At 42.4% G+C, this 72,089-nt stretch overlaps 4 protein-coding genes across 4 annotated transcripts; 2 read left to right on the top strand and 2 right to left on the bottom strand.

Moving 5' to 3' along the window:
- The first annotated feature begins 16,355 nt into the window (after positions 1-16,355).
- Positions 16,356-17,288, top strand: LOC142203345 (olfactory receptor 6B1-like). Its single transcript, XM_075274025.1, has one exon. It carries the CDS (start codon positions 16,356-16,358, stop codon positions 17,286-17,288), a length of 933 nt encoding a protein of 310 aa, XP_075130126.1.
- Positions 17,289-26,784: 9,496 nt separating this feature from the next.
- LOC142194082 (olfactory receptor 6B1-like) lies at positions 26,785-27,744 on the top strand. Its single transcript, XM_075263110.1, has one exon. It carries the CDS (start codon positions 26,800-26,802, stop codon positions 27,742-27,744), a length of 945 nt encoding a protein of 314 aa, XP_075119211.1. The 5' UTR covers positions 26,785-26,799.
- Positions 27,745-33,812: 6,068 nt separating this feature from the next.
- LOC142203272 (olfactory receptor 6N1-like) lies at positions 33,813-34,763 on the bottom strand. Its single transcript, XM_075273890.1, has one exon. The coding sequence runs from the start codon at positions 34,761-34,763 to the stop codon at positions 33,813-33,815; it is 951 nt and encodes a 316-aa protein (XP_075129991.1).
- A 12,332-nt stretch (positions 34,764-47,095) lies between these two features.
- LOC142203186 (olfactory receptor 11L1-like) lies at positions 47,096-48,082 on the bottom strand. The gene has a single exon (XM_075273768.1). The coding sequence runs from the start codon at positions 48,080-48,082 to the stop codon at positions 47,096-47,098; it is 987 nt and encodes a 328-aa protein (XP_075129869.1).
- Positions 48,083-72,089: the final 24,007 nt, after the last annotated feature.

The raw sequence follows: 72,089 nt of genomic DNA, 5'->3' as shown, positions 1-72,089 counted from the left end.
GAATGCTATACACTGTATAGCATTCGGCCAATCAACGCTGGTTCTGAATCGAATATTTACTGCGAATAGCTAGTAGTATTCGATCGAGTACGAATATTTCGAATACCGTAGTATTTGATCGAGTACTTACTTGATCGAATACTACTCACGCATCTCTATTAAGGAACAATTATGGATCATGGAGGAGTTTACTGAGGTTCTCAGTAATAACAATACTTTGTATGTTACCCACCTTCCTGGGATACTCTAAAGCAAATTTACATGCAATGACATAACGTTTAATATATATGTTGTGGGGAAGTTAGCTCGGTAGAAGCAGTAGTCTGGACCCAAACAGTCAAGACAGGGACTCAAAATATTCAACAAACTGGTTTATTTAGAAAAAAAACAGGAAAATAAATAAACCTTGACTTCAGGCACAAAATGAGCAAAACAAAACACAACCTTAACTTCAGGCAAAAAAACTAAATAAATACCTGCTCGTCTGAGCAACTAACTAAGCAGAACTGATAACCTAACTATACATGTAGCTTACTTCCAGTCACACGAACAAAACAAGCGCAATATAGTCTCACCGGACTCAGGGTTATAGGATAGACCCAGATGCCTCCTCTCACCCCTTGGAACTGCACTGGAATGGAAGATCTGCAGCCTTTTTCTGGTCCAGTAATGAGCCAAGGATCTACACCTAGGCTGAGCCTACTCCAGATCTGCCCTGGACCACACATATGTCAGAAACCTGGGGCTGATACATCTGGACTCCAGGACTCTGCCTGTCACCTTCTCACAGTATATACAGGTATATATGATATCAGAACAATTGTGAGGTCTGGTATTCAGAATTCCTATTCATTGGTTGTTTCTCAGCTTTCCAAAGCTCGTGAAAGGTATTATAGGAAATAGGAAAGAAGTGAATCATCAAAGTATAACTACACGTATTTGCCATTCAGTAGTTTGGAAAAGTTGGATGACTCTCCCTGGGTAGCTGTACTGGGTTGTACTATACTGTACTGCATTGTCTTTTGGTGAGGTACAGCCAGCTGGCAACGATACTGATGGTACTGCTATTAGTATCTATTTCACACTCTCTGTTACTTGGGAAATTCCTTTCAACAAAATGGCCAACCAAACCCCCCCCCCTCTCCTACTCTCCTGCGCTATAGATATATGAAAAATAAATAAAAGTTGGCTTAAAACTATGAATGGGGGGGCGTGGCTTGGCCATGGAGGAGTGAGGACGTGTGTTGCCTCTGCTCCGTCTCTGGCCCTCGGTGAAAAGCCGTTTTGCAGCTGACCAGCACGACTTTCACTCACCTGGAGATGGGGAAGAACCGTAGGCCTTCCCAGCGGTCCTCTTCTACCCCTCCTGGACCTGCTGGACCGTCGTCTATTACCCGCTTCCTCCGGGTACCGCGCTGTGAAGAGGTCTGCTCCCCGGCCGGATCCAAGATGGCGCCCGTCACTGCAGCTGCTCCACGCGGCCGGCCTGCCGCATCGCCGACTCGCTATCCGGCTGCCTCCGATGACGCTGGTTGCTGTTCTCCTGCCTCCCATGATGGTCCGGTCGTCTCGCCTTCGGATGAATCCCGTCCACTGGCACATCTCTCCTGCGGCTCTGCTCTCCTCTCCCCTGGAGTGACTGATGTCGGTCAGGTAGGCCGCGACTCTCCCCTGCCCTCCCTCCTGCCTGCACATGGTGCGGATAGCTCCTGGCCGTCTCTGCCGCCCTCTCCTGCAGCCCCACTGCTGTCCCCCACTCTGGAGCCTATGCAGGTCGCCCCTGGGGCCCCTGCTTGGGGTGAGAACAGGCCTGCCTGGCTTTCTACTCTGTCCCCCCCTCACAGCTGGACCCTGCATCCCCTCCAGGCTCTACTGGTCTGTCCCTGGATCCTGGGACTGTACCCCTGTGTCACTCGGCCCTGGACTGTGCCCCTCCTGAGGACTATGGCCTATCCCCCTCGTCTGCTGTTCCCAGGGGTTCTGGCTCCCCTCCTGTTGCTCCTTCCCGGCCTCCCCAAAGTCATCTTGCTTCTACTGCTTCCTTGCCGGTCCCTCCTGGATTATCTTCTGTTGTTGTGGATTGTGGGCCGCGTTCTTGTATTGCTAATGGGCCTGCTAGTGCTTCCCCTGCCTCCATTGCTGATACTCTTGTAGAGTTACGCCGCCTTAGTGCCCACTTGGTGGCTGTCCCCACTAAGTCGGATATGGAGGACTATGTGGTACGACTCGAGCAGTCTTACAAATCGGAACTCTCCGCTGTCCGTTCTTCTGTACAACAACTGGAGACCAAAGTGGATTCCCTTGAGGCGGCCTCTGCTTCCCACGATTCTCGACTCTCCACCCATGAAGCGACCATTGCTTCTCACACTCAACAGCTGCGGTTTCTGTCCGATATGTTGGATGACCTGGAGAATCGTAACCGGCGTAATAACATTAGAGTGCGGGGTCTTCCTGAATCCGTTGAGTCGCAACATCTGGATACTACCCTGCGCACCATCTTCAATTCCATTCTGGGAGCCCCCCTTGATTCGCCCATTGAACTTGACCGCGCGCACCGCTCTCTTGGTGCACGCCCTCCTGATGACAATAGGCCTCGAGATGTTATTTGCAGGGTTCACCGCTACCAGCTGAAGGAGGCAATTATGCGCAAAGTCCGGGAAGCCCCGAAGGTTCTGTTCCAGGACACGGAGATACAGTTACTTCTGGACTTGTCTCGCCTTACCCTTGCTAAGCGGAGGGCACTGAAGCCTCTCTTGGAAGTTCTCAACCAGCACCAAGTACCGTATATCTGGGGCTTCCCCTTCCGTCTGCAGGTCCGTCATGGTGGTCGTGTTGTCTCCATGTCCCATCCGGATGAACTTTACAATTTTGCCTCTACCTTGGGCCTCCCATCGGTCCCTGCCCTTTCTTGGCCTCCGTTCCCTGGTGATCTCCTGTCGGCTCCACCTGCTCGCCCCCAGAGGCGCTTTAGGAGGCATCGTAAGACCCGCTCCCCGGAGGGGGCGGATCTCTCTGGCTGCTTCTGGTGCTCCCACCTGATTGCTATTGTTGCTGGAGCCGTTCCTGTTTGTTTGCAGTGGACTCTCATTCTGTTTTTGGGACATTTATGGGAGGGTATTGGGATGTGTCTTGTTTGTGATTTTTCTTTTGCAGGGTTCCCACCCTCTCCACGGAACAGTTCTTTTGTACGGTCTGCTCTCTCCATTTTCTCTGTTTTTGTTTTTGCAGAGACGCCTTGGGGAGCGTCATGCGGACCTCTGAGGTTCTAATTCGCTTCTGGTTCCTACCCTCTCTAAGGTTTGGTTGTTTTTGTTTGGTCCGCCTGCATTTTTCTTTCCTTTTTGCTAAGATGCCCTGGGCGGCGTTGTGCGGACCCCTGATGTGTTATTTTGTTGGTCAGCATTTTATTTCGTGTTAGATTGTTCATGGTATTGGTGTTTTCGCCTGGGGGCCCGGGATGGGGTGCCGGCTTCTTTATTTGGAAAAGCCCGTTTCCCACCGGGGTCTCCACGCTTTCTGTTTGCGTGGTCTTTGGCAACTCTTTTCTTTGCCGTTTCCCCACCCTTTTTTTTGTGTGGAGTTCTTCCCTCCACCCCACTTAGTTGGTCTTGTTTGTCTATTTCTCGTTTATTTTCCTTCTCCTTTTTCTTTTCTCATTTGTTTCCCTTGCTTGTTCTTCGTTTGTCCCTTTGTGGTCTCGTTCTTTTTGTTCCTCTTCTTTTTTTTTCCTTGGCCATGTCCTCTGTTAACTTTTGTACCCTCAATGCTAGGGGTCTCAATGTCCCCCAAAAGCGTAATCAGATTTTGTATCAGTTGCATAAACAGCGCTCACATGTCCTTGTTTTGCAGGAAACCCATTTTAAGAAGGACCACGTCCCGGATATCCGCAGCCGTTACTTACCTAAGTGGTTCCACAGTGTCAACCCAGTTGCTAAGTCCAAGGGTGTCTCGATTGCTATCCACCGTTCGCTGCAGCATGAGGTTCTGGACACCTGTATCGACCCCGAGGGTAGGTTCCTCTTCCTGAAATTGCGCACCGGTGGTACGATTCTCACCGTGGCGGGTTGCTACCTTCCAAATCAGGGTCAGTTGGCGTATTGTAGGTCCCTTATCCGCAGATTGGCAGACTTTAGTGAGGGGGTCGTGGTTTTGGGTGGTGATTTTAATTTTGTCCTGGACCCTCAGGTTGACTCCTCCCCCCCGCGCCCCTCCCACGCTCCCTCGCAATTGCGCCGCTTGTTGTCGGCTCTTCATAACTCCCAATTGGTCGATGTTTGGCGCATTCTAAATCCTCAGGGTCGAGATTATACTTATTTCTCCCCGGCTCATAACTCGCATAGTCGCATTGACTTTTTCCTGACTAGCCATCATGCCCTTTCATGGTCCCCGGTAGTTCGTATTGATTCGGTTCTTTGGTCGGACCATGCTCCGGTCCATTTGTCCCTGGACATTCCTGGCCTGTCACGGCGCCCCTTTAACTGGCGCTTGAATGAGGGCCTCTTGAAAGACATCCCCTGTAAGGAGGCTGTCGGGGAGACCATTCGGAATTTTTGGCTAGACCATGCTCTTGATCCCACTTCTCTCCCTATGCAATGGGAGGCTATGAAGTGCGTGGTGAGGGGGGTTCTTATCCAACACGGCGCTTGTCTTAAGAGAGAGCGAGCCGCTGGGGTTACCACCCTTTTAGACCGTATTCATGGCCTGGAGCTGTCTCACAAACTGTCTGGCTCCCGTTCAACCTTTACGGAGCTTCTTAATGCGAGGGAGGAACTTCGCGCCCTCTTGGACGGGAAATATCTGCGCTTTAGGGACCGCGTTAAGAAACACTACTATGAGTTTGCTGATAAATGTGGTCGCTCGCTGGCTCGTCGTCTTCATCCGCGAGATTCCCCTGCGTATGTTCCGCGCTTGCGTACTGGGTCGAGTGGTCTTGTTCATAACCCCATTGATATTGCCGCGGAGTTCCGCTCGTTTTACTCAAACTTGTATGATATTCACGGTCATTACACGGATTTGGACCCGTCGGTGCTTAGAGACAAGATCCGACAGTATGTAGCCGACACTGCTCTTCCCTCTCTTTCTAGCTCTGACGCGGAAGCCCTTGAGTCGCCATTTACGTTAGAAGAAGTCGCCGCGGTAATCCAGTCTACACCCGCGGGTAAAGCGCCGGGACCGGACAGGTTCTCTGCTCGCTTTTATAAATGTTTCAGTTCCCTCCTTTCCCCGGATCTGGCGCGGGTGTTTAATAGTGTGGGGGATTCGTCTCCGTTCTCTGCGCAATCCTTGTCTGCCCTGATCACTGTGCTTCCTAAGCCTGGTAAGGACCCTGTATGCCCGGGGAGTTACCGGCCTATTTCCTTAATCAATATTGATGTGAAATTATATGCGAAATTGTTGGCGAATCGCCTCTCTTCCTTCATGCCTGCTTTGGTTCATAGTGATTAGGTCGGCTTTATCCCGGGTCGGGAAGCGCGTGATAACATTTGCAAAACTGTTCTGGCCATCTCTATAGCCCGCTCCTCTAAGGTTCCTCTTTGTTTGCTCTCAATCGATGCCGAGAAGGCGTTTGATCGCATTCATTGGGGTTTTCTTCGGGAGACCCTTGCACAGATCGGGGTTGGCTCCGGTTTCCTGGGCAAGATTTTAGCTCTTTACGGGAATGCGTCGGCGCGTGTCCGGGTGAACGGAGTGATCTCGGATTTTTTTCCGGTCCGCAATGGTACCCGCCAAGGTTGCCCCCTCTCGCCTTTGCTCTTTGCCTTGGTGATGGAGCATCTGGCGGTGGCGTTGCGTCGTTGCCCCGATGTCCACGGTATACAGTTGGGTTCCCGTATGGTCAAGGCGGCGCTATATGCGGATGATCTTCTGCTGTATGTCTCTGAACCACGGGTTTCGTTTCCGGCTGTCTTACGTGAATTATCCCGCTTTGGTGCCCTTAGCAATTTTAAGGTCAATTTATCTAAGAGCAAGGCTCTTAATGTCTCACTTCCCCCTTCTGAGGCTGAGTTCCTGTCTCGGTCTTTTCCGTTTCGGTGGCAACCCTCTTCCTTCAAATACTTGGGGATCCGTATTTCTCCTGATCCTGCTTCCCTGTTCCAACTTAATTATCTCCCGCTTTTGGATACTATTACCTCTGATCTACCTTCCTATGGAGCTTGTCTCCCCTCTTGGTTTAGTCGCATTCATGCCCTTAAGATGGATGTCCTCCCTCGGTTCTTGTACCTATTCCAGGCCTTGCCCATCCCTCTTCCCCGCGCCTTTTTAGCCAGGGTACAGTCGTTGTTTGGGAAGTTTGTGTGGGGTTCCTCTCGGAGCAGACTGGGGTTTAGTACTCTTGTCCGGCGTAAATATAGGGGTGGCGTTGGTCTCCCAGATGTGCGCCTTTACTATCGTGCCTCGGTTTTGCTTCGTCTGTTCGATTGGCAATTCCGTCGCCATGATAAGCAGTGGGTTTCCATCGAATTTGATCTGATTTCGTCTTCGCTTTCCTCTTGGCCATGGATCCCTCCGCACTTTCGTCCTAAATCCCCTGGCCTCTACGTTCTCCCTTCGCATTTTCTGAAAGTATGGGATCTGGTCTGTTCTTCTGGCCGCTTGGCCCGTGTCCCGGGCCCTTTGACTCCCCTCTTCGACAACCCTATGTTCCCTCCTGGTTGCTTGGTTGACCGGTTCCTCTGCTGGGACCGAGCAGATTCTACTTGTCTTCAGGAGGTGGCGGGTGATTCTCCGCTCCTTCCGTTCGCCCTGCTGTGTAGTTCTCACCCTGACCTGCGCCTCTCGTGGTTGGAGTACGCCCAACTCCAGTCCTTTCTGAAGCAGTTTTCGCTCACTCCTCGCCTCTCTTCTCCTCCATTAGCCCTTGAATCCTATGTCGGGCGTCAGACCTCCCCCTCTCGTGCCCTTTCGCTTCTGTATGATGTTCTCCTCTCGGATGTCACTGCGGAATTCCCTCCCTACGTCGCCGCTTGGAAGGCCGACCTTCCTGTGGGTTTGTCATCTGCGGATTGGGACCGGTCCTTTTTGCTCTCTCACAAGTTGGCCCTCCCTTGTAGTGCTCAGGAGAGGAATTATAAGATTCTGTCCCGGTGGTATAGGTGTCCAGTGCTTCTCCATAGGATTTTTCCCGCTGTTCCGGACTTGTGTTGGCGCTGTGGCTCCGCTAGTGGTACTATGTTGCACATATGGTGGGAATGTGACGTTCTGCGCCCCTTTTGGGACGCGGTGTTTTCTTTGTATTCCAGGGTCAGTGGGCGCTCGGTGACTGTCTCTCCCCAGCTGGCACTTCTGTCGGTTATCCCTGGTAAGCTGTCGGAGATTAAGAAGGACCTCCTGGGGCACTTTCTCGTGGCCGCCAGGACCGTCATCCCCAGACACTGGCGCAGCCCTACCCCTCCCTCCTTGATTGAGTTCCTTCAGGAGTTCCTTCTTATTCAGCGGATGGAGACCTTGGTGGCGGAAGATTCCCCTGACTATTCCAAGTTTGAACTTCGTTGGCGTCCCTGGGTTATGTTCCAGGAGTCGTCTGCCTTCTCTTCTGCCTTTGCTTGAGTGTGACATGGCCGTCTGTTTTCTTCTCCTTTTCTTCTTTTCTTCTTTTGCTCCCGTTGTGGTTCTTTTAGTCTTCGTCTTGTGTTTGTTTGTTTGTTTCTTGTCTATTCCTTTTCCCTTTTTCCCTTTCTCGTTGGGCTATATTTGATTTATGCGGAGGGGCGTCTTTTTTGGCCTCCCTGTCCGCGGACTGTGATGTTTTTTCATTATTGCTCGACTTCATGTTTGTTGTTTGTTCTGTATTATTTTGAAAAATCTTTAATAAAACCCGTTTAAGTATAAAACTATGAATGATAAAAGTTAACTTTCAGTTACAAACTAGCTACTGAGGGGTAAAAGGAAAAGTTTTTATTAAAGCTGTTATTGTGATTAAGCCTACTGGGAGTCAACCAACTGGGTAAAGAAGACACAATTGTATGAGAAGAAGGGAGAGCGATAGCCTTGAAATATGCCTGCACATCCTACATCCTCATCAGATATACATGTCTGATATCACAGCGGATCCTGATCACAGAAACTGGTCAAGACATTGTATATCTTGACTTTAAAGACATCCATATGATTCTGGTAAGAAATAAAATGGTCATCAATTACTTATGCAATCCAAGGAAGTTCCCAAATGCCTGCAGGTATATCTATGATTTTACAAGGTTAATTCGGTATGAACTTACACCATACATATTGAGAAGGTTTTGATCCTTTTTACAGATTTATATTTCATACAGATTTTCACTATTAAGTTTCTGCTTTCTCTAAATTATGTCTTTATTTCTTATGGTTCATTTCTATATCTGTGGTTGACAAATATGTGTTGTGCGTGCATTTCTGCTATTTTTATATAACTCAACTGTCCAGTTCTTAAGTAAATGCTTAGCTCCATACATAATGCTGCTCAAGTCCTAAAAAAGTTCTGTAATATTGGACTTTAGTTATATGGGCGAGTATATCATGTAAGTTCTCTTCACATGGCAGTCTTACGGTAACAATAAAGAAGTTTGGTATAAATAATTGAATACATTCTTGCAATGGAGTCAAACTTTATTGTGTAGTGATTAATTATTGGTATTTACTAAACAAGATCTAACTTTAATAGTTAATGCTTTTGTATTATGTTACTTTACAATCATTCATCTTACTATACCTTAATGTTTAATTGTTTATTTAATGTGTAGCTCCCATTTATTTATTTATTTATTTATTGCTATTGTGTTGTGATTGTTTGGTGACCATTTGTGTATTATACTTTGTTAAGATATCCAACTTCCTTTTTGTTATAAAACAGGCTGTAACATTCTCCTTAGGAACCATCTAAATGAGCTGTTACTAAGGAGAGACTGTACACAGTTGTATTATGCATATACAGAGCTGAAGCATTTAGCAAAGGGAGATATTCACTTCAAATGGCTGTATCTCTGGTTTTATATCACCTAGAAAAATGGTTCTAAGCTTTCATATGATGCCAAGATTGAAATGCTAGTTAGAACAGAACCTGAGAATCACTAATTATAAATACAGATATATATAAAACAATTCAGCTCACCCTCTTGTCATGTACATGTTTTCTCATTAAACGGGTTGCACGGATACCGATGGACTTCAGTTCGGTTTAAACAATCCAGCATATAGAAAAAATCCAGCATTCTCCGATTCCAATAAAAACTTTAGTCTTTAATTATTCCATAGTTAAAAATAATAATCAGCCTCCATGTACAAGAAAAATAACTGCATCGGCAGACTCAGCGTATCATGAATAGATGCTACGCGTTTCGGAAGAAGGATACATTCCGAAACGCGTAGCATCTATTCATGATACGCTGAGTCTGCCGATGCAGTTATTTTTCTTGTACATGGAGGCTGATTATTATTTTTAACTATGGAATAATTAAAGACTAAAGTTTTTATTGGAATCGGAGAATGCTGGATTTTTTCTATATGCTGAATTATAAATACAGTTGGAATTTGAACTTAATATGAAGTTATTTCATCTCCTCTGACTTTAGTGGTGTTATACTTCTAAAAAGTTTATAGTATGCGCCCCCATGCCAGAGATACTGGTGCTGTCATTGCTGGGCTATGGGAAACACCACCACTGACAGTACAATGCTATGAAAGAGTCAGGGGTCATTCCACTGCCCAGCAAGGATGTTCAGCTGTAAGGTCGGCTTCTCTGGCAGTGCAGAAATATCAGTGCCGAAACTAATGGCACCAGGGTGTATACCGGCTTTTTAGTGGTATATAACACTGCTAATGTAAAAGGACATAAAAGGTCTTCTTTAATATATTAATAGCAGTTTTTCAAGAATATAAATATATAGTTACTTTTGATGGATGTCAATGAAATTCAATTGCAAAACTAATCAATAGGTTTATAGAGCAATATATTCTTTATTATTGCTCTAATATGTTATACAATATATGTAATTCAAAAAATATTTGTTATATATTATATCTATCCAAAAGACTGAAGAAAATACACACATAAATAATAAAATATATAAACTTTATTAATAACCAAGTTAAAAAAGTATAACATATAATGACCAAATGACATAGAAGACAACATGAAATAGGGGACAAATAGGTCAAAAACCAGAAATTACCTAACCACAGTTGGTGTAGGATACAATAACGCTAGGGAAATATGTTGAAATAGAAGGTCATGTAATCAATATGAGAATCAGAAGGAAAACCTCACAATCCTATAATAGGTACATAGTGATATCCTTCAACCCAATGATAATAAAAATGATATGTCCAAGGTATAACAATCAATGTCACCCACTACCCCTCATGTGTATACCATACCGCCTGCAAAGAGAAACGCGTTTCATCCAAAAAAATGGACTTTGTCAAGGGACAATTTTTGGACGACAATTCAAGGGACCATTTGTTGGACGAAACGCGCGTTGTATTGATTACATGACCTTCTATTTCAACATATTTCCCTAGCGTTATGGTAACCTATACCAACTGTGGTTAGGTAATTTCTGGTTTTTCACCTATATGTCCCCCCTATTTCATGTTGTCTTCTATGCCATTTGGTCATTATATAATATACTTTTTTAACTTGATTATTAATAAAGTTTACGTATTTTATTATTTATGTGTGTATTTTCTTTAGTTATTTGATGGTGTTACTGCACACATTGCTATATTACCTTTTTTTTTTAGTATATTATTATCCAAAAGATTTGAACAGATGGTATGTAGATACCTGACTATGACATTGGCAATTTGGCAAGAGTTGGGAGTCCTCCATCCACTGAAATCAGCAGGTCTGGCGATTACACATAAAATTTGTAAGGTATTTCCATCTCTCTAGATTCAGAAATGTTGCATTGATTACCTGCTATGTTAGACTTTTCCTCCCCATTGATTACACAATGTTGTCAAGGTCGCCGGCCTGGTATCTGTCTTTATTTAGCATCATAGATTGGATGCTTTGACTCATTGATCTCTGGATAATCGTACACATCAGGGAGAGTGTGTGCCTACATAGGCAGTATGGAGAATTGCAAGTCATTCCTCATTGATTTCTATAAAGGAGGGGGACTTTCTCAGATCGTACTTGCTCTCAGAGGTGTTATCTCCTGCTCATAGGTTAGCTAATTGCATTTTCCTGATAAAGGATTTATCTCTGAATGTAAACACAAACATAACATTGAGTTTACTGCCATCCTGGCAGCATGTACACAGGTTTTTCTCTCCAAACCTGTGTAAAGTAATTTGTATTTACTGTGCTTATTATTTGTTCTGTATTATTATAGATTTCTATTCATCATAATAAATAATCTCTCATGGTAAAGGCAATGTCTGTATCTACTGAGGCACTTCATAGTGTCCTGTGCATCAAACAGTCAAAATGCGCCCACCAGCTTGTGGAATAAATACAGTAAGTGAGAAGAAGAGACAGAAGGCAAACTGGTGAAAGAGAAGAGATTCTAAAACCTCTTTAAAATGTGATGGTATTTAAGTACAGCTGAGTCCTAGTCTATTGCTTTCCTCATATTGCTAGTAATACATGAAAAATAGCACAGTAGATTGAAATACAATGACGATGGTGATATCTGTCATGACTAAGAACATGAACAGTAGATGGGGTATCAAAGCTAAATATAGCTATTCAAATTCTTGAAAGTGACTTTACACAACTGGATATCATTTTAACCCCTTCCTGACATCTGCTCTACTATTACACTGGATGTCGAGTCTTTAAAGATCGCATCTGCTCTGAATGCAGAGCGGCCGCCATAGCTACTGGGCCTCCAATGTAATGTACAGCGATGATCCGGAACTAATTCCTTTGATCAGAATTCACTTTGATCATGGGCACTGCAGTGTGATGTGGCCCCACAAAGTAAAAAAATGCCCTCTCATTGCAGGCCTATTCCTATGACAGCCAAGAACTTCATGAAAGGTTCCCAGGCCTGTCATAGGAATATTACTATTGAGGCTGCTCTATGATAGATGTATTACAGTCTATAAGACTTGCAATCAAACGACTGCAGGCTCAAATCTCCTAGGTGGGGCTAATTAAATAGTAAAAAATAAATAAATAAAGTTTTTAAAAATATAAAAAAAATATTACAATTTAAATAATCCTCTTTTCCTTAGAATACATATAAATAGGGCTTATGGAGGAGTCCCTGAACCACCATGATAGCAGTCAGGGTAAGCCTGGTTCCTTACTGTTATACACATTGTTAATGTAATGGTAATCTGCCCAGGGGAGGTTTTTAGAAATAACAAATACTTATACTCACCTCTCGTGGGCTTTTGACAGTCCAGCATGCTCTTTGTCTTTGGCTGAGGTTACGTGCCCCAGCAGTCACGAGGGATGCTCCGGATGCCTAGATAAGGTGAGTATTACTATTTGCTATTACTAAACCATAGATTTTAGTTCTGGAACAAGAATGAGCGCTATAATTATTATTAGTCCTGTACCTCTTCAAGAATTGTGCAGCTTCTGATGCCACTGAGAATGAAGTTAAAGGGGTTGTCCCATCACAAGGATCCTATCTATACTGCTTGTTAATGTGGATGTAAGACTTTTCCTAAATACACTGCTTCAGCAAAACTGCTTTGTTTGTCCACTATCTTAATTTATTCAAATTGTTCACACAGCCCTGACTTATCTGCTCATGAGTCAAGTGATGTATCTGCTGCTCTCAGGGGGAGGGAGGAGGGGCTAAGTGCAGGGAGCGAGCCTGTGTTTCTAGCTATTCCTGTGTCTACACCACGTGACATAGCTTCCTGTTAGGAGATAGAGGAGAGGAGCTGCTTTCATTTCTTCTGTTCTCCCAGTTATCAGGCTAGCTAATTCAATTGTGTTCATTATGGCAGAGACAGGCAGTCTCTGTATGTAACACAAAATGGAGTTGCTGCTGCCTGTACTTCATAGTCCAATGTGGGTGGGCGGAGCTACACACTAATTTAGGGGTGGAGCTAAAAAGCAGGTTGCATGTGAAACCCGCCCACCAAATGATGCAAGAAACCAGGAAGAAAGAAGATTTTACAGCAGTGAAGACTGGTGAGTATGCGACGTGGGAATACCCCTTTAAGACGCATGTATCTTCCCCCCAAAAAAACACATATAGAGAAAAATAGTGTAATAATAGTGAAATAACAATTTCATATAAAGGGGAGCACCCCATTTAAGAAAATGCATGCACAGTATATGAGATATATGTAAATATCAGTACAAGAAAAGTATATGCATTACAGTATGGAGAAGTAGTGAACAGACAGCATTTAAAGAAGGTATACTTGCTTGCTGGGAGAAGTAGTGCTTATCAAATTTACTATAATGTAAGTATAATAAAGCTCATTATTTCTTTTATAAAGGTGAAGGCTGTATTGCACTAGGTCTTGTGTTTTCTCCATGTTTACAATAGGAGGAAAAGCAACTAGCAGGAATATAACATCTTCAATAAGGGTGGATTGTCTATTTTTCCCTTTAGAATTTCTTATTGGTACTGTTTTCCCCTATTTCCTATCTTTTACAAACCATTGAAACATGTAGTTAGCATTTAGAATATTTTAGCATGTGGTCTGTTTCAATGTATAGGTATGTTGTAAATCTGAATGATGTAGCACATTTACTACTATTTATTAATGACGGCTTTGTATTTTGCAACAGATTTTCCTTGTGGAATCCATGGAATGTCAGAAGCCCCTCACTCACTACAACAAGATGTGACTGTGGCAGGAGGTAAACCATGTAAAGTGCTATTGCAACAATATTCTAGATTTTAAGAAAATCAAACATTGCGGATACTTTATTAAAGGAGTTAACCACTTTCAGACCAATATTGAGAGACTTCTGTTATTGTTGGTATAATAGAAAGTTATATTGGAAAATTCTATATTTTTCTGTATCAATGGCTCACGGTTTTCTAGATCTCTGCTTTCATTCATTCATTCATTCATTCATTTATTCATTCATTCTTCTTATTTCCAGGGGATAAAAATCAGTCCATGATCGTGTGATATATGGTCAATGGTCATGCGATTCACACAAAGGTGCACAGCTCATTACCAGGCAGATGTCTGATTACTGTGCTGTGACTAACGAGCTGTGAACTTGTGTCATCACATGACCAAATGTCACATGACCATGGTCAGAATTTTATCCACTAGAAGTAAGCAGAATGAATGACAGCAAGCAGAGATCTAGAAAATGTGAAGAATTGATACAGAAAATATATTGGAAAATTGTACACTTTTTTTTATTATACAAACTGTAAGATTTGTCTCTCAATATTGGTCTGAAAGTGGCCAACCCCTTCAAGTGTATTGTATAGAAGGTTATGCATTTTGGTTGAAAAAATGAAATGTATGGTTAGGTACTTAGAAGGGAATAGAGAAAAATAGTGTAGTGCCATATTAGCCAGAAAAAAAAAATCATGCAATATTTTTGTACTTTTGAGTCATCTGGAGCTAATCTGATGGATCCCAAACTACCCCCAAATCCTTACGCCCATAACCTCACTAACATATCACCTTATGAGCTTATAGCCTTTGTGCAGCATCTTACCAGTCATTCATTTGGAAATCCTGAAGAAGGAGCCTCTGTTCTTTGAAAGTTTGCGAATGTACTTTTTCTGGTTAGCCAATAAAGGTATCATACCTACAAACACTTTTGTCTTTTTGACACAAAAGTATCAAATATTGCATGTACTTAAAGAGTTATTCTATTTACAACACGTCACCCCCTATACAAAGGATAGTAATGTTTCTATACAAATCAGTGTTACAGCCTCATATAAAATATTGTGGGCAATTTTGGGCCCTACTGTACAAGCAGATCATAACTGAACTAGAGACAGTGCAGAGAAGGGAGACCAAGCGAATTAGGGGAATGGGTGGATTGGAGTACAGAGACAGTTTAACAAACTCGGGGTTATTCAGTTTAGAAAAAAAAAAGATGTCTATGGGGAGAGCCAATAAAATGTACAAATACATAAAGGAACAGCACAAAGATCTATGTAATGATCTTCTTACTTCCAGGCCGGTGACAGTGACAAGGGGGCCTCACCTACGTGTAGAGGAGAGAACCCAGAGGTACATCTAATCGAGTAGCGGTCTCAGACGTCTCTATCAATCTCTACCCTATTTTATCAAACTTGACATTTCCAACTCAGGTATAACAAATGATAAAGTGGAACATATTTATTAATAAGTTGAAGCCAGTGTTCAAGAAGGGGTATGTCTGGAGATTTCCATGCCATAATGACAATGTTCCTGCAAAAAAAAACAAAAAAACAATTTGCCATAAGAGATTATTTTCTGTAAGAGGGCACTGGGGCTAGGACACTCACTGCCATAGGATTTGGTGATGGTGGATCCATTGTGCAAGCTCAAAAAGGGCCTGATGCATTTCTTGAATGGAGAAATATTACAGGTTATGGGTTTTAGATTTTGGTAAAGACAAGTTGTTCCAGGGTTAATCCACCTCACCCCCCGATCCTCATTGTCTGCTCCCCTCTGCCAGTCCCTCCACTGGCTACCCATAGCCCAGCGAATTGAGTTCAAGCTACTAACGTTAACATACAAAGCCATCCACAACCTGTCCCCTCCATATATCTCTGAACTAATCTCCCGCTACCTGCCCACACGTAACCTCAGATCCTCCAACGACCTCCTACTCCGCTCTGCTCTCATCCGCTCCTCACACAACTGCCTCCAAGATTTCTCCCGTGCATCCCCCATACTCTGGAACTCCTTACCAAGACACACAAGACTGACCCCCACAATCACAGGCTTCAAGAAGGCCCTGAAGACTCACCTATTCAGGAAGGCCTACAACCTCCAATAACACTATCACCGCACCACCATCTGTACAGTCTCCCCCTCTCCTTCTGTCTCTACCCCCTTCCCTCATAGATTGTAAGCCCTCGCAGGCAGGGCCCTCTACCCCACTGTGCCAGTCGGTCACTGTTAGTATTATATCTACCTGTAAATTTGTGTATTGTATGTAAACCCCGAAATGTAAAGCACCATGGAATTAATGGTGCTATAGAAATAAACAATAATAATAATAATAATAATAATAATAATTTTATACTAATTGCCAGAATCAGGAAGGATTTTTTTACCCTAACATGGGCAATTGGCATCGGGTTTTTGCCTTCTCTGCATTATCACTATAGGGTTGGACTTGATGGACCTGTGTCGTCATCCGACCTCATTAATAAGTTACTATGTATTGAGTTATACATATAACCTACATTATGTTGCTAATATAATAAATCTTGCAGTAAGTAAACAAAGGTGCTTGAACATTCTTTCAGGAGTAGAATACGACTATGGAAGGAAGTGGAAATCTGACAAAAATCATTAGTACTTTTATTATTATTGGATTCCCCTCTTCTCATCCTATTCAGATTCTCTTCTTCTTCATTTTTCTCTTCATGTACATCTTGACCACAGTTGAAAATCTTCTAGTCATCATCATTGTCTGGAGCAGCCGAAATTTACACAAACCGATGTATTTCTTTCTTGGAAACTTGTCATTCTTGGAGGCATGGTATGTAACGGTCACAGTACCCAAGTTACTATCCATATTTCTTACTGAAAATAATCAGATTACCTTCACTGCCTGCATGACACAACTCTTTTTCTTTCTCTTCTTGGGTTGTACTGAATGTGTGCTCTTAACAGTTATGGCATTTGATCGCTATGTAGCTATTTGCAACCCTTTACATTATGTCACTATAATGAACTGGCAGTTTTGCTTTGTCCTGGCCTGCTGCACCTGGATCACTGGTTTTGTCATATCTATAATTAAGATCTACTTCATTTCTCAGCTTACGTTTTGCCATTCAAACTTAGTCAACCATTTTTATTGTGATGTGTCTCCATTGTTGAATCTCGCTTGCACAGACATGAAGCAAACTGAAGTTGTAGACTTTATTCTTGCCCTGATCATCCTCTTAGTGCCCCTCCTGCTGACTTGCTTTTCTTATCTGTGCATTTTGGCCACAATTGTTCGAATCCCACATACCAGAGGGCGTATAAAAGCTTTTTCTACTTGTGCTTCTCATCTGGTTGTTGTTGTTATTCTCTATTCCACCACCCTTTTCATGTATGCTAGGCCAAGCAAGGCTCAGTCTATTAATTCCAACAAACTGGTGTCAGTTGTGTACACGGTGGTGACACCATTTCTCAACCCGATCATCTACTGCCTAAGAAACAAGGAGGTGAAGGAGGCCGTCAACAAACTTTTCTTTAGAAATTGAATATTTCTGACAACACCCACAGACCCAAGTGATGTTTAGGAATCAAATTTTGTCAAATCATAATTAATAAATTGCTGAATATAATTTACACACGAACGCAGGATGTTAGCAAGTCTTATGCAAAGATCTCATCATGACAATTCCTTTTTTACAATGAAGCTTGACTCTCTTAAAAGAGAAATGGAGCATTAGAGGCTTTGCTAGCCTTACATGTAACTGGAGAACCGCATAACAGGTAGTTGTGTTGTGTGTTGTGTGCTCTGTATGGTTAATGGATTTGTAACATGTAGGCACTACCATTAGTTATACTGGGTGAATTTAAAGGGGTTGTCCAGGCAAAGATTTAAGAATTTAATTTCCTTGGGACAGTGAAAAAAAATAAAAAAATGCATACTCACCTGTCCCCATTGCTCCAGTGTCATCCCAAGTGTCCTGGTTCGTTTGCTCCTCCCGGTCTCTTCCGGCATTGTGCTGAAGGTGCTGAATGGGCTCAGTGGTTATGAGTAATTTCAGAGCGGGGGACACTTTCACTCCTCCCAAGAAGCAAAAGTGTTTTTTTTAAGTATATGTCACTGCAAATTGAGCGTATAGAGCCGGACCTATTTGCTCTGTATCCCTGTTAGGTATATGGGGGGACACCACCTGCAAAGCTGGGTTGAACATATATAGCCAGACTGAATGCTCTGTATCCCTGTTAGGTATATGGGGGGGGACACCGCCTGCAAAGCTGGGTTGAGCATATATAGCCGGACCTATTTGCTCTGTATCCCTGTTTTGGGGGGGACACTGCCTGCAAAGCTGGGTTGAGCGTATATAGCCAGACTGACTGCTCTGTATCCCTGTTAGGTATATGGGGGGGGACACCACCTGCAAAGCTGGGTTGAGCGTATATAGCCGGACCTATTTTCTCTGTATCCCTGTTAGGTATATGGGGGGGACACCGCCTACAAAGCTGGGTTGAGCATATATAGCCGGACCTATTTGCTCTGTATCCCTGTTTTGGGGGGACACTGCCTGCAAAGCTGGGTTGAGCGTATATACCCAGACCTATTTTCTCTGTATCCCTGTTAGGTATATGGGGGGGACACCGCCTGCAAAGCTGGGTTGAGCGTATATAGCCGGACCTATTTGCTCTGTATCCCTGTTGTGGGGGGGACACTGCCTGCAAAGCTGGGTTGAGCGTATATAGCCGGACTAAATGCTCTGTATACCTGTTAGGTATATGGGGGGACACCGCCTGCAAAGCTGGGTTGAGCTTATATAGCCGGACCTATTTGTTCTGTATCCCTGTTTTGGGGGGACATTGCCTGGAAAGCTGGGTTGAGCGTATATAGCCGGACCTATTTGCTCTGTATCCCTGTTTTGGGTGGACACCCTGTGGAAAGCTCAACTCCTCTCCCTGTAGTATATAGCTCTGAAAAGAGCTGTTGTTTTTCTTCCGTTTTTCCCTCCCTACTAGAAGCTAATACCTATCTAGCCCTCAGCAGATCTCTTTCTCTCCCTATCTCTCACTGCAAATGTGACGAAGATCACATGTTTTCGGCAGCCAATGGGTTTTTTCCAATTTTTTTCAATGCCTCCGTTGTTGTAGTTCCTGTCCCACCTCCCCTACACAGTTATTGGTGCGCCAGGGAAGGTGGGAGGCAATACGAATTTTTACTGCGTTTTCCGCATGGTATTCGATTGGAATCTAATACCTTGAACGGCCTGATATTTGATCGAATACCTTTTCGATCAAACGGCGTTCGCTCATCTCTAATAATAATCCAGAATGCATCAGTATCAATAAATAATATACCAAATCGCTAGGCAGTAAAGATACACATACAGACACTAAATATCATAGGGCCCTTGGGCAGTGGTGTGGAGACCAGGGTAGGTCATTTACTGTGTATGTGCTTTTCATGTGCATTAGTGTGGGTTGCCTCTTCCTTGTGAATTGTGACCATATGATATCTAGTGTCCCTATGTGCATCTTTAGTGCCTAGCGATTTGGCATATTATTTATTGATACTGATGCATTCTGGATTATTATATATGATATCATTGAATATGTTCACCGTTTTTGGTCATATTTATACAATACCCTATTCACCACACCTTTTTGGTGCTTACTGGTACCTTATAGGACTTCCCACGTCCTTCCTTCTCCCCTTTTTTCATATAATTTTATTTTTGTATGTTTTTAGAGGCATATTAATAAATACATCCCTTTTTTATATATTTTTGTGTGGGTTTCTTTTGGTTTGTGTAACATTCAATACAGCAAATGGTTGCAGGAGGTAAAAGAACACAACAGCAGTCAAGGTGAAGTAATTTTGAAGGCAGAGAAATTTGTAGCCAGACAAGTAAGTTGCACAACAATTGGTCAGAGCTGTAAAAGAGGATGAGACAATTGGTTAAATGCCTTCCAGATAATAAATATGGGTTAAAAGGTTGAAGACAAACAAATGTTAATTCTACAGTTACCTATTAATCACTATAGTCATTGGCAGCCAGGTGTTAGAAACAGGTTTAGGCTAATCCGTTCAGGGAGTCCGCATGGGGACCCCCGAATGGACTACTGAACACATTGCAAGCGGTGTGCAGTGAAAGCACATGGACCCCATAGACTATAATTGTGCTTTCTGCACAATTTCTGCAAGGAACATGAGGACAGCAAAGTAGTTCATGATCTACTTTCCTGTCCGCATGACTTGTGTGGAGACCGTACGGAAAGCACACGGGCCCCATTATATTCTATGGAGTCCGTGTGCTCTCACTGTACACTGCTTTCCAATGCGTTTGGTAGTCCGTTCAGGGGGGTCTCCATGCGGACTCCTCAGAACGGAATACCGACAGAGATGTGAACGAGGCCTAGGGCCCCATGTATTAGGCCACAGGAAAAAAAAGCACGTGAAAAACCACAGCGGCAATGCATTGCGGTATTTTTGGCACCGCTTTTCACAGAATGTCAACAGAGGTTTCCTCTGTGGACTTTCTGCTTCCATTATACCTATAGGGAAACTGCCACCATTTCTGTAGGAATATTTCAGATACTGCATTTTCCAAAACTGTGACAATTTTGGAAATCATAATGTGTCCACTGCATGTATTTTTCCCGAAATGTTTGGAAGGGATTAATTAGATTCTCATCCGCTTTGCAGGACTATGAAGCACCACGTTTTTTCCATGGCATTTCTGCTGTGGCCAAACTGCGGTAGTCAAAGGTAGTCTTGCAGTATTTTTCATTTTTTTTTCAAAATACCTAGTTTTTTTTATGGGGCAAGTTGTTTATTAATATAATATATTTGCAAGCTAAAAAAAAAGTGTAGTATAATGGAAAGAAAGTGCAATTCTATTTTTTTCTGGGTTTCATTTTTATGCCATCCATCTTTATTCAGTGGATCAGTACTATTACAGAGATACCAAATTTAGATAGTATTTGTTGTGGTTTACTACTTTTAAAAAAAGTTAAGTACTATTTTTTAACCCCTAGCTGTTGAAGGCATTTTATTATTTCTGTTTTTGACTTCCCGACTTCCAAACCCCATAACTTTTTTACTGTTCTATTCACAGAGCCATATGAGGGTTTAATGTTTGAGAGAAAAAGTTCTTCATAATGTTACCATTTATTATTCTGTACAATGTACTGTACTGGGAAGCTGGAAAAAAAATTCAGAATGGGGGGAATTGGAGAAAAACTGAATTTGTGTGTCTTTCTTACAGGCTTCGTTTAGTTTCAGGAGCACACTAGTTGTGGCCTGACCGGTATATCACAAAGGCTAAGTCTGCCTATCAACATGTCAACTTGTATCAGAGAACGCCCATGTTTTGACAGGTATAATTGACATGCTGCAGTTTGAAAAACGCAAGTGTTTTTGAGAACGCAGCTTTTCTGCTGTTGTTTTTTTTTCTGCAATCTCTAGCTGGGATAAGCCAGAATCCCATCCAGGTCTTTCCATCTGGCCTTAAGGTGGGTGGCAATTGATAAATAAAAAACTCTTCCCATTGAAGGAGAATTTCTGCAACCTTATTGATACTTTAAGTCTCCATGTTTCCTACTCTACTACTTCAGTACTAATTGAGAAATTGTAGTTTGCATTGAAAATAGCAGTCTGATAACCCAAGACTACCAACTAGCTGGAGGGACTGTAGCTATGGATCCTAAGGAACAAGGAATGGTCCATGATTCCCAGGATGTGTTCTCCAACCAGACCTGGGCTGGGACTTAAAAGCAGCTTGCACATGAACCCTACTGTTCCTCAATGTTATAGAAAAAATGTTGTAGCTAATTTTGCTAAATGTGTCACACCACCTTGAATACAATATACAATATCTAAATCACACCTCAAGAAAAGGAGTTAAAAACATGTAAGTGGAACTTATAAACATCTAATGAAATGGGCAAGAACATGAATCAGTTTTACAGTCACGGACAAACGTACCCTACCAATGTGCAGGCACCAATATAATTAATAATACCCCCATACTGTGACCACCAGTTCTACACAGATGGTCTACAGAGTATCATCCTGCAAACTATACTGTTGCACTGACAGCAATAATTTCTCTTTCCCATCTTCCTGGACAAAGCTCAAGAAAAGTGTAGTGTTGGTAAAACTCTAAAGTCCTGTCTATAATTTCTCTGCAGATCCCAATCTCCAGATTGCTGTCCAACATCTCCGTGGATGTAAGACCTGTGCAATGATGGTCATGTGATGTCAGGTCCTTTACCTATCTATTAAACCTCCAACCCCACAGGTCTATGCATAGGTATCTAAACAACTACTTTATATACTTTATATATACAAAAGAAGGTAACCAACCATTAACATTTACAAAAATAGATAATGTAGTTTATAAACAAATAAATACTTGTAATACAAAAAAAAAAAAAAAATCACAAAAAGTACATAGAAATAAACCTGTCCAGCCTTGATCAGCCCAAAAAACACAGAACACGCTACAGGATCAATACTTTAACAGTCCTCTGTCTGTTCAATAAATATATCTGACGATAAATGCATCACATTGAATTCACACAAAATTCATATCAATGAAGTATACGAGCAACAAGATACATGAATTTATATATAGTAAATGCACAGAGCCTAGCTCACACATAACAAAAGATGACTACATTTGCATATAAACATCCATATACCTCTCATGATATTACATGCTAGTTATCTGTGAAATGACCGGGTAAGATAAGATAATCCTTGAATAGTCCCACAGTGGGGAAATTTCAGTGTGTTACAGCAGCATAGTATAACAGATACAGGATAATAAACAGTAAATATGTTACAGAAGTAGACACACATATAATGAGAAAAGAAAAAAAATACTAGGAATCAATAGCAGCTAAGGAAGAAAAAGAAAGAAAGGAAGACTTCAGAGTCATTTAGTTTTCTGTGTGGAGTGATCCTTGCTTGGTCAGATGTAGATTATACAGACTGATTGCAGTTGGAAGGAAGGACCTGCGATAGCGCTCCTTCTCACACTTGGGGTGAAGCAGATGGTCACTTACAGTGCTGCTAAGTGCCATCAAGGTCTCATTCATGGGGTAGGATTTGTTCTCCCGCATGGAGGTCACCACAGACAGTATCCGTCTGTCACCCACCACCTGTACTGGGTCCAAGGGGCTCCCCAGGACAGAGCTGGCCCTTCTAATAGCCTGCCAAGTCTATTTCTGTCCCTGGTTGATATACTGCTCCCCCAGCAGGCCACACTGAAAAAGATGGCTGAAGCAACCACAGAGTTGAAAAAGGCCGTAAAAAGTGGCCCCTGAGTAGAAATACATGACGGGACATAGCTATTTTGCTATCAATAAATACCTGTCTACAAATACATGTATAAGGTCCAAAGCATAAGGCAATGAAATCTTGAACCCCCTGTAAATTGTATAAAAAAAAACAGAGAAATGCTCAAACAATAAAATCAAGGTTAATACCTGAAGACATGTTTAAAAAACAGACCCAGAGCATAAACACGTCGAGGTATGTTTTGCTCCCAACCAACTTTATCAGGGGGTAAGTATTAAACAGGAAAATGTACAAATATGGGTTAGAATCCCATATGCATATGCATACCCACTCGGTATCTGAGGAACACATCCCTGAACACAGCATGGGAACTTCATTATATATTTTTGCAAAAGTTTATGGTTGTCTACCTTCTTTTAGATATTTTAACCCTTTCTAGCCTCAAACACTTCACTTATAATGCAGGGCTGACATGGTAGGAGACCTACTGATGTTTGGGGTACCATGAAGTTGCCCATTTGAGCAGACTACCTGTCCAAAACTGTCTCCAACCTTACAGTTTTATTTTCCTAATGGGGGCTAAATATTAAAAATTGGGGTACAATATTTTTGGAACCTATGTTAAGAATATTTACTGCTAATGTGTAAGATTACAAGCATACACCTTTGTTCACACTGCAATGGTCCTCATTACATGTGTTGTTTAGTAAATATATTGATTTTAACTGATCGGCCAGATGGGTGCTAAAATTCATACAATTGTAGACAGTCAATAGGGGTCATGTATCAATGGCAAAGGGTACAACACTTTTGCTTTTCATACAATCTCCCTGAATGGATACATATTTATATACATGTATATGTCTTAAGACAAGTGTAGCCATTCATAAATGAGCACCAACTTTATTGCACATTTTATTTTTCATTTTAAACTTTTCCAATGTTGTTTGTTAGCTGTCTGAATTATGTCCCATAGGAATCAAGATTTACAACAACTTAACTTTCTGCCAATAGGCAGTCACTTGGTGCTATCAATGGAACAGAGTAAAGTGGAATAAATAGCAGTGTAATTCATGTCTATAAAGATGTGTTTTACTTCTTGGATATGTCAGCAAGGACATTTGCATGTATTGTTCTCTCTCATTATTCTTCATTTTATCTATGTATACTTCTTGGCCACACTACAGTAAGTCTCATTTTCTATTGTACGTAGCTTGTATGAAGGCACACACACTTCAGCACATATGACAATACTTTATGGGAAGAATAGCAATGTAATGTGGCATACATCAAGGCATGGAGCACACTCCACCCCACTTTTTTGACCATCTCAGAGGGACATACAGTTTACTGGCTGAAAGTTTATAATTTGTTTGCATATCTATATGCTTGAATAGGCTTTTATAAGAATATTAGTGCAAACAATATATGACTAAACACATTGTAAGGTCCAAAACACACAAAATATACAGGTAGATATAATACTAACAGTGACCGACTGGCACAGTGGGGTAGAGGGCCCTGCCCGCGAGGGCTTACAATCTATGAGGGAGGGGGGTAGAGACAGAAGGAGAAGGGGAAAAAGATCAGATGATGGTGTGGTGACAGTGTTATTGGAGATTTCCTGAATAGGTGAGTCTTCAGGGCCTTCTTGAATCCTGTGATTGTGGGGGTCAGTCTTATGTGTCTTGGTAAGGAGTTCCAGAGTATGGGAGATGCACGGGAGAAATCTTGGAGGCGGTTGTGTGAGGAGCGGATGAGAGAAAAGCGGAGTAGGAGGTCATTGGAGGATCTGAGTTTACGTGTGGGCAGGTAGCGGGAGATTAGTTCAGAGATATATGGAGGGACTGGCAGAGGGGAGCAGCCAATGAAGATCGGGGGGAGAGGTGAATTAAGCGGGCAGCACAGTTTAAGGTGGACTGGAGGGGGGCGAGGGTGTTTGCTGAGAGTCCATGGAGAAGGGTGTTGCAGTAGTCTAAGCGGGAGATTATGAGGGCCTGGACGATGGGTCAGGTGGAGGGGCCACATGGGGTGGGGTGAAAATGATGAACTCTGTTTTCTCCATGTTCAGTTTGAGAAAGCAGGAGGAGAGGAAGGAGGCTATGGCCGCTAAGCAATCTGGAACTCTGGCCAGCAGGGAGGTAATGTCTGGTCCAGAGATGTATATTTGGGTGTCATCGGCATAGCAATGGTATTGAAAACCATGAGATTCTATGAGTTGGCCCAGGCCAAGGGTGTAGATGGAGAGCAGGAGGGGTCCTAGGATGGAGCCTTGGGGGACACCTACAGAGAGAGAGCGTGGTGAGGAGGTGGTGTGCGAGTGGGAGACGCTGAATGTGCGGTCGGTGAGGTATGAGGAGATCCAGGAAAGGGCCAGGTCTGAGATACCAAGGGATGAGAGAATTTCTAACAGGAGGGAGTGGTCAACTCTGTCAAAGGCAGAGGAGCGGTCAAGGAGGAGGAGGATAGAGTAATGGCGCTTGGCTTTGGCAGTTAGAAGGTCATTGGTGACTTTTGTTAGGGCAGTTTCAGTGGAGTGCCAGGGTCTGAAGCCTGACTGTAGTCTGTCAAAGAGCAGGTTGGACGAGAGATAGGAGGAGAGTTCTGAGTGGACGTGTTGCTCAAGCAGTTTTGAGGCGTACGGGAGCAGTGAGATGGGACGATAGTTGGCTGGAGAGGACGGGTTGAGGGACGGTTTCTTAAGTATAGGTGTGACTGTGGCATGTTTGAAGGCAGAGGGGAAGGATCCATTGGCTAGGGATAGGTTGAAGAGATGAGTTAGGGCCGGAGTAATGACTTCAGTGAGTTTGGGGATGAGATGTGATGTGATGTGATTCAGACATGTTCATCCAATGTCATCTATATTGTGGTGATGATGAAGTCTTGCAAAATATGCATAACAAAATCTGAGAAAGCACAGAATGACCTCAACTATCAGATTGTACTCCTTCATGTTTGAATGGTTCATTACAAAATCTAATTAAATTGTATTATAATAATTTATTGCAGATGAATGCTGAACCTGGGTTTTAATTTGAGGGGGTGCAGAGAGTGCAGTCGCACCGGGGCCCAGGAGCCTTAGGGGCCCATATAAGCACTGGCATCAGCATTTAGCCCATAAGCCAAGGAGTCCCACACATGACCCTAACCACACTAAGGCTGATGAAACTCCTTAGCACCAGTAACCATCACTACCAAGAATTCACTGTAGGGATGAGATAGGGGGCCCCGGAGAAAAGATTGCATCGGGGCCCACAAGACATTAGTTATGCCACTGACAAGGCCAATTACATATTGCACTGAACATAAGCTGAATTTCCAAATATCTATTTAAAATAATACTTTTTATTCATCTTAATTCTTCCTGAACAATATCTAGTACCTGTGCTTCATTGGAAGCTTTTCTTACAGCCATTGTTTAACATTGCACTCAGTTATGTGTAAGTCAATGTCAACCCTTGAAAACCATTTAGAATATTACCCTATTTACAACTAAAATATTGTGCTAATGACTATGGACTAATGTATGGTAGAAATTCTTTCCATTTCTCCTCTCTTTCCAGTAGTTACATCTGAACATGTGTTAAGGCTTAAATATAGCTATATGGTAGGTGTGTAATAAATGCTTTCTTTGTATTGCATTGGACATATATATACTGTCAATAACATCTATATGCTCACCCTCATAGAGGATAAAATCCCCAAAAAATAAAGTACAACACTTATCCAACACTTGTCACTCTTTGACAGCAATTCTCTTAAAAATGGAAGATAACGCCAATATATCCAGAAGCATCAGCACCTTCATCCTACTTGGATTTCCCACTTCTCGGCCAGTTCAAATTTTGCTTTTCTTGATTTTCCTTTTGATTTATCTCTTAACCATTGCGGAGAACTTGCTTATAATCATCTTGATCTGGACTAATTCCAAACTGCATAAGCCAATGTACTTTTTCTTAGGGCACCTTTCCTTCCTGGAAACGTGGTACGTCACTGTCACTGTACCCAAACTACTTTCCATATTTATAGTTGAAAATCGAGAAATTTCCCTTGTGTCTTGTATGTTACAGCTCTACTTCTTTATTGCCTTGGTATGCACAGAGTGTGTTTTGTTGGCTGTTATGGCTTTCGATCGCTATGTAGCAATCTGCAACCCCTTGCATTACGTTACCATCATGAATTGGAATTTTTGTGTCCTTCTGGCCTTAGGATCATGGTTCACCGGTTTTCTTATATCAGTGATTAAAGTTTATTACATTTCCCGAGTTACTTTTTGTCATTCCAATGTTATAAATCACTTCTACTGTGATATCTCGCCAATACTTAATATTGCCTGTACAGACATGAAGTTAGCGGAACTTGTCGACTTTGTACTTGCCTTATTGATACTTTTGGTACCATTGCTACTAACATTTGTTTCTTACAGTTGCATTCTGAACACCGTTATTTCTATTCCAACCTCCAATGGAAAACAAAAGGCCTTTTCGACTTGTACGTCTCACTTGGTTGTAGTTATTATATTCTATGCAGCCACTCTTTTCATGTATGCAAGGCCCAATAGGGCCAGGGCTGTAGATTACAACAAACTGGTGTCTGTCATATACACAGTAATAACACCTTTACTTAACCCAGTCATATACTGCTTAAGGAATAAGGAAGTTCAGCAAATTTTAAGCAAAATGTTACATTTAAAAAATTCTGGACCTTAAGGTTAAAGCGAAATGCAGATAAAAAATGCTTCAGAAAAAAAAGTTGCGAAAACTCATAGCATTTTTATTGAATTTCTGCTGCATTTTTCAGCATTTTTTTTCCTATTACCGTATTTTCCGAACTATAAGGTGCACATAAAAACCTACGATTTCCTCAGAAATCGTAAGTGCGCCTTATAGTCCGGTGCGTCTTATATATGGTTAAAGCGGCGGCAAAGTTTGCGTGCCGCTTCCATACATACATAAAAGGCACCGTAAAGGTGCATTCACACTACGGAACGCCAGCGTGTATCACAGCCGTACACGCCGGCGTTACAGCAGGGCTGCCGGACACTTCCCATTCATTTCTATGGGAGCCGGCATGCGAGCGCTCCCCATAGAAATGAATGGAAAAAAGCAGTCCATTCATTTTTATGGGGAGCGCTCGCATGCCGGCTCCCATAGAAATGAATGGGAAGTGTCCGGCAGCCCTGCTGTAATGCCGGCGTGTACGGCTGTGATACACGCTGGCATTCCGTAGTGTGAATGCACCCTTAAAAGTTATATTAAACTACCCCCCCGTTTTAAAATAAAACCCTGAAACAGAATGTGAAACTTACCGAACGGTGCAGGGTGGGCGGGCATTCAGGCCTCCTCTTCCTCCGATGTCCTGACCACTTCCTCCGGCGCTCGCGAACTGATAATGGCCTGGGCGCATGCGCAATATCATAATGCTTCTACTACGGCTACTACGCATGCGCCCAGGCCATTATCAGTTCGGGAGCGCCGGAGGAGGAGGACGGAACATCGGAGGAAGAGGAGGCCTGAATGCCCGCCCACCCTGCACCGTTCGGTAAGTTTCACATTCTGTTTCAGGGTTTTATTTTAAAACGGGGGGGTAGTTTAATATAACTTTTCCGGTTGGGCTCTATCAGCATGATTTTGCTGATAGAGCCCCTTTAACTCCTCGCCTGCCGAGCGCTTGCAATAGAAGCGGCTGGCACGCGGGGGGGTTAAGCGGCCGCTGGCAAAGTCTGCGTGCTGCCGCTTTCAATAACATATAATGCGCACCGGACTGCGCCTTATAGTCCGGTGCGCCTTATATATGAACCGAGACGGACTATAAGGCGCATTGCCCATGAGCATATTATGAGGATATTAACACCCATCACTACCCTCACACAGCATAATGGTCCCATCACTGGTCCCTCATGCAGTATGGAGGGACATTGAAGGGGCCACTGTATAGGGGGGACCAAAGAAGTGACCAATGTATTAGGTCATTATGTACCTGTCTGCTCCCCAGTCCCGCTCTTTCTAGCTCCGGATGCACTTTGGTTACATCATGTGCACCCAGAGCAGGAAGGAGTGGGAGGGGCTGGAGAGAAGACAGATGAGTACTGGTACTCAGCTTGTAAGTCAAAAGACTTAATGTAGCCTGTAGCCTACAAGTTGTTGAGTGGTAGAGCAGGAAGCCTGTAGCATAAACGGCTTGGAGTGTCAGTTCCTTCTAGTTCTGCAATACGGTTGCATTTTTAACAACTAGATCAGCAGAATTGGAGAGAACTTGCTGCATTCACTTACTGCTCCCTACAGCCCTCAATGGGTCCGATGTGCCCACATCATGCCACGATGACGTAATGTGCGGTGTATGGGGGCCCCTGGAGGCTGAAGAGGAAGACTGCAGTGAGCTGGAGCTGGTATAGGTAAGTTAATAGGGGCCATTACTGGTTACTAAAAAAAAACTGGTTATTAATAATGCGACGGGGCCCACAAGGGGATTAACCAGTACCAGCCTGATCTTACAATCTACAGTATGACGATATGCGGTCATGTGAGAAAGGATATTTTATATCCCATAAAACTCATAGCAAATGGTATATGATTATTAAAAATATTCCAATTCAGGTCGTATTACCAGTCAATTTTTTTTTTTCTTATAATCATTAAAATTTAGATGTCTGTTATGTTGTAGTAAGTTTTTGTTGATCTATTATACTTGGTAACTTATTGACCAAGCACAAATGTTATCATGGAGTAACTTCACTCAAACTCAATAAACAAATAAAATAAATTCCATCCATTGTGTTACTCTCTTTAGATAGTAATGGGATAACAATGTGATCAAGTAGTAAAAGGTTTTGTTTAGGATTACAACCTAATGGCTGATTTCATCCCCAAACAGTGGCACACCTGTCTACAATACTACAAACACACAAAAATAGTCAATGCTAACAATATGAACTATAAGTGCAGGTGCATGTTGTCATTGCTGTGATAGAAATACAAACACATAACAATTACAACAGTACTCTGCTAGCACCAAGGGCATTACTGCTATGTCTACTGAATTCATAAATACATGAAAATTAGTTTTTTTGGTGCACATTTTGACCAAATTGTGGGACACCATCTGCCAGTGACAAGGTGACTATTTTACTTTTTCAATATTTTTATAATAAAAACAAGATGACTGTTTTTTGATGGCACTCTATGAGCAGCGCCGCACCTCCCATGAGGCGACCTGAAGTGAGCACTTCAGGCAGCGCTATGTCAGGACCCCAGGGAGGGCGGCATTTTTGATGACCTAAGCCAGTCCAGGACAAGCTGTCCTGGCCTGGCTTAGCACCGAGCGGTGGTTTGGGGAGGCCACTGGAGCAGCGCTGCTCCAGCAGCCTCCCCTCACGCTCAGGCAGAGAGCAGGTCCACTCCGTGCCTGCTCTCTGCATGCGAACGGCGCTAAGCACTGCCCCTTCGCTCGGCCATGCCCCCTTCACTCGGCCATGCCCCTTCGCTCCGCCCCTCCTCCTGGGGGGGGGGCGGCTTTCTGTAGTTCGCCTCGGGCGGCGAAAGGGGTAGGTTCACCCCTGTCTATGAGTCACCTTTGTCTGGGTCTTTTCCTCTACATGGGGCCTATATTGCAGATATATTATGCTTACCATGCACTACAAATACTCTCCAATGAATTCAGGAGAAGTGTAGTTTAACCATATTGGAATGATATTGTAAATATAGTTGGTATTATTTGGCAGTCTGCATTGTTTACATTGTTTGCATTGTGCATATGGGACTCCCTTTTGGTTGTGAATTCCACCCGTGTGCCCATAGCAGATTAAATTAGAGCATAGTGGTTGAACACAGTCCCCTCAAAAATACTAGTTAAAAATAAATAAATATATGTACCCAAAAAATGGTGTCAAAATTCAACACATCATGCAAAAAAAGCCCTCATAAAATAGTAAAATAAAGGATTGTTTCCACATCTTAAAGAGATTAAAAATGATGCCAACATAAAGCAGACACATGGTAAATTTTAAGCAGGTCTTTTTAACAGACTTTGAATAAATGTATAGTGCCGACCATTATAAGTAACTATGTAATACAGGCTGTTTCCTTGGCGCTCTCTGTTTTTACTGTGAAAATTTTTGCTATATACATCTCAAGCTGGACTGCAGGTCACATAAATTGGATTAGTCACGCCTATAGAAATCAAAGAGTAGAGGGAAGGACTGGGAGTGAGCAGGAAGTGCAGTATTTTACTCACATCAATACAGGTCTGTACTTCCCTGTATTCATTAATGAAAAATGGTATACCTACAATACATTAGTTACCCTTATGATACAGAGTTTTCCTTCCTACAAACTCCACACTCCAGTACACCATACCTCCCAACCATCCCGGATTCAGCTAGACAGTCCCGAATTCCTGGTCCTGTCCTATGGTCCTGGTCAGTGGGAGGTATGTCCCAGATTCAACTCATCTGCATCTGGAGAGGACGCAATGAGCCTCACCACTGTGCCCCTGCGTGCTCCAGGAGCTGTAGGTGTGATGTGATGACATCACTCATGTTGTGCCTGCAGCTCCTTGAACAATCTGGGACTAGAGACTGCAGACTGTGCAGCAGAAGTGAGGAGAGAGTATTTTTTATGTTAAACTTTGGCAGATGAAGAGGGACATTAAAATGGAGGCAGATGGAGCGGGCATTAAACTGGGGACAACTGGAGAGGGACATTGTTAGTTGTAGTCTATCTTTATGATTTAAATTGGGCCGCAGGGCAATTGAAGAATATTCTCAGAATTTAGACAGTGGGTTCCTGCTATTGATGATCGCTGTCCTCTGTGATCGGGTAAATGATGCCATGGTAAATTTGCTCCTATATGATTCTCTTAATAGTCTAATTTATTTAGCTTCTTTTGTTGCAGATTTTCCTGTGTTTTTTTTTTTAATCCAAAATCAGGAGTGGATTGAGCAGAAGGGAGAAGTATACGAGCTTCCTATATTTCCCATTCCTTTTGTAGCCATTCTTGGCTTTGGCTAAAAAAAAAACACAACTAAATCTGTAACAAAAAAAGTTGTGTTACCACAACGTGGGGCCTCAGCCTTAAACTGTGTTTGGGAATTCGGAGACTTTGACTCTTCTCTTCATTTTGTAGTTTCATTGCACCTTTTGTTCTCCCTGAGTTCTTGCTCACAGTATAGGATATCACAAACACACATTGGAAAACGACATTGGGCAGTGACAAGGAGATTATATAAATCTGTCTGGATTTAACACAGAACACGACTAGTAACTATACCATAAAATAATGTATATAATAGTTATCAAGCATATATATTTGCTGAAATCGCCTTAATATCATAAAACACTTAGCATTAATGACAGTGAAAGAGCAGTTTGTGCTAAATTCACTTTATTAGTAGACATGAAAGGACTATAGTTTTGTTGGGTGGAATCCCAGTTCTCATCACTGCTGATGTGGAGTTGGGGTAAGTATACTAAATATTCTGCAAATTTAGAATGCAGGACATTCTACCAAGTGAGTGTGCAAAAAGTCCATATCATTATGCCCATTGCAGTGGTATATAACAAATGTTTATCTTACTGTATCTTAGTGAGTAGTGCATGTTACTATGTATCTCAGTGAGTAGCACTTTTCTATTATGTCAGTAATCCAGGGGATTTCAATTCAATGGTCCTTAACTTTCAGGTGACATGTATAGTAAAATGCGCTTAAAGGCTTAATGCCGATCAATCTACCACCAGAGGTGAGGTGTTTGTCAAGGCAGATATGGCATTGGACTCATGTTATTGCGGGGAATCATTTCTGTTTTTGACTCAGAAGCAGAAAAGTTCTAATCAGCACCGTACAGACCAGCTATTTAGTCGGACCGATGAGCCCTGTTCCTGGCCATCTATATTATCTTCTCTCCCTCTCTCTTCATATTGCTTTCATCTCTGGAATTGCATCCTAAGTGTACAACACGGAGCACACTGCTGGACCGAGCTGAAAACCAGGATGTGGATGAGATGGAAAAACTGCGTTAGGCCATGGCCCCCTGTGGTGTAAACGCCACAATTTTTCCTACGGCGTTTTACATTTAAGGCAAAGTGGATGGGATTCTTGTGAATACCATGCCCACTTTGCAGTAAAAACCGCGCTGTGGATAAGCCACAATTTCCAAAACCGAAGTGGTTTTGGAAATCGCAGCATTTCAATTATACTTACGGAAACGGTGGCAGTTTCTCCATAGGTATAACTGAAATAGAAAGTCTGCAAATGAAACCCCTGCAAACTGTCTAAAGCGCTGCAGGAAGAACCGCGATGTGTTCCCGCCATGGATTTTTCCTGCAGCGCATTTTTTTTGCTGCAGGACACCACGTGGGGCCTTAGCCTTAAGGTCAGAAAATTAACAGTGATGATCTGTAATTCAAGCCAATGACACTGCAATCCATTCTAAGCAGTGATGTATCTGTAGGGGTGGCAGTGGTTCTGACTGTGCTCATAAGCTAGGGGGCTCACAGGTCCTATTCAACACACTATGAGGTCTGGCAATCTATGTGTCTTCCTGCGCAATGAGATTTCTGATATACTGAATGTCCTTATCATCAATATGCCAATATATAATCAAGGAAGGGAGGCTGTGGAGAAATGGTTCTGAAGGATGGGAAGACGTTACAGTATTCTTAGAGCATGTCTGCATGACTACTGAGCTACAGAGATTAACCCCATTCGCATCACTACAGTCAGACAATTACACAAAATGAGTCAACAGTTGTTGCTCCAATTTTGTGCATTGAATATTTGTTTATTCAATGTCCTTTCCCCTACTGATTCTTTTGAAGAACTTTTTCACAGAGTCCTTCATTTCTCTATTCCTCAAACTGTAGATAATAGGATTCAACATAGGTGTCACAACTGTATAAAGTAAAGATAATACCTTGTTAACATCTAGCGAGAATCTAGACATGGGCTGCATGTACATGGCTGTTATTGTACCGTAATATATCATAACTACAGTTAGGTGAGAGGCACACGTCGAAAAGGCCTTTTTCCTTCCTACAGCTGAAGGTATCTGTAATATAGTGGAAATAATGAATATGTAGGAGAGGACAGTTAGGAGAAAGGAGCTAAATATAAGTCCAGTAGCCAACGTAGAGATGGCCGTCTCTGTAAACTGGGTACTGCTGCAGGCAAGTTTGAGAAGAGGTTGAGCATCACAGTAGAAATAATTAATCTGATTAGGACCACAGAAAAAAAGCCTTGATATTAATACAACCGGCAAGATTGGAGAAAGAAAGCCACCGATCCAAGCCCCAGAGGCTAACTGGTGTGCAGTTGTATTGGTCATCTTTGAAGAATAATGCAGAGGAATACAAATAGCCACATACCGATCATACGCCATTGCAGTTAGTAGGTAACACTCAGAAGCTCCAAGCGAGCTAAATAGATACAACTGAATCATACAATTTTTAAAAGATATGGCCCTACTGCTTGTCACAAATGTAGATAACATCTTAGGTACAATGACTGATGTGTACCATATTTCTATAGCTGAGAGGTGGTTGAGAAAATAAAACATAGGGATTTGCAGTTTATAGTTTGTAAGTACAGTCAGGAAAATGATAATGTTGCCTGTTACAGTAAAACTGTAGATAAGTAGGAAAAGTAGGAACATAAGAGGGTAGAGCTTCTTCAGGCTGGGGAACCCCAAGATGATAAATTCTGTCACCAATGTTTGATTTATTCCTCCTCCCATTTCAATGAGCAGTTTCTACAAGTGGAATGAATGAAAGAATAAATGAATGAATATTATATAGCAGTACAACAATAGTATTTCATTACTTCAATAAACAATATTGGAAGACATTTACTAAGATTGGCATATAGGCCGGTCTGATTTGTGCATCCGATAGTTGGGCACTGTTCATTACGCCATATCATATCCAGCTTTGGTCTCCAGCTGGTTGTTGGAAATTCTACAAGTCTCTTTTATAAAGGACCTACAAGCTGGATAAGAACCATTGTTCACTTTTATTCTTATTGCATCCACGCACAAGTATGTGACTATTTTTGCTGTATTCCACTTGATAATGTTTGTATGAAATCCTTGGCATATAATTTGTTATATTAGCTGTTCCACTGTATGATTGGCCATACAGTAGGACTGTAAGGGAATTGATGGCAGTGCCAGTGCAGTGTCTCCAAAAGTGCCAGAGTGGTATCAGAGGGTTGTCATAGAAGGGAAGTTGGTGAGCTGATTGGAAATGTCCTATTGACTGTGTGGTCGGTTTCGGCCCAGTTCTGAGACCCTATGTGGACTTTGTAAACGTCAGCCATGAGTAAGATGCCAGGGCTGTGAGACGTCATCCTTGAGAGAGCTAATAATTAGCAGATGGCAGGAGATTGGTTGCTTTGTGGCCTATAGTGGTCTCTGTGTTACAGTCCTGTGAAGACAGTAGACCTATACATGCCAACACTTCTTTTCAGGGAGACTTGAAGTGTGAAAATGTTTGCATGACCATGCCACTTATTTTCTTCTTGGAACATAAAGAATCCACATCACATATTAAAGACAGCGCAGCATTGTGCCAGGCTGAGAGATTTTTCTACTTTTACTGGAACTTCCGGAGGTCACCACTATTTGTAGGAGCCTTCTGAATATTTTGGGAGAGTTAGCAAGTATGGGTCAAGTGACACATGATACATTTTAAGTCGCATTTGCCTTGTGTCAAGCTAAAGTGGTTTGTGTTAAAACAGCATTGATCTGTGTGAAGACAAAGCTGATTCATATAATCTCCCACTACCTGCCCACACGTAACCTCAGATCCTCCAATGACCTCCTACTCCGCTCTGCTCTCATCCACTCCTCACACAACCGTCTCCAAGATTTCTCCCCTGCATCCCCCATACTCTGGAACTCCTTATCACGACACATAAGACTGACCCCCACAATCACAGGCTTCAAGAAGGCCCTGAAGACTCACCTATTCAGGAAGGCCTACAACCTCCAATAACACTATCACCGCACTGACATCTGTGCAGTCTCCCCCTCTCCTTCTGTCTCTACCCCTCTTCCCTCATAGATTGTAAGCCCTCGCAGGCAGGGCCCTCTACCCCACTGTGCCAGTCAGTCATTGTTAGTATTATATCTTCCTGTATATTCTGTGTATTGTATGTAACCCCAAAATGTAAAGCACCATGGAATGAATGGTGCTATATAAATAAATAATAATAATAATAATAATAATAAAGTTACAAGTGTATTACTCAGTTGTTGCTGTTGTAAGTTATCTGTGAACAGAGAGAACTTCTTAAAGAAATCCTTAAAAAAATGATGCACATGCTAACAACGAATGAGATTGTGCTGATCATATTGGAGTGTTGGATCGTGCTCTTACTGACCGTTGTGCAACATGCAAATTTGCAGCTATAGTTTGTTGGAAGTAAATTCTGTGAATGGTAGTGTCCAAACAGAAAGACCCACTGATGCGACATGGCTGTTGTGACCTCATGAGATACAGTGCCTTGCAAAACAGGTTTCTTCCTGTATTTAGCTCCATCCATCTTCCCATCAACTCTGACTCGCTTCCTTGTACCTGCTGAAGAAAAGCCTCCCCACAGCATGATGCTGCCACTGCCATGTTTCACAATGGGGATGGTGTGTTCAGGGTCATGAGCAATGTTACTTTTCCGCAACATATAGCGCTTTGCATTTAGGCCAAAAGGTTCAACTTTGGTCTCTTCTTACCAGAGCACCTTCTTCCACATGTTTGCTGTGTCCCCCTATATGGCTTGTGGCAAACTGCAAACTTCACTTCTTATATCTTTCTTTTGACAATGTTTTTCTTCTTGCCACTCATCCATGAAGGCCAGATTTGTGGAACGCATGACTTATAGTTGTCCTGTGGACAGATTCTCCCACATGAGCTGTGGATTTCTGCATTTCTTCTAGAGTGACCATGGACCTCTTGGCTACTTCTCTGACCAGTGCTGTTCTTGCTCGATCTATTAGTTTAGGTGGACGGCCATGACGCCATGGTAGATTTGCAGTTGTAGAATACTTTTTCCATTTTTGGATGATGGATTGAGCAGTGCTACTTGGGATGCGCAAAGCTTGAAATATATTTTTATAACCTAACCCTGCTTTAAACTTCTCCACAACTTTATCCCTGACCTATCTGGAAAGTTCCTTGGCCTTCATGATGCTGTTTGTTCACTAGTATTTTCTAATAAACCACTGAGGCCTTCAATTACACACAGCTGAACTGTATTAACTAATTAAGTGACTTCTGAAGGCAATTGTGCGCACTGGATTTTAATTAGGGGTATCAGAGTTCAGGGGGCTGGATACTTTTGCACGCCACACTTTTTAGATTTTTACTTGATTAAAATTTTGAAAACCATGTATCATTTTCATTCCACTTCACAATTATCTGCTACTTTATGTTGGTCTCACACTTAAAATTTCAATAAAATACATTTAAGTTTGTGGTTGTAAGGTGACAAAATGCAAAAACCTCTCCAAAAATGCTAGTGGTTTTTTTCTGCTTCTGATTCATTTGTACTCACTTACTTACCCTTACTTCTCATTACTGTTTGTAGTTATATATCTTTTGTCTGTTCCCACTATACTGTCATTTGTCTTATTCATAAGTATTGACATCCATAATTATTTTCTTATGGGTTCAGGCTGGGTTTACTCGATTCTATTCTCCACAAAAGTCCATACAAAAATACAAGCGTTTTAATATATTGTAGGTATTTAGGTAGAATAGTGTGTGGAGCCATCAGCGTAAAATTTCTTATGACCTCACCTTATTTTCAGGCGTTTCCTTCCCCGACAATATATCAGATGATTTGGCACAGTGCACATACAGTATATACAGTATTCACCTCCTGTGCTTACCTATTAAAACTGGCGCTTAAATACTATTGAAGGCTCTTCAGGGATTAACCATATCCTGGATACACCTGTACTTATTATTTTTATATTCCCTTGGTGTCACTTACCTGCAATGTTAATTTAGAGAATCTCAGTAAAAATAAAAATTTATTTTAATGAATCTAAAAAGTCATGTAACAGACATTGAAGTTACATACAGTAGATATTGGGGCAGATTTATTAAAATGGTCTAGAAGAAAAATGGCATTTGTTGCCCATAGCGACCAATCAAAATGCAGTTTTCATTTTTTTCAGGAGCAGAATACAAAATAAAAGCTGTTCTGTGATTGGTTTCTATAGACAACTAAGACAGTTCTGCTTTTAGACCATTTTAATAAATCTGTCTCAGGCTGAGGCCCTACCTTGTGGCAGCTTTTTTGGTTGCAGATTTTGCAGCTTTTTTTTGAGCCAAAGCCAGAAGTGGATTGAATGTAGAAGTATAAGAACTTCCTATATAATTCCTATTTTGTAGCCACTCTTGGCTTTTGCGCAAAAAAATTCAGCAAAACAACAAAAGAAGATGCGTTTCTACAATGTGAGGCCTCAGCCTCAGTTTGTCTGTTTCAACCATACCTCTGAACTTTTAAAGAGCAGAAAGAGGGACAAAATGTGGATGGGATGCAGCAAATTTAGCTTCATCCACTTTTAAATTGACTCCACCTATTTCCATCCATTTCTCATTGGGTATACCCTACACCCCACATCTCTCCCCTCACAGTACACCTAAGCACCCCACAGCACACCCATACACCCCACATCTCTCCCCCACCCACAGTCAACCTTGCAACCCACATCCCCCCAGTACACCCTGCACCCCACATCTCCCGCTACAAAATGCACACTGCACCCCACATCTCCCCCCCACACAGTACACACTACACCTCACATCTCTCCCCCACAGTACACCCATGCACCCCACAATTCACCCCCCCCACAGTACACACATGCACCCCACATCTCTCCTCCAACCCACCATCAATCTTACACCCCACATCCCTCCACAGTACACCCTGCACCCCACAATACACCCTGAACCCAACATCTCTCCCCCACACACAGTCCACCCTGCATCTCACATCCCGCCCATTACCTTCGACCACACATCTCGCCATCTCTTCCTGCATGGGATACAAAGACACGCCTACCTAGTCATGTGACTGTCTGATGTCACACAGGTCCTTCTGAGTACAATAGTCAAACGTTCCCCCGATCACCACCCACTCTTATAGCAGTTACAACCTTTTAACTGTTATAAGAGTGGATGGTGATCGGGGGAAAGTTTGTTAATAAGCAAAACACTTCAGAGGCAGAGCGGGACATGCGGTAAGCCGTGCAGGACCGTGCAACAGCAGTCTAAAATCAGGACTGTCCTGCGGAATGCGGGACAGTTGGGATCTATAGTTTCAACTACTGATACGTCATCACATATAGATATTCAAGTACACGTTTTTCTTGGAACAGTATTCCCTCATATTGCCCTGTAGTGTCAGCTTGTCATGCTTCATACTTTATAATTGAATGTATTTATTTAAATATTTTAACTGTTTCTTTGACATTATACACATTTCCACACGGTGGCTCAGTGGTTAGCAATGCAGCCTTGCAGCGCTGGAGTCCTTGGTTCGAATCCTGCCAAGGGCAAAAAACCATCTGCAAGGAGTTTGTATGTTCTCCCTGTGTTTGCATGGATTTCCATCCCATACTCCAAAGACATACTGATAGGAAAAATGTACAATGTGAGCCCTATGTGGGGTTCACAATCTACATTTAAAAAAAAAAAAAAAATGCACAGGTTGGGTGATATATTGGGACAGGAGAGTGAAGAGATAGGGTACAGTGATGACAGTACAATGTCTGAGAGGTGCTGGGTGTTAATAGCACATACATTTCTATATGTATGATGGTAGGTATATCCTGTGAAGTAGAGAAAGTACTAATTGTGAAAGATAGAAGGTTATGATCAGAAAGGGGCAGAGAAGAGTTGGTAAATTTGGAAACTACAAGGAATTGGAGGAGTACGAGATCAATCACTTTGCTATCTTACGTGCGTTATATGCTCATAACGACCCATTGAAATGAATGGGATCTGTTTTGAGCGCTCACACTCTGACATGTGTATAAGTGCCAGAATGCGCACCCTTTGTGTGTAGGGGAAGGGAAGAGTTGTGAAATACCAAAAGAAGTGGTTATTAAGAGAAACTGTGAGGTAGCTGGGGAGACAGCTACAGTTAAAGTCAGTGAAACTAAAATATATCCAGCAGTCGATCCTGATTTAAAACTTAACCTTTATTTATAACGTTCAGGAACTTGACATAGTCCAATAAAAATGAATTCAATAGTCCATGATGATGGGAGAAAAGGCGTCTGGCTAACAGTTGAAGTCACCCATGATGAGGGAAGGAATTTCACAGGATAGGAACAGGTGAAGCCAAAAATTGGTAGGGTGGGCCAGGTGGTGGTAGATCATGGCTGCGGGTGAGGGTACTGGGGGAATGACCTGAAAAGTGTACTGCTTTGATAGAAGAAAGCCTGTTGTAAGGCCTAGAAGTATGCGAGAAATATAGGCCAGCAGCAGGGGAGGTTGTAAAAGACTGCTGGATCCAGGTTTCAGTGAGGGTTAGCAGTTTGAGAGATTTACTATGGAATAAGTCATGATTATATTCTAGTTTGTAACACACTGAGCGGATGTTCAATATAGAATAGTTAAAAAGGGCAGGGGAGAGATAAGGAGAGGGAAGACAGTGAATATTGATGAGGTTGGTGGGACTTCTATGTGTTGAGGAAGAGGAAAAGATAATGAAAGAAAGTGGGCCAGAGTTTGGAGAGATGTCCCCAGCAGCTACTGTAGTAGGTGCAAAATAGACAGAGACAGAAAATGATTCAGTGATTTATGCAGGTATTTCTGTTTAGTTTCACTAATAAAGTATAGGGATTAGACTGGTTAAAGAGAGAGAAAAATATGTGAGAGCTGTACGTGGGAAAAGGAAGAAGAGAGGGACTGATATGAATAGTGTATGGTGATAGAGATGGAGGGCAGGTCTGCATGAGGGCAATTAGTAATGCAGCTCTATGATACCATGTGTAGAAGACTTATTTTGGGTCTAAATATACTCGGAGTACTTTCAAAGCTTACCTGTCTCGTACCCTAAGTGCCATGTTTGAGTGTTCTTATTATGATACCCCCTGTTGCATTTTGAGCCTCGTGCTCACTGACCTCATTGAATAGGGCCATGGAGGCACTGGCAGCATACAGACCTTATTTTGGTGAGACAGACTTTAACTTTTTTAGGAGTCATTTTGTTATACAAATAAGTAACCATTCAATTTACATTACCTTTTATTTCTGGTTAAATACTAAATACTATACATTTTGTGTTCACTGTATTGTATAGGTAGGTAAAGTTCTAACAATACCTTTTACGTATGCCATTTACTATGCTTTGTGATGGTTATTTATTGAGTTGTAATTAATTTTGCTGGTAATTAACTGTGACAGAATCGGTAGCACAGCACCTATTGAAGGATGCAAAGAGTTGAAGGCGGTGGAGGTAGTGAAAGTTCCTCTTAGATTAAATTCTTTAAGCCTTTCATGATTGTTCTTGAATTTTGTGCTTGAGACACCATTTTTGACTTGTTCTGTTTAAATAATGTTTCTTTGTATGTTTTGCAGTACTGAACAGAATATTTGAACTGTGAATCAGAATGACCATATTCCTATTACAAATTACAGTACTCCAGCCATAGCTCTCAGACAACAAATTAAACCCTCACCAGAAAACTATATCTCAACCTAGATGCCTACCACCAGTAATGTAAAGTTGGGGTCATCATAATAATGAACACAATGGTTTCAGCACAGCAGCATCAGTGCAGCAAAACTTATAAATTAATGATAAAATAGTGATGACCACAAAGTACCGACGGCTTATACAGTCCATTGCTCTCATCCGTGATAGATTGAGAGCAACAGACATTAACAGTAGTAGAGTGAAAATTTAAAAACATGAAACTCTTTCTTCCGTCATGTTTGTGTACTTTAGCATGCACAACTTTTTTTTCTGTCAGAAAAATAAAAGCATGACAAAAGTCTCTATCTTGTTTTTTTTTTTTTTTTTAATATGGGGATGAATACAGATGGACACCAGACTCCATCTGGTTATGTCATATGTGTTGCTCTCATCCTGTAACGGAAAAGATCAATGGACATTATATAACAGTAGTGTGACCCCTCTCTGCTAGTTGCAGTTAATTATTAGTACTCGCAAAGTAGTTAAATTCATGTGGTAACCTTATTAAAAGCCTGCTATGTAGCAGTGTGACTATAAAGTAACAGGGTATATAGAATACACCGACCATATAGCAGTTCTCATACAGTAGTGTCCTTGCATCAGAGCCATATAAGAGTATGTACAATAAATAGTGCTGCCAAACTTTCAGTGCTCCCTCCTCTGCCGACAGCCAGATAACAGTGTAAGGCTAGCCAATGTCAGTCTGCCCATAAAATCTAGCAACTGTAAATGACAACAGTTGTGTTCTCTGTATTCAGATGCAAGTTGTGTTGAAACAGCTAAATAGTTATTTTATAGTTATTTGAAGCCAAGTTAGTGGCATACTGTGAATTATCAATAATGTGCCAAAAAATGTTGCTCGCTTTTGCAATCCAAGACATGAGCTTTAGGGCAATTTAAAACCCCCTTGTTCACTGGCAACATCTAGTTTCACCACCCAGTTGGAAAGTGGATGGCACCAACCAGGGATGTGTGGCTACTTGGTCTGTCACTTTTGAACATACACCTTTGCAAATCTCATGACAAAGTGGAGATGTTTGCAGTATGTGCAGAACAACGCCTTGTAAAGGAGCATAATATTTTATATTCAAGTCAAGATAACAGCATCTATTATGTACTACCTTGATAAGAGATGTCAAACTGCTTACTACCAATACCAGTCAAAAACAAGGGCTTAATGACTACTCTCAAATAAAAAAAAATGACCAGGCATACATACCAGGACTTAGTTGGGGCAAATTTATTATGACTGTTGTATACTTCATAAATCTGTTGGCATCCTGGAGCCAGAATGGAAATGTACGCGATTCTAACTGATGTCAGCAAGCTAATGTGAGTTATGCCCTGATCTGCCTACATTTGCATAATGTGGCGGGCGAGGCATGGATTGAGTTTTGAGAAGTGTGTATGGTGCAAAGAAGGGACTTGCATGAAACATGTGCCTCAATATCATCCCGCTATGCTAGAAAAATGGCATATAGGGATGATGAATTCCCCCCAATGTGTTTAATGACCCAGTAGTGCCATATTCAGGAAAAATGGTACCAGAAAGGGCCACTCGTGATCTTCTGGTCTGTCTCAAGGAATAATCAAAGGTGCTGTCAACAGGTTCATTGGTAATAGCGACAACTCAATTTCAACCCTTTGCCACAGGAAATAAATTTTGCCTTATAACTATTTAAAGGGAGTCTGTCACCAGAACCTACCATATCAACCCAGCCCCACAGATTGATAGCTCTTTGAAGCAGCAACGGTATTGTGGCTTACATTTTTGGAGCAATGGCAACATCTTCATTGCTCTAAAGAGCTCTTTTTGAAATCTTAGAATGGGGAATGCATTTTTTGATTCAGGTGACTCTATCCTATCTGTTTGTGGGGTTTGGTTGATATGCTGGGCTCTGGTGATCAAAGTTTTCTGTGGTCCTTCATTGTAGGGGGAGATAGCTAAGAGAAAACAACAATTGCAGTTGAGCTTGGATCTGGATTATAGTACATAATACTGCGCTCCTGCTATCTAAACAAAAAAAAGTCACATAACTAATGCGTATCCACAGATGTGGAAAAGACATTCAGCGAATATGTGTCCATAAGATTAGCTATAAAATTACTCAAATGACTAAACCTATCTCATTCTTGGAAAATCAACGGAATAGGCATATCGGATGAAGAAAAAACAAGTCATCAGCATAAAAGCTCAATTTATAAGATGTCAAATGCTTCAATTATTAAACAATTAAGCAAAAAAGACAAGAGGCATCCCCAAGTGCCAATATTGATGGCAAATTCATGGAGCAAGGAACAAGAATCTCCAATCTCGAACTTAGAGAATATATTATTATCAATATTAATTATGGATTTTTTTTTACATAGTTATTACATATTGTTGCATCTTTGTGTGGCTTGGGAAGGACCAACCTTAACACAGTATATCCATAGCATAGGAAAGTGAACAGTACATAAACATTGTTGTTTTTCTTTTTAATAGATACACAGAATATTGCACAGAAAGTATAAGCATGTCAAATATGATAAGCATATAATAAGTATAAACACTCATCTATTGTTTGTAAGCAGTTGGTACTGTAAGGCTATATTCACATCGTTTTTGTATACAAAAAAAGACAAACAGTTACTGTAACATCAGCATAGAGTTATGAGGAGTAGACGTGGGCCTGGACACCATTTTTCCCAGCATCTATACTGTAGTCCAACGTAATATGCAGTTTGGCACTCTGGAAATGATATGCTATGCAATTTCTTTTGTTTTTTTTGTTGTATCTTGCCCTGCACTGGAATAAACAGATGGATCTAAAAGTATTGCATAGGTATACATATCAGGATGTACAGATGTTGCAAAGTTTAACTTTATTTTCTGCACTGTGATATTCCAGAGGACAACAAAAGCCATTGAAAAACCATATAAAGTGCTAACATTTTTGGCCACGGTGTTGTCCACGTGTTAAATTTGGCTGCATCTGCAAGTATAAATCTGTCTGCAGAAATAAACAAATACAGTCCTATGAAAAAGTTTGGGCACCCCTATTAATCTTAATCATTTTTAGTTCTAAATATTTTGGTGTTTGCAACAGCCATTTCAGTTTGATATATCTAATAACTGATGGACACAGTAATATTTCAGGATTGAAATGAGGTTTATTGTACTAACAGAAAATGTGCAATATGCATTAAACCAAAATTTGACCGGTGCAAAAGTATGGGCACCCTTATCATTTTATTGATTTGAATTCCCCTAACTACTTTTTACTGACTTACTGAAGCACAAAATTGGTTTTGTAACCTCAGTGAGCTTTGAACTTCATAACCAGATGTATCCAATCATAAGAAAAGGTATTTAAGATGGCCAATTGCAAGTTGATCTCCTATTTGAATCTCCTCTGAAGAGTGGCATCATGGGCTACTCAAAACAACTTTGAGTAGCCCAAAATTTGCACCGGTCAAATTTTGGTTTAATGCATATTGCACATTTTCTGTTAGTGCAATAAACCTCATTTCAATCCTGAAATATTACTGTGTCCATCAGTTATTAGATATATCAAACTGAAATGGCTGTTGCAAACACCAAAATATTTAGAACAAAAAATGATTAAGATTAATAGGGGTGCCCAAACTTTTTCATAGGACTGTAAATCTTCTTTTTCTCTTTAAGCAACATGCTCTCTTTAGTGATAAAAACACATAGCAAATGTTTAAGAATCATATTATAACAAATTGATCCAACCTTAACTTACCCCGAATTTAATTAAGAACACCAATTTGTCATAGAACCAATTGAAAATACGGTAATATTGTAAATTACTTGTAAAATCATATACTGCAATGTATAACTCAACTGACCTAGAGACATTAATAAGGAAAGATCACTAAACTAAACAATGTCTTTACAAAGATTAAATAAAAAATGTTTCATAGTTGTATCATTCAAATACACTAGTGCATCTCAATAAATTAGAATATCATCAAAAAGTTCTGGACTGTTGCTCAGTGGTCAAAGGTGTTTTTAGATGAAAGTAAATTTTGCTTTTCATTTGGAAGGTCCCAGAGTCTGGAGGAAGAGTGGAGAGGCCGCTGTACACAATCCAAGCTGCTAGAGGTCTAGTGGGAAGTTTCCACAATCAGTGATGGTTTGAGGAGCCATGTCATCTGCTGGTGTAGGTCCACTGTATTTTATCAAGACCAAAGTCAGCGCAGCCATCTACCAGGAAATTCTAGAGCACTTCATGCTTCCCTCTGCCGACAAGCTTTATGGAGATGGAGTTTTCATTTTCCAACAGGACTTGGCATCTGTCCACACTGCCAAAAGTACCAATACCTGGTCTAATAGCCACAGTATCACTGTGCTTGATTGGCCAGCAAACTCGCCTGACCTTAACCCCATAGAGAATCTATGGGGTATTGTCAAGAGGATGAGAGACCCCAGACCCAACAATGCAGACGAGCTGAAGACTGCTATCATACAACCTGGGCTTCCATAACACCTCTGCAGTGCCACAGGCTGATCGCCCCCATGCCACATTGCTGCAGTCATTCATGCAAAAGCAGCCCCCACCAAGTACTAAGGGCATTTACTGGACAGACTTTTCATTTGGCCAACATTTCTGTGTTAAATCATTTTTTACAGTTGTTCTTATATAGATATTCTAATTTTCTGAGATAATGTCTTTTGGGTTTTCCTTGGCTGTAAGACATAATCATCAACATTAACAGAAATAAACACTTGGAAAAGTTCCCTCGGTTTGTAATGGCTCAATATAATATATGGGGTTCACTTTTTCAATTGAATTATTCAAAAATATAACTTTTTGATGATATTCTAATTTATTGAGATGCACTAGTATATGAACAGGACCTACAATACAGTCCATGTCTGCATACAGTATTGTTATATGGCAAATAATTTTTTAAAAGTCTTACTTAAAATAACCTAGTAGTGATATAATTCTACTAAAACCAGAATCCAACATGTTTTGAATAAAACTAGCGCAGCAATATTTGCTTCCTTTATTTATTGACATTGAGGCAATATGAGATGAAAATTGGCAGTCAGTTGGGCGTTCAACCGCTTACACTGTTACATTTCTTAAGGAAAGCAACAACTTTCAATGCAACAACAGTTTTTGGGAAATACTGCGAGTAAAAATGACATTGCCACCATAGAGGGCATACTGTGTATATAGTAAGTAGTTTGATTTTACAAATGAAAGAAACTTAAATATACAGCATAATAACTTAAATTTAGAAAAAAAAAATGTATTCTTTCATAAAGTTACAAGTTCTAGAACTATCTGGACATGACATTGTTACACATCTTGGGGTAAATGTTCCCTCCATTAACATGTTTTAAAAAATACTACTTAAATTCCTCTGCGTGGAAAACGTTTGTCTAGTAAAGCCTGATGGAAAAATTCTCTGTGCAATTTTTTTAACAGATGTTTTAACTTCTTTGTTTCTCAGACTATATATGATAGGATTTAGTCCTGGAGTTACAACTGTGTAGAAGACGGAAATAAACTTCTTCAGGTCTGAGGAATAGCTGGAATGAGGGCGGACGTACATAAATATCATAGTACCATAGTAGATTAGTACAACAGTAAGATGAGCTCCACACGTAGAAAACGTTTTATTTCGGTTACTGTTGGATTTAATATTTAATATGGAGATGACAATAAAGAAGTAGGAAACCAAAGTGAGCAATAGACAAGAAAATAGCACCGTAAGAGACAAGATAAAAATGGAAATTTCTGCGAGGTAGATATTACCACAGGACAGCTCCAAAAGGGGTGGGATATCACAAAAGAAGTGATTTATATGCCGAGATTCACAGAAATCTAATTGGGAGATAAAAAGAGCAGGGATCAATCCCGTAAGAACACCCACTACCCAGGATGCGCCAACTAGTTGTAGACATGTACTTGTGTCCATCATGCTGGAATAATAAAGGGGTTTACATATGGCCATATACCGATCATAAGCCATGACCAAGAGCAAATAACACTCAGTAGCCCCAAAGGTAACAAAGAAAAAAAGTTGTGTCATGCATCCAGAAAAAGAGATATTATTACTCTTAACCAACAGGTTATCTAGAAGCTTTGGTACTATGGTCATTGTATACCATATTTCCAGAAATGACAGATTGGAGAGGAAAAAATACATGGGTGTTTGAAGAGATTGGTCCATTGTCACAACAGTCAAAATGATGACATTCCCGGTGATTGTCACTAAAAATATAAAAAGGAACACAACAAATAGAGGAATATTGGCTTCTGCGGAGTTTAATAGGCCGATTATTGTAAAGTCATTTCCACTGCTTTGGTTGGCAAACTGCATGTTGCATCGGGAATATGAAAGTAGTAACCATCCAAAAGTACCTGCACAAATGAAAACAAGAACTTGGAAAAAATAATCATTTGAGGTAGATTATTTTATAATAAATCTTTAGGAAATACTTCTGATATTTTTGTTGTCTTTGTGACTGTGTTGCAGGGTAAGCATAAGGGGTATATAATCACACGGGGCATCAAAAGAGGAGGACAGATTAGGGTCTCTGTGCATGGACTCTCTTCCTTCATTGTCAAAAACCCCCCAAAACAAGACTATGTTATTCATATATAAAATAATAATGACAAAAACTTTGTGATATCAATTTTTTTAAATTTTCTATGTAGATTGTGAACCCCACATAGGGCTCACAATGTACATTTTTTCAGTATGCATTTGGAGTATGGGGTGGAAATCCATGCATGTGGAGAACATACAAACTCCTTGCAGATGGGTTTTTGCCCTTGGCAGGATTCGAACCCAGGACTCCAGCAGTGGAAGGCTGCACTGCTAACCACTGAGCCACCATGTGGCCCCTCAGGGAAATTTTTTTTAAAAAAATGCATGAGCGTCAACCTCATATTGGACACACAAAAAATATACCATGGACACATAATGCCCACTCACAGGTAGTGTCTGCTCCTAGTGTCCGCTCAAAATCTGTCATGGACACTAGGAGCGGACACTAGCTGTCGGACATCGACGGTAGTGTGAACGCCCCCTTAGTTTAATGTTTAACTATTTTTCTGCCATTCAATTTTTTTAAAGGGTTTTCTTATGAAGACCACCCCTTTTTATATACCTATTAAGGCATGTGGATATTATTGGGATGATCAACACTTAGGAACCCCTCTGGAGACTAGTACAGATGTTTTGGCACACTGAAAACACCTTTGTATTACAAGGATGGCCATTCACCTAATACATTTACCGTACAATAGTTGCTGCAATAATAATGCTGGGAGTGGCTGGAGGGATTGTTTATAATGGGGAAACCCCTTAAGGCTGTATTCACACCGAGTAACGCTGGCGTTTTTTGTGCTTATTTTTGCACATAGCGCCGCGTTAACGCCGCGTTAACGCCGCGTATACGCCGCGTTAACGCCGGGCAACGCCACCGCAAAATAGCATGGCGTTAACGCCGCGTACATGCGTAAACGCGGCGTTATGCGCAAAAATAAGCACTAAAAACGCCAGCGTTACTCAGTGTGAATACAGCCTAAATTATGAAATGTTTTCCGCATGGGTTTGCTCAGATCAAATCTGGTTGCCATAAGGACAGCTGAAGAATATTGATAAAGTATAGTCATATGAATGTGACATTGTAAAGTTGCGAAGCTTACCTTGCACATTTGTATTTAACATAATAAGAAAGACTCTAAACCCCTTAATATAGTGAGATGCAGCAGGACAACTTTAGCTTCTAGTAAAGATAGAGTATTGGAAATGTGGAACTTCAGCATGTAATGGAATAAAGGACTGCTAAAGCTATAGTATAAAATTTACATACTGTATAGACATAGATAATGTTTCCAGGAATTCCTAGAACTGGAGATACAAAAGTTATAATAAGGGGAGATATTTTAGAACTGAAAATGAATTGTGTAATACAACTAAATTCACTATGCACGGGAGTGAAAATTACATAATTGCATGACAGAGTTAAAGATGACCTTTCACGTCCTCGGGCACATGCAGTGTAATACACCGCTAGAAAGTCGACAATGCACTCAATTCAGCGCACTATTGGCTTTCTAGCGGTGTATCACACTGCATGTGCCCGAGGACGTGAAAAGTCCTTGTTAACTTCCAATTGTTTGAAAAAAAAAAAAAGAACTATAAAGGACTATATTATAGTATATAGAATAGTATATAGACTATATAGATTATATCAGTCCATCTGTAGTGACTCAGGAAAAACTAGTGTTATAGTTAAAGGAGTGGTCTGTGGACAAATCATTTTAATATTTGCCTATGAGGGTGAGTTCACACGGAGTAAAGTGCCACGTGATGTGGCACGTAGACGCCGCGTGAGCTTTTGCGGGCCGTTCACGCTCCCATTGATTTCAATGGGAGTCAGGATCATATACACGGCGCTATTTTGCGGCCGCAAAATAGCGCCGTGTATACAATTATATGAAAATAATATTCCCTTAATTGAAAACCCCTATTATTACAAAGAATGACTCTCAATACAGGAACCAGGTAAGGTTATTGATAGTGTAATGTTTTATCTGCCAAGAACTATAAGAACTATACTTACTATACAAAAGTGGACAAAACCTTTTATTGAATTATGTTTTACATATTGTATTCTCAAGCTACGCAAAAGACCAAGATCCAACTGGTATTATTTATGATTATAGTGTTACACTCAACTACACTGTTGTTAGTTTTCTGCTTATCACAATAATACCTAATGATTACGTATTATTTATTGCTGACAAAGATAGTACTGCTTGGACCGCTTGTAATGCTGCCTCGCCCTATTGTCTCCTCCTGGTGCCATATATATCAGATTCCCATGTAGTGTTACTATAAATTCTTTACTTCACATTATAGAAAGGTCAGCCGAACCCATCAATTTTGGCAGGAACTACTGATCATCTAACATGGAGACTATTGGCAGATAAAGTTGGGGAAAGAAGGAGTGAACATGTCGAATTTTAATGCTCTATATCTTCTCCCTGGAGATAAGTCTTAAGGCATAAGGTTTTATCCACTCTTCCCATTGGAGACACATACACGATCGATTGAACCAAGCATATATCTCTTTGAGGAACTGAGAGGAATAGTTGTGACCCTAGAGCTACTGAAGGTGTATGGACACCTTATATGAATAATGTGATTATTTAGGATCCCATAAAATCTGATATCAGGAAGTACCAAGTTTTATCATCTATATTTACCAACAAAGAAGCTGTGGATCTCTTCACTTCATTCGTCTTACACAATAGGAATACATTTCTGTGGCTTCTTCTGCAACTTTTGCATCAAAGTGTATTTAATTCATAATTCACAAGAGTGATAAACTAGAAAATCTGTGTCTTTCAGTGAACTGTTCATTGTATAACCATCACAAGACCATTGACAAATTTTATCCAATAGAAAAAAAGAAAGCTCCTGGTGAATTACTACAAGCAGAAATCTTAAGATTCATGAGGAAGTGAAACAGAAAGAGTTCTAATTGTAGCACTTTCATTATACAAAGACTAATCTTTATTTGCTGAAACTGTAATACACCTTTAAAACAGTGGAGGCTAGCAATTATATTTATGGCATAATACTGTACATAGCATTAGTAAGTAGTGTTCCCTTTAAGCTGTATAGCTGCCCAGTGGCATTGCCATACTGCATACTGCTTGACTAATGCCCATCCTTGCTGTGCCCTGTAGCACACATAGAGGCATGCTTGTTAAACTGAAGGGACCAGCACCCTTTAGGAGCTGCTGCTGCACCAGCAGAAGGGACCCTCCTCCTTAGTCACTTTCACCAACCATCAATGAGATCTTGAGAAGGGGAGAGGCATGTTACCATAAATATATCACTGTACCAGAGAAGCAATAATGTGCCTACCATAGTGGTGGATTTGGGCAGTGTGCCTTTCTACGATGCCTGCACTGGAACTAATGGCTATTCAGTGCGGTTCAAGTCCCCCACTAGTTCAATAACATTCTGAAAGTATACATTTCTACATACATAAGTAATCTAAAGTTTGAACATATAATTTTTATGTAACAATCTACAAATTACCCAATACTAATATTAATGAAGTGAATGTGACCAAGTCGACTACCTTACTTTAACCAGTTGAATGGTTGAAGAGAATGAATGTAACACAGGGAACTTTCAATGTTCATGCGAGCAACCTCTCTGCTGAATAAGGAAAGCAGAATTTTACTGGGAGTATTTTAATGTTTTGTAAATACTCTGGAGACAACCTCTCAGATGAATACAGATGGTAGAAAATACCAGGAGAATTGTAAAGTTTTGCAGAACCTCTGGAGACAAAAATGCCATATTCCCATTAGGTTCAACACAGAAAAACAGGGAACTGGAAAAGCTACTTCTTTCTATTATTGTAGTATTATTATTATCAGTTGTATTACATTAATATGAGCATTATTAGCTTTAATATTTTCAGCCTTCTTGCAGTATAAAAACATATAATATCATAATGAGAGCACATAGAAGAATACTGGATTATCTGGTGGAAACAGCAGTGGCATAACTAGGAATGGCGGGGCCCCGTGGCGAACTTTTGACATAGGGCCCCCTCAGGGGCGAACCTCGAGGCAAACTACAGAAAGCCATCTCCCCCCTGCCGGGAGGAGGGGGCAGAGCGGAGGGGGTGTGGCGGAGCGGAGGGGGCATGACGAAGTGCAGGGGGCGGGGCTTAGCGCCGTTCGCCGGCAGAGAGCAGGCACGGAGATGACCTGCTCTCTGCCTGAGCGTGAGAGGAGGCTGCTGGAGCAGGACAGCTTGTCCTGAACTGGCTTAGGTAACCAAAAATGCTGCCCTCCCTGAGGCCCTGCCATAGTGCCGCCTGAAGCGGTCGTTTCAGGTCGCCTCATGGGAGGTGCGGCGCTGGGCCCCCTCCAAGAGGGGTACATGGGCATGCAGGCTGTTTGTGAATAAGAGGTTGACGTGGGGTGCAGGGTGTGTATAAGCAAGAGGGGAAATGGGGGTGAAAACTGTGTGCGAGCAAGAGGGTGATCTGGAGGGGGGAACGTCCCATTCCACCACACTCTTGCTTACCCACAGCCTGCACCCCCATTCCCCCTTCTTTCTTACACACAGTCTGTGCCCCCAGGTCACCCTCTTTGCTCACACACAGCCTGCATGCCCATGTACCCCTCTTGCTCACACACAGCCTACACCACCCATTCCCTCCTCTTGCTCACATAGGACAGAATGGGGGGTGCAGAATGTGAGTAGGAGGTGTACATAGGTGTGCAGGCTGTATGTGAGAAAGGAAGGAATGGGGGTGCAGACTTTCTCACACACAGCCTGCACACCCATGTACCCCTCTTCCCCACAGCCTATAACCCATTCCCCCCATTGTACACTGACCTGTACAATCCAGGTAGCCCCGCCCACAAAAGACACTGAGTCTATGGGTGAGTTCACACGGAGGAAAGTGGAGCGCAATCTGGCACATATACACGTGTCAGCAGATTGCGTTCGCAAAAACATCCCATTCATTTCAATGGGAGTTAGGATCGTATATGCCGCGTTATTTTGCGCCCGCAAAATCACGGGTGCAAAATAATGTGGCGTATATGCTCCTAATTCCCATTGAAATGAATGGGATGTGTAGGAGGCATGTGTAGGAGGCAGCTCCTCTCATCCTCAGGCAGCCCCGGCGCTGCAGTAAATAGGGCCTGTTACGTGCTGGAGTTACTCCAGCAGGTAACGGCCTATATAAAAAAAATAAAATAAATCCACAGCGGTAGCAGCTGTCATTGGACCCTCTAGTATCCCGGGCCCTGTGGCAGCTGCCTCCGCTGCTATCAAGGTAGTTACGCCCCTGGGAAACAGCATTGTTAGGGGGAGTTCACACGGAGTTACGTCCCGCGAGATTTGGCACGTGTACGCCGCGTGACCCTTTGCGTGCCGTACACGCTCCCATTCATTTCAATGGGAGCGGGGATCGTATGCACCGCGCTAGTTTGCGGCCGTGAATAAATGCACGGCCGCAAACTAGCGCCGCGCATACGTTCCCCGCTCCCATTGAAATGAATGGGAGTGTGTACGGCACGCAAAGGGTCACGCGGCGTACACGTGCCAAATCTCGCGGGACGTAACTCCGTGTGAACCCGGCCTTAACTTTACCCCTTTCCACTGGATATTTTGATCTTTGTTTTTGACTCCTTGCCTTCTAAACCCCATAAATTTTTTTATTTCTCCATTTGCAGAGCCATTTTAGGACTTATTGTTTATGGGACAAATATTTCTTCATAATGGTAACATTTATTATTCTGTACAATGTGCTGAGAAGCTGGAAAAAAATCAGAATGGGATGGAATTGGAGAAAGGTGACTTTCTTAAGGGCTTTGTTTTTCTGGTGTTCACTGTACAGCCAAAATAACATGTCACCTGTATTCTATGATTTGGTATGATTCTGGGAATCCCACATTTATATAGCTTTATTTACATTTTAACCCCTTAACAAAAATCTAAAACGTTGCAAAAAAAAAAAAAAAAAAGTTTTATTAAAGTTGCCATATTCTGACACCTGTAACTTTTCTATATTTCCATATGTGGGGATGTATAGGGCATGGAATCCATTTTTTATGGGGCCAGGTGCACTTTTTAGTTATACCAGTTTAGGGGTTGTCTATTGATTTGCTCCCTTTCTATTCAAATTTTATCAGAGGTGAAACAGTAAAAAAACAGCAGTTCGATACTTTAGATATTATAATAAGTTTGCAGACATTTCAGACACAAGGTGCCTAATGTGTTTGTGTTTCACAGTAATTTGCTACTTTTATATGTATTCTTTAATTATTTAAAAATTTTTACATTTTTTTTACTTTTATTTTTATTTTTTAAATATTGTATTTATTAGACACACTACGGTTCTTAAATCCCAGGGAGTCTGATCGCTAATGCAACGCATTACAAAGATAATGCATTACAATCATTGCTAAATACTTCATATATGCATGAGGGAGCTTGTTATACAAATTAACCCATTTATGCCTGAGGTTGTATCTTTTGAGTTGGAATAATGGAACTGGAGGCATAAATGGTTTATTAATGCCAGATACGCTTGGGAGCCTTCAATAGGCTCCCGGCTGTCAATGGAATGGGTCGCCATCTCTGAATCTTGTTCTGGGTGCTGGTGGTCCTCCCTAAAATGACAGGGCCCATGCGCTGCCATGAAAATGACAGCTTAGTCAGCTTTAATGTGGACACTGATCGTTGGCATCTTTGCTTTGGGGTCTTTGCTGTATAATATGCCGTATACTACACCATAATTAAGTCCTCAACATCTGCTGTACCATTATGGCTGATGTCAGGAAGTTTAAATAGAACATGTCACCTCTCCTAACATCTACACTATGTGGATGAAAGAATTTTGACAACTACACATTGCAACTATAGGAGCTTTTACAAAATCTAAATCCATAAACAATAATATGGAGATGTTCCCTCCATCTGCAACTAAACAGCTTCCACTTTTAACTTTCTACTAAATTTTGGAGCATGTCTGTAGGAATTTATACCCATTTACAATGGAGCAACTAAATTCTTGTGTGCCCAGGTGCAAACTTTTGTCAGGGGTCCCCTACCTCATCTCTATAGCAAATTCTTGATAGTGATGGTTACATAGTTACATAGTAGATGAGGTTGGATAAAGACATAAGTCCATCAAGTCCAACCTATAACCCTACAATCCCTACAGTGTTGATCCAGGGGATGGCAAAAAAACCCCATGAGGCTTATGCCAATTGCCCAATTTCAGGGAAATTTATGGGAGCTAAGAACTTTAATCAACCTTGGTGTGGTTAGGGTAATCTGTGGGTCTCTTTGGCCTATGGGCCAGATGGAAGCTGCAGTCTCAATATTGATGCTAATGCTTATGGGTCCCCTAAGGCTCTTGGGCCCCAGTGCGACTGCACCATCCGCACCCCCCTCAAGTTATGCCACTATCCATTTACTTAGAAGAGAATTTCTCATTAGGCCAGTAGTCTTGGGATATGTTCCTCTTTTTGTGGTCCTCACTGGGACACATTAAATATGACGCTGCATTAGAATAGCTCTATCTCCTTCTGTCACTAGGTAGCTATTCCCCATGAGAGCTATTCAGTGGTGGCTGCCTGTGGCTTTTTATCATTGGTTTGTGCAGAGTTTGATGAGACAATTTACAGTAATTCTATTAAAAGCTAAGTTGTTATGTTAGTGTCCCTAGAGTAAATATTAGTAAATAACAGGATTTGGCTGATAACCGAGAGCAGTAAAACTAAATGTTAAAATCCTATACAACCTGGAGAGATAAGTCCTAGACACCCAACACCTTTACCAGTGCCAGCTGAATTTGGGGTCCAAGTTCTGACCACAGAAACCATACAAGAAATCAGAAATTAAACCAGAATACATGATAAACTTACAAGGCCGATCAAGATCAGGAGGACAAATCCAGATAGTGAACATTCAGGCCAGTAGTCAGCTCAGGAGGAAACATCAAAGTTAGGAGACAAGAGTTTTTCTGGTATCAAGCTAAGGCTCAGTTCCTAACAATCACATCATAGTCAGAATTGTGAGGTACGGGGTTTTTCAGTATCAGGCCAAGCTTTGGTTCCTAAAGATCACTTCAGAATCAGAATCAGGAAACAAGCCAAGGATCATTTCCTAGAGGTCTGTATGAAGCTGAGTAGCATAAAGAATCAGCTATGAAAGCCATATAAGATACAACCAATTGCAGACACCTGGCTGAGAAGGAAGGGAGTTTAAATATGCCTTCTCAGCTGCTAATTGGAGAAGCCCAGATAACTGTGATGCTGCAGAAGCCTCCCAGGAAGGCGTGGTAATATTAGAGCTATAGTAGTGGAACTGAGATTCCTGACATACGTTTTAATCATCATACTTTTCCTGTACTTGACAGGGAATTCTATGAGTAATTTTAGGGGAGTTTATATCAGCAACAGTGAAATGATATGGGCCATGGCAGTGTTTGTAATTGTTTATCACTGAAAAGACAATTTTTAATGAACAAGAATAACTGTGTAAAAAAATGAGGTACTGTTGGTATATATATATATATATATATATATATATATATATATATATATATATGTATAGTACAGACCAAAAGTTTGGACACACCTTCTCATTCAATGAGTTTTCTGTATTTTCATGACTATGAAAATTGTAGATTCACACTGAAGGCATCAAAACTATGAAGTAACACATGTGGAATTATATACTTAACAGAAAAGTGTGAAAAAACAGAAAATATGTCTTCTATTCTAGGTTCTTCAAAGTAGCCTCCTTTTGCTTTGATTACTGCTTTGCACACTCTTGCCATTCTCTTGATGAGCTTCACGAGGTAGTCACCGGAAATGGTTTTCACTTCACAGGTGTGCCCTGTCAGGTTTAATAAGTGGGATTTCTTGCCTTATAAATGGGGATGGGACCATCAGTTGTGTTGTGCAGAAGTCAGGTGGATACACAGCTGATAGTCCTACTGAATAGACTGTTAGAATTTGTATCATGGCAAGAAAAAAACAGCTAAGTAAAGAAAAACGAGTGGCCATCATTACTTTAAGAAATGAAGGTCAGTCAGTCCCAAAAATTGGGAAAACTTTGAAAGTGTCCCCAAGTGCAGTTGTAAAAACCATCAAGCGCTACAAAGAAACTGTCTCACATGAGGACAGCCCCCGGAAAGGAGACTAAGGGTCACCTCTGCTGCAGAGGATAAGTTCATCCGTGTCACCAGCCTCAGAAATCGCAGGTTAAGGCTGCATTCACACAGAGTAATGCCGGCCGTAATTTGAGCTTATTTTTACAGGCCTCCTGTGGTACACCCTGCACCAGCTGAATGTCTCCCCCCCATCATGTTTGGTAAGACCGTTTTTGTTTACCTTCTATTTTTACTACCTGTCTTTTGCTAGGCAAACTGTAAGTAAAACACATTGGTATTAGACAGTTTATTTATGCCCTGGATAAGGGTTTGGTGTTGCTCACAGTATACTAATACAGGGTATTGTGACTTTTTTATATATATTTCATGTCTATAGCATAATTTTAGGGTATATCCATTAAATGTTATGTTTTAGTTGTATCAGTGCTTGTTCTTTTTCTGTGTGAATGCAGCCTAACAGCAGCTCAGATTAGAGACCAGGTCAATACCACACAGAGTTCTAGCGGCAGACACATCTCTACAACAACTGTTAAGAGGAGACTTTGTGCAGCAGGCCTTCATGGTAAAATAGCTGCTAGAAAACCACTGCTAAGGACAGGCAACAAGCAGAAGAGACTTGTTTGGGCTAAAGAACACAAGGAATGGACATTAGACCAGTGGAAATCTGTGCTTTGGTCTGATGAGTCCAAATTTGTGATCTTTGGTTCCAACCACTGTGTCTTTGTGCAATGCAGAAAAGGTGAACGGATGAACTCTACATGCCTGGTTCCCACCGTGAAGCATGGAGGAGGAGGTGTGATGGTGTGGGGGTGCTTTGCTGGTGACACTGTTGTGGATTTATACAAAATTGAAGGCATACTGAAGCAGCATGGCTACCACAGCATCTTGCAGCGGCATGCTATTCCATCCAGTTTGCGTTTAGTTGGATCATCATTTATTTTTCAACAGGACAATGACCCCAAACACACCTCCAGGCTGTGTAAGGGCTATTTGACCAAGGAGAGTGATGGGGTGCTACGCCAGATGACCTGGCCTCCACAGTCACCAGACCTGAACCCAATCGAGATGGTTTGGGGTGAGCTGGACCGCAGAGTGAAGGCAAAAGGGCCAACAAATGCTAAGCATCTCTGGGAACTCCTTCAAAACTGTTGGAAGACCATTTCAGGTGACTACCTCCTGAAGCTCCTCAAGAGAATGCCAAGAGTGTGCAAAGCAGGAATCAAAGCAAAAGGTGGCTACTTTGAAGACCCTAGAATATGCCATATTTTCAGTTGTTTCACACTTTTTTGTTAAGTATATAATTCCACATGTGATACTTCATAGTTTTGATGCCTTCAGTGTGAATCTACAGTTTTCACAGTCATGAAAATACAGAAAACTCTTTAAATGAGAAGGTGTGTCCAAACTTTTGGTCTGTACTGTATATATATATATATATATATATATATATATATATATATATCTTACAAAAATATGCCAGAATTATGCCAGAAACAAACTAAAATTGTGTATTTGGCTTTACTATATTATCTGCTCTTGGTTCGCATGCACACAAAAAGATTCAGATTCAGTTTATTTCACTTTTATAATTGCGGTTGATTTGTGCAACTGCAGAACAGTTCAGAATAATAGAACACACAGTATAGATTGGGGTTGAAAAGGAAGCTAAGGACTGGAGGGACACATAACCAGCGAGCTTACCATATGAGCAGACTCCTATATATAATAAATAGAGATGAGCGAACAGTGTTCTATCGAACACATGTTCGATCGGATATCAGGGTGTTCGCCATGTTCGAATCGAATCGAACACCACGTGGTAAAGTGCGCCAAAATTCGATTCCCCTCCCACCTTCCCTGGCGCCTTTTTTGCACCAATAACAGCGCAGGGGAGGTGGGACAGGAACTACGACACCGGGGGCATTGAAAAAAATTGGAAAAAGTCATTGGCTGCCGAAATCAGGTGACCTCCTTTTTAGACGAATAGTGGATTTCAAATCCGGGTCATATGAGAATGTGAACTTTGTGACTATGAGACAGGGATAGCTGTACAGGCAGGGATAGCTAGGGATAACCTTTATTTAGGGGGGAATGTTATTAAAAATAACTTTTTGGGGCTCTATCGGGTGTGTAATTGTGATTTTTGTGAGATAAACTTTTTCCCATAGGGATGCATTGGCCAGCGCTGATTGGCCGAATTCCGTACTCTGGCCAATCAGTGCTGGCCAATGCATTCTATTAGCTTGATGAAGCAGAGTGTGCACAAGGGTTCAAGCGCACCCTCGGCTCTGATGTAGCAGAGCCGAGGCTGCACAAGGGTTCAAGCGCACCCTCGGCTCTGATGTAGGAGAGCCGAGGGTGCACTTGAACCCTTGTGCACCCTCAGCTCTGCTACATCAGAGCCGAGGGTGCGCTTGAACCCTTGTGCACACTCTGCTTCATCAAGCTAATAGAATGCATTGGCCAGCGCTGATTGGCCAATGTATTCTATTAGCCTGATGAAGTAGAGCTGAATGTGTGTGCTAAGCACACACATTCAGCTCTACTTCATCGGGCTAATAGAATGCATTGGCCAGCGCTGATTGGCCAGAGTACGGAACTCGACCAATCAGCGCTGGCTCTGCTGGAGGAGGCGGAGTCTAAGATCGCTCCACACCAGTCTCCATTCAGGTCCGACCTTAGACTCCGCCTCCTCCGGCAGAGCCAGCGCTGATTGGCCGAAGGCTGGCCAATGCATTCCTATGCGAATGCAGACTTAGCAGTGCTGAGTCAGTTTTGCTCAACTACACATCTGATGCACACTCGGCACTGCTACATCAGATGTAGCAATCTGATGTAGCAGAGCCGAGGGTGCACTAGAACCCCTGTGCAAACTCAGTTCACGCTAATAGAATGCATTGGCCAGCGCTGATTGGCCAATGCATTCTATTAGCCCGATGAAGTAGAGCTGAATGTGTGTGCTAAGCACACACATTCAGCACTGCTTCATCACGCCAATACAATGCATTAGCCAGTGCTGATTGGCCAGAGTACGGAATTCGGCCAATCAGCGCTGGCTCTGCTGGAGGAGGCGGAGTCTAAGGTCGGACCTGAATGGAGACTGGTGTGGAGCGATCTTAGACTCCGCCTCCTCCAGCAGAGCCAGCGCTGATTGGTCGAGTTCCGTACTCTGGCCAATCAGCGCTGGCCAATGCATTCTATTAGCCCGATGAAGTAGAGCTGAATGTGTGTGCTTAGCACACACATTCAGCTCTACTTCATCAGGCTAATAGAATACATTGGCCAATCAGCACTGGCCAATGCATTCTATTAGCTTGATGAAGCAGAGTGTGCACAAGGGTTCAAGCGCACCCTCGGCTCTGATGTAGCAGAGCTGAGGGTGCACAAGGGTTCAAGTGCACCCTCGGCTCTCCTACATCAGAGCCGAGGGTGCGCTTGAACCCTTGTGCAGCCTCAGCTCTGCTACATCAGAGCCGAGGGTGCGCTTGAACCCTTGTGCACACTCTGCTTCATCAAGCTAATAGAATGCATTGGCCAGCGCTGATTGGCCAGAGTACGGAACTCGACCAATCAGCGCTGGCTCTGCTGGAGGAGGCGGAGTCTAAGATCGCTCCACACCAGTCTCCATTCAGGTCCGACCTTAGACTCCGCCTCCTCCGGCAGAGCCAGCGCTGATTGGCCGAAGGCTGGCCAATGCATTCCTATGCGAATGCAGACTTAGCAGTGCTGAGTCAGTTTTGCTCAACTACACATCTGATGCACACTCGGCACTGCTACATCAGATGTAGCAATCTGATGTAGCAGAGCCGAGGGTGCACTAGAACCCCTGTGCAAACTCAGTTCACGCTAATAGAATGCATTGGCCAGCGCTGATTGGCCAATGCATTCTATTAGCCCGATGAAGTAGAGCTGAATGTGTGTGCTAAGCACACACATTCAGCACTGCTTCATCACGCCAATACAATGCATTAGCCAGTGCTGATTGGCCAGAGTACGGAATTCGGCCAATCAGCGCTGGATCTGCTGGAGGAGGCGGAGTCTAAGGTCGGACCTGAATGGAGACTGGTGTGGAGCGATCTTAGACTCCGCCTCCTCCAGCAGAGCCAGCGCTGATTGGTCGAGTTCCGTACTCTGGCCAATCAGCGCTGGCCAATGCATTCTATTAGCCCGATGAAGTAGAGCTGAATGTGTGTGCTTAGCACACACATTCAGCTCTACTTCATCAGGCTAATAGAATACATTGGCCAATCAGCGCTGGCCAATGCATTCTATTAGCTTGATGAAGCAGAGTGTGCACAAGGGTTCAAGCGCACCCTCGGCTCTGATGTAGCAGAGCTGAGGGTGCACAAGGGTTCAAGTGCACCCTCGGCTCTCCTACATCAGAGCCGAGGGTGAGCTTGAACCCTTGTGCAGCCTCAGCTCTGCTACATCAGAGCCGAGGGTGCGCTTGAACCCTTGTGCACACTCTGCTTCATCAAGCTAATAGAATGCATTGGCCAGCGCTGATTGGCCAGAGTACGGAATTCGGCCAATCAGCGCTGGCTCTGCTGGAGGAGGCGGAGTCTAAGATCGCTCCACACCAGTCTCCATTCAGGTCCGACCTTAGACTCCGCCTCCTCCAGCAGAGCCAGCGCTGATTGGCCGAATTCCGTACTCTGGCCAATCAGCACTGGCTAATGCATTGTATTGGCGTGATGAAGCAGTGCTGAATGTGTGTGCTTAGCACACACATTCAGCTCTACTTCATCGGGCTAATAGAATGCATTGGCCAATCAGCGCTGGCCAATGCATTCTATTAGCGTGAACTGAGTTTGCACAGGGGTTCTAGTGCACCCTCGGCTCTGCTACATCAGATTGCTACATCTGATGTAGCAGTGCCGAGTGTGCATCAGATGTGTAGTTGAGCAAAACTGACTCAGCACTGCTAAGTCTGCATTCGCATAGGAATGCATTGGCCAGCCTTCGGCCAATCAGCGCTGGCTCTGCCGGAGGAGGCGGAGTCTAAGGTCGGACCTGAATGGAGACTGGTGTGGAGCGATCTTAGACTCCGCCTCCTCCAGCAGAGCCAGCGCTGATTGGTCGAGTTCCGTACTCTGGCCAATCAGCACTGGCCAATGCATTTCTATGGGGAAAAGTTAGCTTGCGAAAATCGCAAACTGACAGGGATTTCCATGAAATAAAGTGACTTTTATGCCCCCAGACATGCTTCCCCTGCTGTCCCAGTGTCATTCCAGGGTGTTGGTATCATTTCCTGGGGTGTCATAGTGGACTTGGTGACCCTCCAGACACGAATTTGGGTTTCCCCCTTAACGAGTTTATGTTCCCCATAGACTATAATGGGGTTCGAAACCCATTCGAACACTCGAACAGTGAGCGGCTGTTCGAATCGAATTTCGAACCTCGAACATTTTAGTGTTCGCTCATCTCTAATAATAAACACACTAGACCATTTTAGTGCATAAAACTGGGGGTTGGGCACAGCTTATTTATTTATAATATAACAAGATTAGAAAATCAACCGATTTACATAAGATAAACAAACAAAACAAAAAACCATGCCCTGTAACTTTGCTCAACGCCTTTCGTCCGAAATGCCGGACGCCTTCTGACAGCGGGCATGCGGACCGTCAGCTCCCTGGGGTATGGAACCTTCGGCCAGCTGTGACGACTAACAACCTGAAAGAAAACACAGTTAACCAAAGAAAACAAAAAACCGTGAGGGCAGGGTGGGAGGGAGATCCGCTCAGCAGCAGCAACACTGAGAGAAGGTGCTTCCACTACCATGTGCCCCCATATTTATTAGAACCACTCTTCACCATAGAAACTGATATCCAATCCAAACTTAAAAATAAAGGAGTCTCCAATCATTTTAAACATAAACTAAGTTCACCCTCCAGTCCTAGCCCTTCTCTCTATGCGCTTCAAGGGCGACTAAATTTGTGATTGATTGTTTCATGCGGCTGCTGCACACTGACTACACACATAGCCTGTGCCTGCAATGCACTGCTGGTTGTTTCAACAGAATTGTAGATCAGGCAGACAGATACTTTCACCCAGTCTCTCTCTATCAATTACTTTATTAATTAGTTAAACCTAAGGCTTCTTCTCTAGTCTTAAATACACTAATCCCCAGGTCCTCCAGACTGTATTATCTGTGAATTGTTTCTTATTTATCTCATTCTGGCTGTCTGAGACTATCATTCCAATCTCTCCCAATCTCTCCTCACCACAAAATGGGTACCTTGTCCATCGGTCTGGACTTTTTATACTACTTATCAGTGACCTGTGATGTCCTCTGTCATCAGTGACGTGTGAAGTCCCCTGTCATGAGGGTTGATTGCTTGGTATTACATGTGATCCCACCTGGAGAATTTTACTGTCCCTATTTTTTTCCATCTCATCCAGACCTCCGTGATGATTTCTACTGACCATGACTCATATCCCACTCCATACAGACCAACCATCCTTCTCCTTTTTTAATAGTGCGATTTTTCTGCTTTCCCAATACTGTGCCTACTGTATCCCCAAATGACTCTCACTATGACCTGAGAGACTTTTCTGTTACTAATATTTCAGAAGTAAGGTCTGTAGGGAGAGAGAACAATCTCCTTCCGTAAAGCCCTACAAGCCCTAGGCTTCAAGTTCACAGTCATAGATGAGGAGCTTTAGACCATTTGCCCTATGTGGCCTCTTCAAAGAGAGACCCTGCATATTTGAGACAAAGAATAACGCACCAGATCAGAATGGTCTCAAAGGCAAGGTCTGTGCATTGATGGCTATTCCTAAAATATGGCAAGAGCTTAATTCCCTGCAGTTGGGTCTTGACTTAAGCATCTATTAAGGGAATAGGGTACTCATCTCCTAGGCACTCTCTAACAAAGTCCAACATCCTAAGATATTGATAGACATTGCCTCTTCATAAAATGACATAGAATTGATTGTAGTGTCTATAATACTACATCAAACCCATTATCTGCTGCTGATCCAATGTGTGAATGTCTAGTTATACAATGCTATCATGGTGGCAAAAATAAATCAAATATGGGCTACTTTTAGATAGTTCCTGGAAATACAGTTTCTTCATCTTCAAATTTTTCTCTCAGATAGCTGAGCTAGACCTATTGGAGTGGACTGTAAAACAGTCTTTTCCATACAAGTGGATACAACCTGTTCAGACATTGGAAAGTAAAGAGAAATTTGAGGTGGACATCTGCCTTGGATTCGTCTTTATTTTCTGCCCCCGGCTCACAGTGCAGGGTATCAGCATTCTGTTGTGGCTTTCCACTGCTGATTAGACCCAAATGAATGAATCCAAATAGTGGGGAGTCTCAAGCTGCAGCCTCCAAATCAGCTGCACAATCTGCGGCAAGATCCGCAGGCCGCATTTTCTTTTCCAGCTTCCTGCTCCAATTAGTTTCAATAAGAGGCAGAATAAGGGAGGAATCTGCTGCTGATTTAGGGGCGAAATCCACTGTAAAATCAATGCCAGATTCCACTGCGTGAACAGGGGCTGATACTTTTAATAGTGCCACGCCACAGTGGCCCCAACACAGTATTATATGCTCCACAGAAGCCCCACACAGTATTATATGCCCACAGTAATCACCACACAGTGAGATATGCTCCACAGTGGCCCCGCACAGTATTATATGCTCCAAATTGGCCCCACACAGTAATATATGCTCCATAGTGGCCCCACACAGTATTATATGCTCCACAGTGGCCACTAGGAGTCCTCCTCCTAGAGCCGGTGCTATTATTATACTCTGGGGTTACCTCAGACCCCAGAGTATAATAATCAGAGGCCAAGGGGAACTGATTAAAAAGAACAAACACTTATACTTACCTTACCTCACCTCTCCTGTATATCTTTGCTCCTTCAAACTGTCTTTGACATCTTCCTCGGTCGTCTTCTGCGTTACGACTGAGGTCCTGTGTCCCAGACGTCAGTGCTGGGGCCTGTGATTGGGCTTCAGCAGTCATGTGTGGCGTGATGACATCATTATGTTGGCTCCTCATGTGACCGCTAGGGTCCAGCAGTGACGTCTGGGGCGCGTGACCTTAGTCACTGGCTGGCAGAGCCCTGGAGAGGATGCTGAGCCCAGGAGAGGTGAGTATATGTATTTTTCTTATTTTTATTCACCTCCCCTGGGCTGGCATCTATTGGAAAGGGGCCCAACCCCTTTCCAATAGCTGTATGTATAGCAATTGGGGAACCAGACTTTCCACGACTGCTATCATGGGGGTTCGGGGACTGGCCATTTCTAGCTGTCCATGGGCCCCGTACCTCCTACCGTTATGCCACTGCAAAGTGGGCTGCTCAGGAGCTTGGGGCACTGGCACTTGCCTATTAAAGTTGGGTGCTGAAGCTGGCCCTGCACGCAGTAAACAAATAAAGTGGGAGTGCCACTTAAAAAAACAGGGATGTAAAGGGATGCATCCATTGCAAGCCCATCTCCAAAGAGAATTGCCCCCAAAGAAACCCCAACCGTCCAGACCATAAGGCACCAAGAAGGCTAGGGCACAACTGCCTTTATGCCGGAAGAGGGAGACTACTAGCTCTGGTTTTCTCCTCAGCACTCACCCCAAAGAGTACTTCCAGAGCTGACAACTTTTCCAAATCCACAGAAGCAGAGATGGACCAAGTAGTAGGGAAGGAGAAAGGAGGGAGGCTAAGGGCTACACAACTCCTTCCCCTAGACTTTCGGAGGGTTCATAAATGGCATCTGCATCCCTTCATCCACACAGTGAAAGATGGTGACATAAATAGTGATATACATAAAAAATAATAAATAAGTGGATAGAATGACCAGTGCTTAGTCCAGTGCTGGATCTATAAAAATTTCACTTGCTTGGTAAGAGGACCAGGCAAAAGGGTGAGTTCAAAGAAAGTGGAAAAAGTGCTTGTGCAGCGTGCCAAACTAGGTGGGTTTCCCAACCCCCATTGAGGTATGGCTCCCAAGGAGTCACCATCTCCCCACTTGCACTTCGGGCCTTTAATGCAGCTCCAGCCTCATGACTTTGATTGGGGGCCCAGACCAAAACCCTGTGTCTTGGCCTAACTACCACTAACTAACCAGAGAGCTGATGGTGCTCTACACCTGTCTGCTGCCAACTACCTGCTAACTGTAACAGGCCAAAATTGACTAAAGTTGGGGTTGCTAAATTACAGTTAACTACTGCCACCTTCACCTTTACACAGCACACAGGAATAGCCGATTAAACATGTACTGTAAAAGAACAGTACAAAAAACAAATATAAAATTTCACCACAAGGTGCATCCTACACTGTGTATCCTATAGGTCATCAATATGAAAAAAGCATGGGGGCATGAAAAACCTCTTAAGGAAACATGCACACGACGTGTGTCTTGCCTGGCTGTGATGGCATGACACATAGATGGACACCAGTGTGCTGTCCCTGGCTCCACGGCCCAATTCACTTATGTGAATAGTCAGTTTTATACACACAGCATGTCAGTTATAGTTATTGGTTTAAACCATATACTGTATATCAACTTTTGGCATCCACAGGAGGACTACAGAGAGATCTACCGGTCAGCCACAGCAAACAAAACACCTGATATTGAAGAGATACTGATATAGACAAATGGACAAATGAACCACTAAAACACCAGGCATGAATGGAAGCCAACAGACTTTTTTTTTATTGAAACTACTGTTGCACTTACAGGACTTTATCATCCAGCAATTTTCAATGGACACTGCGACTGACTCTCCAAATGGAGACACCGTTGCAGATATAAACCTTAACAGTGGGTGAGTGGCAGCTAACCAGCTGTAATTACTCGCAATTTGCCCAATCCTTAAGGTCCTTTCACACCTGCGCTCGGTGTCCGATATGTGCATTCTGCTGAGTTTCTGTCTTTAGCTTTGGTGAAACTGAACAGGGGACGGAAACCCAGTGTTAAAATCCATTCACTTGAATGGGTTTGTAAAGACGACCATCTGTGTGCGCTTTCTGCCTGTCCGCGAGGAAACCAGTTTTTTTAGCCGGACACAAAGTCCTGCATGTCCGACTTTGTGTCCGGCTATATAAACGTTTTCCCTGTGGACAGGCAGAAAGTGCACACAGACGGTACATGGGCAGATATGAAAATACTTAAACTTTTTATTTTGATAGTTAGAGAGGTTTCCTGGATTAGGAAAAAGGGTTTGCTTTCTTGACACGTATGTTCATGGGATGTGTATGGTATTACAGCTCAGATCTATTCACTTGAAAAGGAATCAGCTGCAATACTAGACGTAAACAGACGTGAAACTGTTTTGGGGAAAAAAACCTATCTTTTTCAGGACAACTCTCTAAAATGTACTTCAGTCACCGGTGACAAATACCAGTGATTAAGTATATATATGATTCTATAGTTACATAGGAAATATATTAAATACAAGTCAAGTCCAGTAAGCTGTTCATAGGACTACATTGGTATCTCTAACATTAACTTGAAATGTAATACATTGCATCATTCTTTCATGTTAAGCAATGGTCCGTGTATCATTGCAGATACTGTATTTCTCATGCCAATTTTCTTTGACTAAACCTAATGTATTTCTTAGAACATTAATTAAACCTCTTGCTAATTCTTCCCTAATTAGAACACAAGACACTATCTCCCAGGAGAGATGTCGAAGTTTCTAAACTTAAGAAAATTACAGATTCTCTTTCTCTATCCCTTGTTTGCAGTTAGGAAGATATTAATGAACATCAGGAGGATAAGATGCGCTGAGGGATTATTAGCCATCACACAAAGCGGTACAATTAGCTTCTCAGCGTGATGTAATACGTTTACCTGGATTTTAAGGTCAAATGCATTGACAAAATGGTATCTGTATATTTGTATTTTATTATAAAGCAAAAAATACACATTAAGTAGTAGCATACATTTCAATAGAGTCAATGTTATAATCATAAATGTTTAAAATATTTTATTTGAAGTATAAGTGCATAAAACAGAAGTCTCAATAAACATATACAAATGAATATTGCAGCGTTATCTCAGAGACTTGAAAGGGATACAACTGTAATTCCCACAAATGCGGTAATAAAGAATATTGTGAGTAAGCAGTGCAGTGCCCGTTATGTAAGCAATACTGGGAGCTGTGTGATCTGCAGGGGTCCTAACAGTCTAAGAGATCAGTGAGGGTACAAAACCTAGGTCCCTGCTGATCAACTATTTGAAGGGACTGTAGTGCTTTTGCGAGTGCTGTAACCCCTTCACTATTTACATTGCATAGTAGCTGTTTCATAGTGAACATGCAATCTAATTACAGCCTGTAATAATAGTGTGTGGTTGCTATAAAATGGATGAGGTGTGTTATGAATGGTAAAGGGTCCCCACACAATGCAATATGTTCCCCAGACGAATCACTATCTGAGGCCAGTAGCTGGAAGGTGCCACTAATATCCACCTTAGGATGTTTCTGGCTCCTCTATCATGGGGAGTCCAACTGTGTTCATAAAGTCTATAGCCACAGGTGAGGTCATAAGAGCCATATAAGTAACCAGTGTAGGGCTAGGAGGGTCATAGGGAAAGGAAAGGAAGCATAACTATAAGAAGGGCCAGCAGATGGGTCAGATTAAGACCAATGTTTGGGGTAGGAGTAGGATGGCCATAGGAAAGGCCTTTTGTAGGTCCAGTATGGTCGTATGAATATTAGGCAGAAAGTGGTAGGGGTGAGGGTCATGATAATCTACCCATAGAGAAGAGTGAACCTCATGAGATTAATTTTGTGAATATTCGTGAGATTCAGCCCTCTGATTTGTATTATTATAACCTGGGGTCTCATCTGATCCCATAATATAAGTTGAGACCCACTTATAATTACCTTGCTTTACCTCTCATGAGTATCATTGCTACATCTGCACGGATCCAAGTGTCCTTTTGAGGCCTCTGTCTGACGTCATGTACCCTGGGGTCACTGCTGAGGTCTGTAATTGTACCTCGGAGGTCACGTCATGTCATGACTGTTTCATTTTATAGCGTGATGCAGAACCACTAGAACTACAAACAACCCCCATCCTTTACCCCTATGCCCCTCCTGGTCCATTGTTCCCAGAATTACCAATTTAATCCTCCCCCGTATGACCCAAATTACCTTGAACAGATGACACAGAAACTTCTTGTTGGATAATTTGGCCATAGCAGCCAGTTTATTTACAAAACATATATAAAACAAGGAACTATAAAAAACAATTAAATATATACAATACAGCATAAATAACAGACCCGAGTGGAGGTCCTTGGAGCTACAAAAGTAATTGGCCTGGCACACCCCAACATGTATCGCCAAATTATATATATTTTACCTCCAGGCGTTACCCAAAGCTTGGTGGTACCGAACTTGGCAAACCACTTAAAAGGACTTCCCTTTATTAGAGACCCGCCATGCACCAGACCACCCACCGCCATAGTCAGACCAATTTTAACAGGGGGATCCCTGCCACAATGGCTCACCCCATTGAATTCCACCAACTCCAAGGACCCCCATCTGCCACAGCGAGTGTGCTTGACCCCTTAAGTGCGCGATTCCCCCCAAAAAACAAAGCCCTTTCTACGCCTTCCTACAATCTCCACGACCACAAGTCTATCCCAACAGCGTTAAGGTGAACCCCATCTGGGAGCCAAAAATCACCTTGTCCTGACTCCAAGTCAACATGCTGTACCTTAAACCCCCCGTTACGAGCCACAAAACCTAAGACTGTTCATACAGGCCTTGTTCAACCTGTCAACAGACTGCGCTGCACACCATGCTTTTCAAGGTACCATCTCCGACCAAATAATCAACAACCCCGGAAACATCACCCACAGGCACAACAAATTGTTCATAATGTCCATGACCTGTTTGTGAAAGGACGGACCCCAAGATCATTGCCTTCCATGTGAAGTAGCAAAATATCCGGTGCCCGGTCAAGACGCATAAACTTGTGCAACTCTGTTGACACCCGACTCCAAGTCCTATCTCTGAAGCTGAGCCATCGAATCACTGCCACATCCCTCCCAAAGCCAAGTTGTCTCCCATCGGGACGCACACTGCTTGGCACCCCAATGCACAAACGAGTGCCCGAAGATCCAGACCAATGGAACAGAACCACCTCTAGGGACAAAAGAACATTCACAACCAACACAGTCCGCTGTACAAGTGAACACAAACAATTACTGTAAAAGGTGATGATGGGAATATGGCTTATACCAGGAGGACTCCCAGCAAACAATAGCGTGCAACTGTGCCTGCGAGAGGCTCCTACCTGCCACCTCTGCATTGAAGGAGATCGGCTCATTTTATAAGCCAAACCTCCACAATGTACAACTGTATCCACGACATATATACAGGGTCCCTAAACAGCTAATTGACGGTATGTATACTGAGGATACAATGCAGACAACATGCATCAGCGGGGGCAAAGCTGTTCATTCGTATCTTATTAACAAACATCCCCACAACTCCTATTTCTTCATAGATAATACTGGGGTATATAGGTATACATCAAAAGAGAATACAAGATGTCAACCACAAAGGTATACAGATATATATATCAATCATAGAATCAAAGGACTCAATACTGAATGGGGATTTATCCATGTCCAAAAAAAGACGACTGGATATGGGAATAAATAGGATGTGATATTTTCCCCCACACCATAACCCACACCATAAAAAGTGGGGCCAGATCAATGGACCTATCTCAACGGCTTAAATGATTGGTAGCCAAGGGATAAAGTGTATCACCGTTTAAATGATGGTTAAAAGTTTGTCAACCCCCATCCTTTTCTCAGTGACAAACATCCCCATCCAATTAGAGGAAGCATGCGTGCCCTATATAGTCATTGAGCCCATCTGGCTTAACCGTCTTTAATAGAGATGAGCGAACACTAAAATGTTCGAGGTTCGAAATTCGATTCGAACAGCCGCTCACTGTTCGAGTGTTCGAATGGGTTTCGAACCCCATTATAGTCTATGGGGAACATAAACTCGTTAAGGGGGAAACCCAAATTCGTGTCTGGAGGGTCACCAAGTCCACTATGATACCCCAGGAAATGATACCAACACCCTGGAATGACACTGGGACAGCAGGGGAAGCATGTCTGGGGGCATAAAAGTCACTTTATTTCATGGAAATCCCTGTCAGTTTGCGATTTTCGCAAGCTAACTTTTCCCCATATAAATGCATTGGCCAGTGCTGATTGGCCAGAGTACGGAACTCGACCAATCAGCGCTGGCTCTGCTGGAGGAGGCGGAGTCTAAGATCGCTCCACACCAGTCTCCATTCAGGTCCGACCTTAGACTCCGCCTCCTCCGGCAGAGCCAGCGCTGATTGGCCGAAGGCTGGCCAATGCATTCCTATGCGAATGCAGAGACTTAGCAGTGCTGAGTCAGTTTTGCTCAACTACACATCTGATGCACACTCGGCACTGCTACATCAGATGTAGCAATCTGATGTAGCAGAGCCGAGGGTGCACTAGAACCCCTGTGCAAACTCAGTTCACGCTAATAGAATGCATTGGCCAGCGCTGATTGGCCAATGCATTCTATTAGCCCGATGAAGTAGAGCTGAATGTGTGTGCTAAGCACACACATTCAGCACTGCTTCATCACGCCAATACAATGCATTAGCCAGTGCTGATT

Source organism: Leptodactylus fuscus, chromosome 1 (genome assembly GCF_031893055.1).
Source record: "Leptodactylus fuscus isolate aLepFus1 chromosome 1, aLepFus1.hap2, whole genome shotgun sequence".
Classification (NCBI taxonomy): domain Eukaryota; kingdom Metazoa; phylum Chordata; class Amphibia; order Anura; family Leptodactylidae; genus Leptodactylus; species Leptodactylus fuscus.
Note: the sequence above shows the minus strand (reverse complement) of the source record. Positions and strands in the feature narration are given on the sequence as shown.

Bases quoted from the DNA above. Each gene is read 5' to 3' on its own strand.
- LOC142203345 (XM_075274025.1), top strand. From the start codon at position 16,356: ATGGAAGGAAGTGGAAATCTGACAAAAATCATTAGTACTTTTATTATT.
- LOC142194082 (XM_075263110.1), top strand. From the start codon at position 26,800: ATGGAAGATAACGCCAATATATCCAGAAGCATCAGCACCTTCATCCTA.
- LOC142203272 (XM_075273890.1), bottom strand. From the start codon at position 34,763: ATGGGAGGAGGAATAAATCAAACATTGGTGACAGAATTTATCATCTTG.
- LOC142203186 (XM_075273768.1), bottom strand. From the start codon at position 48,082: ATGCAGTTTGCCAACCAAAGCAGTGGAAATGACTTTACAATAATCGGC.